This window comes from Cornus florida, unplaced genomic scaffold, assembly GCF_030987335.1.
Source record: "Cornus florida cultivar Cherokee Brave unplaced genomic scaffold, ASM3098733v1 CherokeeBrave_3.0.0_Hap2_Chr11, whole genome shotgun sequence".
Lineage (NCBI taxonomy): Eukaryota > Viridiplantae > Streptophyta > Magnoliopsida > Cornales > Cornaceae > Cornus > Cornus florida.
In genome coordinates this window covers 104397675-104468771 of record NW_026775581.1, presented here as the reverse complement: position 1 = coordinate 104468771, position 71097 = coordinate 104397675, and the positions used below count along the sequence as shown (strand labels likewise).

At 35.3% G+C, this 71097-nt stretch overlaps 7 protein-coding genes across 11 annotated transcripts; 2 read left to right on the top strand and 5 right to left on the bottom strand.

Annotated features, from left to right (window-relative positions):
- Positions 1-25257: 25257 nt before the first annotated feature.
- LOC132285454 (transcription factor MYB123-like) lies at positions 25258-26877 on the bottom strand. Its single transcript, XM_059787648.1, has 3 exons — positions 26605-26877; positions 26237-26366; positions 25258-26078 (listed from the first exon to the last, which is right to left on the bottom strand). The coding sequence occupies exons 1-3, from the start codon at positions 26735-26737 to the stop codon at positions 25526-25528; spliced, it is 816 nt and encodes a 271-aa protein (XP_059643631.1). The 5' UTR covers positions 26738-26877; the 3' UTR covers positions 25258-25525.
- Positions 26878-35016: 8139 nt separating this feature from the next.
- LOC132286146 (F-box/LRR-repeat protein 15) lies at positions 35017-47276 on the top strand. Of its 3 annotated transcripts, none has more exons than XR_009472689.1 (17): positions 35017-35938; positions 38517-38754; positions 38847-38979; positions 40707-40806; positions 40887-41084; positions 41168-41438; positions 41525-41623; positions 41718-41806; positions 41930-42029; positions 42132-42302; positions 42783-42935; positions 43398-43558; positions 43641-43839; positions 44897-45363; positions 45471-45534; positions 45651-45777; positions 46013-46099. XR_009472689.1 is itself a non-coding variant. In XM_059788410.1 (17 exons), exons 1-17 carry the CDS (start codon positions 35538-35540, stop codon positions 46957-46959), a joined length of 3021 nt encoding a protein of 1006 aa, XP_059644393.1. In that variant the 5' UTR covers positions 35017-35537; the 3' UTR covers positions 46960-47276. The 3 variants fall into 3 exon arrangements, 2 of the variants coding, with proteins under 2 accessions (XP_059644393.1, XP_059644394.1); XM_059788410.1 differs by lacking the exon at positions 45651-45777 and adding an exon at positions 46870-47276; XM_059788411.1 differs by lacking the exon at positions 45651-45777 and adding an exon at positions 46982-47276 and having other exon boundaries at positions 35018-35938.
- A 928-nt stretch (positions 47277-48204) lies between these two features.
- Positions 48205-53512, bottom strand: LOC132286148 (uncharacterized). 2 transcript variants are annotated; one of them, XM_059788413.1, is made up of 7 exons: positions 53236-53512; positions 53031-53073; positions 52545-52615; positions 51729-51823; positions 49511-49578; positions 48728-48838; positions 48205-48567 (listed from the first exon to the last, which is right to left on the bottom strand). In XM_059788413.1, the coding sequence occupies exons 1-7, from the start codon at positions 53411-53413 to the stop codon at positions 48438-48440; spliced, it is 696 nt and encodes a 231-aa protein (XP_059644396.1). In that variant the 5' UTR covers positions 53414-53512; the 3' UTR covers positions 48205-48437. The 2 variants fall into 2 exon arrangements, with proteins under 2 accessions (XP_059644396.1, XP_059644397.1); XM_059788414.1 differs by having other exon boundaries at positions 53031-53070; positions 53236-53511.
- Positions 53513-54228: 716 nt separating this feature from the next.
- Positions 54229-55739, bottom strand: LOC132286150 (uncharacterized). Its single transcript, XM_059788415.1, has one exon. It carries the CDS (start codon positions 54750-54752, stop codon positions 54408-54410), a length of 345 nt encoding a protein of 114 aa, XP_059644398.1. The 5' UTR covers positions 54753-55739; the 3' UTR covers positions 54229-54407.
- A 73-nt stretch (positions 55740-55812) lies between these two features.
- On the bottom strand, positions 55813-60529 carry LOC132286147 (ylmG homolog protein 2, chloroplastic-like). The gene is made up of 3 exons (XM_059788412.1): positions 60152-60529; positions 58551-58750; positions 55813-56313 (listed from the first exon to the last, which is right to left on the bottom strand). Exons 1-3 carry the CDS (start codon positions 60470-60472, stop codon positions 56049-56051), a joined length of 786 nt encoding a protein of 261 aa, XP_059644395.1. The 5' UTR covers positions 60473-60529; the 3' UTR covers positions 55813-56048.
- Positions 60530-63682: 3153 nt separating this feature from the next.
- On the top strand, positions 63683-65352 carry LOC132285590 (NAC domain-containing protein 2-like). The gene is made up of 2 exons (XM_059787778.1): positions 63683-64533; positions 64642-65352. Exons 1-2 carry the CDS (start codon positions 64030-64032, stop codon positions 65227-65229), a joined length of 1092 nt encoding a protein of 363 aa, XP_059643761.1. The 5' UTR covers positions 63683-64029; the 3' UTR covers positions 65230-65352.
- LOC132285591 (uncharacterized) lies at positions 65261-70439 on the bottom strand. Of its 2 annotated transcripts, none has more exons than XR_009472575.1 (2): positions 70082-70439; positions 65261-65961 (listed from the first exon to the last, which is right to left on the bottom strand). XR_009472575.1 is itself a non-coding variant. In XM_059787779.1 (2 exons), exons 1-2 carry the CDS (start codon positions 70376-70378, stop codon positions 68481-68483), a joined length of 609 nt encoding a protein of 202 aa, XP_059643762.1. In that variant the 5' UTR covers positions 70379-70425; the 3' UTR covers positions 68123-68480. The 2 variants fall into 2 exon arrangements, 1 of the variants encoding a protein (XP_059643762.1); XM_059787779.1 differs by lacking the exon at positions 65261-65961 and adding an exon at positions 68123-68792 and having other exon boundaries at positions 70082-70425.
- Between the last annotated feature and the right edge of the window lie 658 nt (positions 70440-71097).

The window sequence follows — 71097 nt, the reverse complement described above, 5'->3', positions numbered from 1 at the left end:
CTCCAACTCTCAATATTATATCAGTAGTCATAGTTCTCATATGTCAGTTTGATCACATGTTTAACAACCTCGATCCCCAAAATAATTTTTAATAGTGAACTTACAATTTTAAATATGTGGCTTACTATCAATACTTATATCTAACTCATGCTCTCCCTCAATTCACAAGTAAACCTTTCAAATTCTGATCCCCAAGGTATTTTTCTTAATTTTCTACAAGTATGCATTTGTTTCATTCATCACTCAATTTTTTTTCAACTTTTTTTTTTCTTTTTTATTTTTTTAAAAGGGTACTGTGCAATGCTCAGGTCTATTAAGCTTTCTAAATCACTCTTGTAACGAGTTTTCAGCCAATGACACCCAAACCAGATGGCTTTAGGGCATTAGGTGTTAAAACACCCCTAAAGACCTAATTGCTCAAGTAATCTAGGCAACCTAAACTTCTTATGTAACGAACTTTCAGCCAACGACTCCCAAACCAGTTGCTTTAGGGTATTATGTATTGAAACACCCCTGAGGACTTAATTGTTCAAGCAATCTGGATATAGACTAGAACTTGACCATTTTTCTCTTTTTTCATTTGTTTCTTTCACATTGATGAAGAACTTTTTTTTTATTTATTGCATACATACCATTTTATTTCTTTCATTTTTTTTATACCTTGGTTCTCAAAATCATCAAACTCACCTACTTATTTCAGTTTAACACAAATCAGAATAAGATTTCAAGTTTATACCCCACAGAATGCATGTAAGTGTGAACATGTTCAAAGTGAAGATTCTAGGAATCAAAATCGTCAAATTGTAACTATCCTGACAAAGTGGACCACAGGCCACCAACTGATATAAAAAAAATTCAAAAATCCCTATTTAGCATGAATTCAGCATATAAGTCATCTTTAACCAATATTAGACTACATATGGATATCACAACATTCAACAAATTCAAAATAGGTCTAGTGACAAAATAGGAACCTTTGTACATTAAAAAGGTCTAGTGACAAAATAGGAACCTTGAATTAGCTAATTTTATTCGAAGATTCAATCCTTACTCATTAAAACACTCTTCGGGACGTGATAGGGAACTCGAATAAGTTTAACACAAAACTCTCATTTTCTTTCAAAGATTGAATCCTTATACATTCAAAAGGTCTAGTGATATAATAGGTACCTTGATTGCGGTATTTTCATTCAAAGATTCAATCTCTATTCACTAAAACACTCTTCGGGACGTCAAATAGAACTCGAATAAGTTTAACCCAAAACGCTCATTTTCTTTCGAAGATTCAATCTTTATACATTAAAAATGTCCAGCGACATAATAGGTACCTTTATTGAGGTATTTTCATTCAAAGATTCAATCTTTAGTCATTAAAATACTCTTCGCAACTTCGTTGGTAACTCGAATAAGTTAAACTCAAAACTCTCATTTTCTTTCAGAGATTCAATCTTTATACAGTAAAAAGGTCTAGCGACATAGTAGGTACTTTGATTAACTTAATTTCATTCAAACATTTAATCTTAACTCATTAACACACTCATCGTGACGTCAAAGGGATCTCGAATAAGTTTAACTCTCAATTCTCATTTTTGTTCAAAGATTCTTTTTTTATAGAAGGCAACATGTAAAAACGCACCCAAAGGTGGGCATGAATACCTAGACCTAACAGGGTACACCTCAACCTATTATAGCCAGCTACGCATCCATTGCATATACGCACCCTAACCAACGACTCTGAGGCTCAAGCTCATATCGTGGTACCATAATCATATATTTAGAGTCCGTCCAAAACTAGAGTATGTCATTCAATTCTTTGTTGATCTGACATAAGCTTTATAATCCAGTTAGTCACTCAACTTATGCAGTTGATCTGACTTAACCACAAACAACTAATCCAGGTAGTCATTCAACTTACTCAGTTGATCTGACTTACACATAATTATGATTCAATATTTTATAATCCACCCTTTATTCCAATAGGTTATGTCTTAGCGTTTTGAACTAAGCCATTCCTAGTATGCCGCCGTCTCATACCGGTGCATACAATCCACACTATCCAGATAATTGACAGAATTTAATATATTATTTCAGCAATTAAAATTCAACACATAAATCCATGTAATTGACAGAATATAAGCGATTAATTCCTCAATTAAAAATCCAAGTTAACTTCAATGTAAATTACAGAACCTACGTAACAGTTCAGCAATTTAAGTCCAAAACCATATAAACTACAGAATCAATAATAGCAATTCAGCAGCTAAAATCCCAAAACCATAATCCAGATAATTGCAGAACAGTGTATCATATCTCAACAATTAATTCCAATCCTTAACTCATGTAATTGCAGAAAAAAGACTAATATTTCAGTAATTTAAAATCAAGAGCATGCATAGGTTAAATCTGATAAATAAATGACCCTACTGTGCATCTAAAACAAGATTTAAACTCTTGCTATAATCAGTTAAATCGCCGAATTAAACTAAGCGATTAATTTCCCTCCAACCGTTTAACAGCATGCAAAGTGGTTTTATTTCATACTGTTCATTCAATTAATTTAACGGATAACTTATGCAATTAGAGGTTTTAATAACATCTGAAGTTAAATATTTCAAGCCTCTATAAAGTCCCAACACTGACCGGAAAGAACCAAACCCTCAAACAGTACTCGTTAAAAACTCCAGAACGCGCAAATATGAGAGAGTATGCTCTCAGCACTAGGGAGCAGGCTCCCTAAAGCATGGAGCCGACTCCATGCCTCTTAGAGCCGGCTCTAAAGGGGTGGGAGCCGGCTCCCTCTTCCATGGAGCATGCTCTCTCCCTCTCTGAGAGCCTCTGGTCTGTTTCTCTTTCGTTTCTGACCATCTGCTTCGTCTTCGACCTCTTCCAACCTTACTGTTCTTCATTAATACCGATCTAAACAGTCTAATATATATCCAGTATCATCCCCAGTCCTTCCTTTACAACAGTAGGAAAATAATACAACAATTAAAACAGTACCAATTTGTATGCTTTAAAAACAGATGGCAAACACCAAACTTGTAAGAATTATTTTAGACAACTTAAACACATACAGATGATCAGTTTGACCTATACTAAGCATGCAAGATTAAATTAATGTCCAATTAAACTCTTAGAGACTATCTAGGTATGCACAGAACATAGACCAATAGGAGAGAGAAGGAAAAAAACTTGCCTGTGATTTTAATTATGAAATCTCGGCGTCGTCTCTAAGTTTCCGACAATTACTGAATACCGTCAAGCCTCCTACTGCTCCAACTCTAATCCACAATCAACCTCGTTGGTCCTCTCTATTTTCCTCTTAAGCCTCTCTCTGTTTCTCTCTGCCTCCAGTACGTGAATAGGGTTCTAAAACCCTTGGCAGACTTAAACACATATTTATATAGGCAAATAAGTTTACCCTAATTGTAGACATAATAAGAGACGAAAAACTTAAAGAAAACTAAAACTAGTCGGCCCAACCTAATTACCTAAACAGAACTAAAACCGTAATTAATTAACAATACTAACTTAATTCAATTAATTCCATATATTCCATTTAAATTAACTATTAAAAAATTAACACAATTAAGACAAGTAACTTAATTAAAGAAAATAAAATAATTAAACAAACAACAATTCAGCTAAATAAAATAAATAAAACAATTAACAAATAATAATTCAACTAACTAAAATAAATAAAACAAGTAATCAATTAATCACAATAATCAGGCAAATAAACAACTAAACAACTAAAAATGCAGTAAAAATAATTATAAAAATGCCGAGACTATCCTTTTAAAATTAGGGGTATTACATAATTCCCGCATGTATTTTTGACTTCCAGGACGTTCAGGCTCTAGTTTTGAGGTTCAGGCTCGAGCTTTTTGTACCTGAGGCTTGAGCTTTGGGTACAAACTCGTGCTTTTGGTACAGGGCTCGAGTTTTCAGGAATGGTGCTCGATCCCTACTTCTATACTTAGCCAAATTTCTTCCAATATTTTCCGAAGCTTCTTTTCCATCAACACTTAGAATATTTTTGGGTTTTTCCCTTTTAATAGTGCTCGATCCCCCTTTCATGGTTCTCGATCCTTGATTTTTGGGTTAAAGCTCGAACGTTTGGTACCTAAGGCTCGAGCTTTCAAGAACATACCTCGATCCTAAGCGATTTTAACCCATTTAGAGTGTGAATTTGGAGATAGCTATTAGAGACAAAAACATCGGGCTTCAAGTCTTCTTTCCAGAGCCGCTGAGTTTGCCTAATTTGGAGTTTCGAGTGAAAAGTTATGCAGAATTCTCATCATTTTTACTGCAAGCTTGCTTTGGATGATAGGCAACGGCTCTGTAAGCTTCAATATCAGTCTTTTCATCATAAAATCACGGTTTTAACTTGTTCTTTGAGAAAACACCTAAAAACATGAAGAAAAAAAAAACATAAATCAGTATAAAATAGGATAGATGTATCACTTTAGGTCTTAACATACGCATATTTAGAGGCTCGATTATGCAATATTCAGCGCTCATCACGCTCGGTTAGAATGCCACTTGTCACTGACTTTTATTCGTGCAAGCATTTGGCATTTGGCTCATTGTGCCATTTGCCACTTACTTAATTAAGTGTTTGGCAATCGGCTAGAATGCCACTTACCACTGACTTTTATTCGTGCAAGTATTTGGCGTTCGGCTTATAGTACCATTTGCCACTTACTTGATTAAGTGTTTGGCGCTCGGTTAGAATGTTACTTGCCACTGACTTTTATTCGTACAAGTGTTTGGCGTTTGGCTCATAGTGTTATTTGCCACTAACTTGATTAGGTGTTTGGTGCTCGACTAAAATGCCACTTGCCACTGACTTTTATTCGTGCAAGTGTTTGTCGTTCAACTCATAGTGCCATTTGCCACTTACTTGATTAAGTGTTTGGCACTCGGCTAGAATGACACTTGCCACTAATATTTATTCGTACAAGTGTTTGGTGTTTGGCGTTCGGCTTATAGTGCCATTTGCCACTTACTTGATTAAGTGCTTGACGTTTAGCTAAAATGCCACTTGCCAGTGACTTTTATTCGTGCAAGTGTTTGGCGTTCGGCTCATAGTGCCATTTGCCACTTACTTAATTAAGTTGTGACAACCCTGATTTTTAGACCAGCGTATCCTGTGATGAACCGAAGATTGACCCGATAACCGATCCGATATGCGGAAGCGAAAACAGAAAATAAGACTCTAAGAAGTCAAAGTGACCTTCCATGAGGTCGTGGAACTCAACAAGAACTAATGCGGAAGCAAAAGATTGAAAATATGACAAATAAGCCCCCAGGGGTAAAATAGTCATTTCTGAAAACTGTAGATTCGGGTGCCACCGAGCACATCGCTGGAAGTACAACGAAAAACTAAACAAGATGGACTCAAGAATCGCATGATTCGGAGTCCGGACGAAGGAGAAATGGCATGATGACGAAAAACGGACACTTAAAGCTTTAAGGGCAAATTGGTAATTATTCAGAAATATCCGGGTGTAACCGAGCACACCGTTGGATAGACGACGAAAAATTAATCAAGTTCAAAAAAAATTTACTTCAATTAGAGTCCGGACGAAGGAGAAAAGCCCAAAAGAAGAATTAACGTTGCGGTAGCCCAACGAGGGGCCATGACAGGCCCATGCGTACGCCCATGTGCGCGCCCATGCATGCCGCGCGCACGCTGGGTGCACCATGGCTGGTAGCAGCCCATAAAGCTGTTGTGTGGTTTTTTTTTCTTCAGAAAAATCCAGAACAGAGCTTGAATTTGGAGGCCTAAATGAATTTTTTTGCAAAAATACAAAGAAGAAACCCCCCTCAAAATTGAGTTTTCTACGTGACTCGTGAGAGAATTAAAAAAAAAACTCTCTGTGAAATGGCCAAAATGCCCTCCTAAGAAATTTGGTCAAAAGAGCTAAAAAACTGCTAAAATGAAACTGGAAGCTGAAACTTCACGAGGGATTTCCGGTACTAAGACGATGTTTTCTTGAAAAAAATGAAGAAGAAACCCCCCCCCTAAAATCATGTTTTCTAATCGACCATGTCGAAAGAAGAAAATAAAACTGATGTGAAAAGTCTATAATGCCCCTAGAACAGATTATGCAACAAAATTGAAAAATGATTCCATAGAAGGCTCAAATCACAAAGGAAAGGGTTTTTCCCGGAAACGATCATGCACGCAAACGTAAATGGTGATTTTGAGCGCGCGGGAATGGTCCGCGGCTCTCAGAAATGGCCGAGTCAAAATCCGACCCCCCAACGGCCAAAAAGGCGAAAATAAACTTGAAATGGAAAATATGGAAACCAAAATTAGGAAATAGTTTCAAATGACTGTTTGGCCCTTGGCCACACTTCATACAAGATTAATGAGATCCTACGGAAGAATCAAAATAGAATTCCCACACCCAATGCAAACATGAGAAACAATAACTTACGATTTTTCAATATTTTCATAATATTTCAAGAAGTCAAGAGATACATAGAATACGATTTACATGTCATTGGCCTCCGACCTCTTCTCATACATATCAAATACATTGAAAAGAGTGTACTTGTGTACACTTTACATACATAGAATCAAGAATATAAGTTTTGTCAAAATAAACAAAAGCAAACATGATATGCTAACATGTGCATATTCAATGTCATAAAAAATACTTCAAGATTTCTAGCATGTCTAAGAGTGTTATGTATCCCACAACAAGTCTTTTTTACCTACAAAACACCCAGTAACTTCGGGGTGAATAAACAAGACTAACAAGTTTATTCGTAGGGAATGAGCATGCATGACTCGATTTCTTTAAGATTTTTAGACAACATGAATCATTTCAAAAGGGATCATGTCACCTAACGTCTATGTCAAAGTTAGACTTAGGGAGCATCCTAAGCTACCATGGAGCACTAACAATAAGAATCATGATATAAACACATATGAAACAAGTCAAGATTTGGGACAATCCAAGAACACGACAAGAAGCATACTCGGAATCTAGAACAAGGCATAATATCTATGCTAGCAAACAAGGATAGAATACGAGACATAAAGTATGCTTGAAATCAAGAACGAAGCATAATATCTATGCTAATGACAAGATTAGAACATTCTAATTTACACGATAGGAGTCATACAAGAAATCAAGATCAAGGCATAATATCTATGCAAATAACAAGGTTGGGATAATCCAATTAGCAAGACAAAAGTTATACACAAAATCAGGAACAAGGCATAATATATACGCAAATGAACAAGGATGGAACATTCCATAAAACACGAAAAGAGTCTTAAATCCTCAAGGAATTCAACACCTGAAATTTAAGGAATGAAATCACGAATGAAGCATAAAATCTATGCAATGAAACAAGATTGGAGCATTTCACATATACGACAAGTTTAAATCTTCAAGGAATAGCAACTTGAAATTTAAAGAGTGAAATCAAACAAAGTGGGAACTTGGATATCGCCCGGATTAAAACCATACTCTTGGGATCACTTTAGGGTTACCAACCCAAGGGTATCTTCCCCTAGTCTTGGGATCACTTTAGGGTTATCAACCCAAGGGTACCTTCCCCTGTTCTTGGGATCACTTTAGGGTTATCAACCCAAGGGTACCTTCCCCTTTCTTGATTGATATCCCAAGTCCCAAAATCAACAAGTTGTGCAAGTCAAGATTGTATCAAATACAAGAAATGCATTAACCACGTTTCATGCACAACCAAGATTTTGGAACATGCAAGTCATGCCCTAAGTACTCAACTATAATGGCATGTGAAATGTCAAGAAATCATAGTATGCAACTATATAGACAACAACCAAGATATATAGCGCATGGAGTTCATTGAAGTAAATATACCACAAGTATAAGATACATGATTTAATTACTTTCTAAGCAACACATGTGTAATAAATCATTCCAAGACAATTATGCATGTTCATTAAGTACATTAATGAAACCAAGATACTAGTGTTCACGATACTTGATAAAAGAATAAGGTTCATGGAATTCAAGTCAAGTTCACAAGTTTAACAAGAATTCATAACGAGGCATGATTAACACGATGGAAGCATATAAGGAAATGTAATCTACTTAAGAGATTAAATTGTCTTGATTACAATGCAAGTCCAATGCCAAGTTACAAGTTCATTCTAAGCAAGATACAACCATGTGAATTAAGTTCCATACAAAGGAATTAATTCAATATAAGTTTCAAAACTTGTCCGATTATTCTCGATTTGATACACGTAAAGGAACTTGTCAAGGAAAACACGAGTACAAGGTTAGAAACCTAATCAAGACCAAGGAACCAATGAATTGATTTTGATTAATTCTTTTAATTAAAATCCTTAGATTTTGAAACTCACCCAAATAGTCTCAATTTAATATATGTGAAACTACATGACATGCACGTCACAAATGTCCAGTCGGAAATCCAATGGTGTGAATAGTACACTCGGGATAATTTAATTAATCAAATTAATTAAATATTTCTAGATTTTAAAACAACTCTGATTACTCTCAATTTAATCTATGCTGATGAGCATGCTAGGGTCTAATGTAATATGCTAACACATATTGATTTCAAGCTAGTTAAGGCCATGTGAATTAATCTTTCACTTAAGATAAATATTAAATAAAACATTTAATACTTATTCAAATGTTCTAAATTTAATACACGACAATGAGCATATCAAGGGGCAATATAATATCATGCTACATGTTTAAACCAAGTCATGAGCAACCGGAAAAATCAGATCCCCGTACAAGAAAAATAAATAATAAAATCCCTAAATTTTATATTTAATGATGCAAATAAGTTGTATAAGCATCACAAGCATGCTATATAACAAGAAAATAAATTATAACACCCCCTACCTCGATTTGAGATTAAATCTCAAAAGCCCACCGAAATAAAAGTGCTCCGAATCCAACGATACCGGAGGGTTTTGTCGGGGACTACACCGGGAAAAAGAATCCGCAAGAAGCCCCATGAAAATCCAAACTTGACTCCAAACCCGAACTCAAAATTTGGTCAGAAACGGGTTCTAATAAGGGCAAAAGGTGTGCGTCGCCAAGAGAAGCATTAAACGTTAAGGCCGAAGACTTTTCCTTTAAGAAAAGTGAACCAAAAGAGGAGAGAGAAGATGGCAGCCATGGGAGGCTGTGGAATCTGGTCCAGAACGTGTGGAGAAGAAGAGGAAAATTATGTTTTAATTTTTCAAACCCCCTATTTATAGAAAATCTCAAAAAGTGCCCCGAAAGGGCTCCGCCGGGTCTGGAAAAGTGGATTTTGAGTAGACGCTCTCAAACGGCAAAACACCGTGAACAAAAAAGATTCAAAATGAGAAAATATGAACAACGGAAGAAACGACGTCAAAAACCAAGTCTCGTGCAGAGAGATATACCCCAAACAAGTTCGGCAGCAACCGGGGTCAAAAACTCTGAAACTGGAGAAAAACGACCAAAACAGAATTCTAAGAGTACACGACTCGACGAAATGTGAAAATGAATCCCACACGAGGATCCAGGCACCAGACGAGGTATTTTACAATAACTTTCATTAATTGCAAAATGGTCTCTACAAAAAGGGTTAACTGCAAAACTGCCCCAGAATGAAAATATCTTCCAAAAGATATTTTCTTAGATACCCCTGAAATAAAATATCTCCAAAATATATTTACGAAAAATACCCCAAGAAAAGAAAATAATTCTAAAGAATTGTGCATCCATGCTCCTATGGATACCGGGAGCAACCAGAGTACTTTCTTGAAAAAGTAAAGATACGTATTTCGTGGAAACCACCCAAGATCTAGATATGTGAAGTCAAAATCTAACTCCCAGCACGAAAAGTGTGGTTGTGCCAAAAACTGACAAACGGGGAAAAGACAGAATAGGGAAAATGACGAAATAGTGCATAGTGTCCGAAAAGTGAAAATGTGGAAATGACTCGGTCCTCAAAGGAAGTTGTCAATCCGAACGAAAGAGTCTCAGAAACCTTTTCCGAGCACTCGAGACGACACTATGAGATGAGAAACTGAACTCAGAACAGAAAATTAAACGGAAAAAATTTATCCGTAAAATTTCAGGAAAAAGGAAAGGGAGTCAAATAACCGGGTCATTACATAAGTGCTTGCCGCTCGGCTAGGATGCCACTAGCCACTGAATTTTATTCGTGCAAGTGTTTGGTGTTCGGCTGATAGTGTCATTTGCCACTTATTTGATTAAATGTTTGGCGCTCGGCTAAAATGCCACTTGCCACTGACTTTTATTCGTACAAGTGTTCGGCGTTCGGCTCATAGTGCTATTTGCCACTTATTTGATTAAGTGTTTGGCGCTCGGCTACAATGCCACTTGCCATTGACTTTTATTTGTGCAAGTGTCTGGCGTTCGGCTCATAGTGCTATTTGCCACTTACTTGATTAAGTGTTTAGCGCTCGACTAGAATACCATTTGTCACTGACTTTTATTCGTGCAAGTGTTTGGCGTTCGGCTCATAGTGTCATTTACCACTTACTTGATTAAGTGCTTGGAGCTCAGCTAGAATGCCACTTGCCACTGACTTTATTAAGTACTTAGCGCTCGTTTAAAATGCCACTTGCCGCTTACTCGATTAAGATTTTCTACTCAACAGTTCTTTCAACAAAAAAAACTTCTTTTATAGATCTTGCTTGACCATTAAACTGGCATTTACATCAGCACAATTCTAAATCTTACTTGAAGCGAAAATTAGAATTTAATCTTGCAATCTTATTCTATTGGTAGTACATTTTTAGGGACGTTGCATTCCATGGTTTGTTGACCAGCTTCCAGCCATCGTTTCCAAAATGTATGCCCCTTTTCCTATGGCTTCTGCGATTCTGTATGGCCCTTCCCAAGGTGGCATCATCTTCTTGATAATACCCACCTTCCTTTTCAGAACTAAATCACCTGGTGCAAAACCTCCATGTCTCACTTTCTTATTATGATTATTCATGAGTGTCTGCTGATAAGAAGCGAGCCTTACGCCGCTACATCTTTTTTCTTTTCTAATAGATCAAGGTTGAATTCCAACATACTGTTATTCCACTCTTAACCCATGTTAGACTTTAAACAGTTGGTACTATATGCTCAACAGGTATTACCGCTTCAGTGTTGTATGCCATAGCAAATGGGCTCTCACCGGTCAGTCCTCTAGGGGTTGTTTATAATACCCCTAATTCTCAAAAGGATATAACTGGAATTTATTTATTTATTTTATGTGCATTTTAATTGATTAATTGATTATTTGTTTTATGTGCACTTTGATGTAATTTTCTGGCTAGGTGTTTAATTGAAATTGTTATTTATTTTATTATTTGCATAATTGATTAATTGTGAATTATTTATTTGTTTTCCTTTAATTATTTAATTGTAATGGTTTATGTGTTTTAATTTAATTGGTGTATTTGTGATTTAATTATTTGATTATTAGTAACTTAATTGACGTGTATTTTTGGTAGCTTAGAATATTTAAGTGTGTTGTATTTATAATTAAGTTTAGGGTTTAATTTATATATAATAGGGTAGCTGACGTATTAATGGGCTGGGATTAGGATTAGGGTTTAGAAGGAACCTATATATATATATAAGACAGTATGGTCTGTTAGGTTACAAATCCTATTCACGACATATTATCTTGAGAAGAAAAATAGAGGAAAACTAGAGAAGAGAGAAACAGAGAGGTTTGAGGGGAAAATAGAGAGCTTTTAGCTATAGACTGTAGGTGTGCCATAGAGGAAGGAAGAGGTTGATGGTAGAATAGAACTGGAGCAGTAGGAAGGTTGCCGATAGTCGTCCGTTCGTCGGAAACTCCATAGACAGCGGTGAAGATTTGAAACCGGAATCTTAAAGCAAGTTTCATTCTATCTCCTTCCTGTAAACTTGTGTTCTGTGCATTCTATATAGTCTCCAGGAATTAATTAAATTTTTAAAACTGGTGTTTGATGCATATTTGCGGGACTGTAAACTGATTAACTTATAAATAACTGAGGTTTGCTTTCTTGGCATAAACTGTTTGGATTATGTTTTAAACTCTGGTAAATTAATTCATAAAGGAATGTAAGGAGTTTCTAGGACTGTTGGGACTTATCTTACACCTTAGGAACTTTAAGAAAACTTCTGGAATAGAAGATGGAACTTTACCGGAATCAAGGAAGACGAACAGAGAAACATAAACTGTTTTTGTTTTCAGTTTAGATTTTTGTCAATTAATTCATAATGGAATTGGAGAAGTTTCTAGGAGTATTTGGGCTTAAATTGAACCTTTAAAATCCTTAAGAAACTTAGAACAGACAGTTGGAATTTCCACCGGAAGCGAAGACGAAGAACAGAGGAAGCAGAGAGTGAAAAACGGAGGCTGGGGAAGTGGAGACGGCTCCACACTTCAATGGAAGCGGCTCCATTGAAGTGGAGCCGGCTCCACAAGATGTTGAGGCGGCTTCAATATGGGTGGACCCGGCTCAACCTAAAATTGGAGGCGGCTCCAATTTTATAAAGTGCCCAGTACGTGGATTTTTGTGATTTTTGTTACTCCAGGGGTTAAAAGGCAAGTCTAAACTTGGATGGGGGTTCTTAAATGATGTTTATAACACCTTAAAGACCTAGGATTATTGGTGTAGGCTATGGGAATGGACATCATGAAATATATAAAAATAATATGCATGCTGTTAAAGAGGGAGGAAGATTTAATTTGCTAGTTGTTTTAACAAATTAGGTAGACTGAATTGAAAGGTAATTATGGGATTTTATATCAATAACTTATATAACATTATTAAGTCCCAGGAATGTTGGTTCCTACTATAGTGATAGACATCATGAAATTTAGATACTAAATTATATGTTGTCAGGATGAGTGGAAGTTGTAATTGCTAGTTTCGCTTTAGAAAATTAAACGGACTAGTATAAAGATGGTTTTGGCATTCAAATGTAATGTGTTTAGTTTATACTTTTGTGTATCAATATAATATGCTCTGGAGTTATATTTGAGGATTAAATGACGTCATAAGATTTAAATATTAACATACATGCCGTCAAGGAGATAGGAGGGTGTGTTTACTAGCCTTTGTTTCAGTAATTCAAACGGGCTAGTATGGAAATATCGGTTGGGAATTTTAATATAATGTGGTCAGTTTAGAATTCTGAAAGTCATTATATCATGTTATGGATGTTAATTGCTGAACTAATATACTTCCTGTTCTGTCAATTATATGGGGAATGGATGGTTTAAATTGTTTATCATTACTGTAGCAATTTGAACGAATGTTCGTGATATTAATCATATACTAGATGTATAATAGAATCATGCAAATATCTGATTTCTATTTTGTTTATCTTTGGATGTATTTGATGTTCAATTGAGTGTGCATCATTTATGGATCATTTGCATTATATATACCGGTATGGGACGGTGACATATCAGGGATGGATTAGATCAAAAAGTTAAGTCATACCCCTTCATACATATGAAATGGATTAACTAAACAGTTAACTCCTACATGGATGCATGTTCTGTCAACTAAAACAGTTGAACGACATAATGGATGGTTATTTTATTTTTTTTTCTTGTATTAGGAAGGATTTAAATATATACTTATGGTGCCGTGATACGAGCTTGAGTCTCCTGATCACGGTTAGGGTGCGTATATCGCCTGGGATTGATAACCAGGCCTGATGATGTTTCCCTGGTTGTTCTACTCGGGTTGAGACGGATTATGTGGGCTGGTGAATGTCCTATAGTGTGAACTTATATCTATATGGACTACTTTAACTATTGTTGAGCTATCTAGGATGTATCTGCGTATCGGGTTTATGTATGGATTATAGTTGTATGGAACTTACATGTGGGCCTGACCCACCCTTATTTTTCAGGTGTTTGACAGTACCAGGTTTAGAGCTTGTTCGTGGGAATGCAGATACAGTTACTCACTCTTCTGACTAAATAGGATTTTCTTTCTGACTTTAATTTTGGATTTTAATTCTGTAAAGTTTTATCATTTGGGATTATTAGGGGTCCACTAGTTGGATTCCCGAGTTGTACGGAGGTTTAAATTTTATTAAACTTTTATTTGGAGGTTTTCGTATTTAGATTTCTACTCAGCTTATTATTTATTTTCTTTTATTTTGTTTTGTATTCCTGCTTGTTTACATATTAATTGTTTGGTATCCCTCGGATCTGTGCTCCGACTTGATCACCCGTGGCTTTAGAATCGAGGGGTATCACAATGTTCGATAAGCCCACAAGACGTTCGGGAGTTCGTCAAGCCACTTACCCTTCTTATCCTCAAGCTTCTTCTTAATACAAGCAAAGATTGTTCTATTTGTGATTTCAGCTTGCCCGTTAGCTTATGGATGGTTAACTGCTGTCAGCTTTTGATTGTTGTCATACTCTTCTAATAGGCTCTTTACTTATTTACTGTCCAGATTTATACCATTGTCCATAATAATCGACCTTGGCACACCAAAACAACAAATGATATTGTTTCAGATGAAGCGCCTTACTTGGGTTTGAGTCACACTCGGGTACAGCTCTACTTTCACCCATTTGGTGAAATAATATGTCACAAGCAAAACGTATTTATTTTGTGATCTCGCCTTTGGTAGAGGGCCAACCACATCCATCCCCCATTATGCGAAAGGTCATGGTTTGGCCATTACATGCAAGTCCTCAGATAGTTGGTGAATTAGTGGTCCGTACCTTTCGTATTTATCACATCTCCTGGAGAATTCTTTAGTATCCCGCAAAATATTTGGTCAAAAATATCCTTACATCATCGCCTTATGCGCTAGGGAAACTCCTCCCGAGTAGTTGCCACACACTTCCTCATGAATGGCTCGTAGGATCTGCCTTGCCTCCGAGGGGTGACACACTTCAAATAGGGCCTTGAGGAGGACCTCTTGTACAGCTGGTTATAAATAATAGTGTATTTTGCAGCGTTTGACCTGATTTTCCTTGCCTCGTCCTTCTGCTCGGGTAACTTGCCATCCCTTATGAAAGTTATGATATGATTAGCCCATCTTGGCTCATAAGGTATGACATTTACCTGAAAATGGCCTAAGCCAAACGGCTCTTCAAAAATGAAAAGTTGATGCAGCACATCGACAGGGATCACTCTTGTCAATGATTCTCCAGAGCTTGATGCACTACAAACCAGTCGGTCTGTGTGGAGGGAATTTTCCCCACCAATCATAACATGCCACATGTCCGCAGAACAATTATAAAGAAGCAAGCCCAATCAGTCCACACGACTCAGAAGCCCGATCAAGAAGGGCCTTAGGAAGACCAAAATGGCCTACTTGGCTAAATACAGCCCATTCAATAAAAACAATAGGCCAAAGAGGCGGCCCAACCCATTTGTATTTAAACTTTGTAACTCCCATTTACATTCAAAACTGTGTAACACCCATATGCATTCAACACTTTGTAACCTCCACAATGAGAGTAATGGCATAAAATAAGGGCACCATGAATGCCCACATTCAAAAACCGCCAGTAACGGCTCCATGTAAGGATCTGCAAAAATGTATAAATAGAGGGTGAATGAGAAAGAGAAGGATCATCGAATTCCACTGAAAATATTTCTTCTGCTGTCTGATTCATTTACATTTATTCTAAGTGCTTAATTTTTAGCTTATTATTTTCCTTAAGTGTTCGGGTGTAAAAATTTGCACCTACAGTCTGCGTCCTTATTATCTTCTCTAGGCAACTGGTTGAACTTGATCTAGTCAAAACCTTTTATTTCCTGTATAACAGTAGAACGATAGGCTTCCATTGTCCTATCTTTGGTGTTGTGTTCTCTAGTCACTTGTCTTACAGCCAACTGTGAATCGCTAAAAGCGTTTAAATTCTTGATATTTAAATCTTTAGCTAGTCTCAACCATGCCAACAATACCTCATACTCTGCCTCGTTATTAGTTGCTTTGAATCCTATAACCTCTTGATGGGAAGAAGGTGGATCCACCGAGTCCAATGAGTCCTCTTGACCTTGCATCAAGTTATGAGGTGTTTGAGTCCGGACGGGAGCAAAGTGATTGATAGTCATGGCGATCAAGTTGTAGCGAAGGAATGTTATTTTGTGACTATCAAAGCCGGCGAGAAGGGCAAAGCGTTCGTCCGACCTGCAAGCCTAAGATAGTAATTATAGGAACCTCGACCCAAAGAGGTTGGGAAGGAGGCAGAGCCTTTGGTTCTTACTGAAGAACCCCTCGACGATGTCCGAATTGATCATCTGAGACCAGACCAAATGAAAAAAGTAGGATCTAAGCTCACAATGGAAGAAAAGCGATTGCTGGTCAAGTTTTTATCCAAGAATGTGGACGTATTTGCTGGGAGTCACTTGGACATGCTAGGAGTCAGTCCTCCTATGTCTTGTCATTCCCTCAACATCGATCCGAATGTCAAACCTGTAAGAAGGTTTACTCTAGAGCGCAATCAAATCGTAACCGATGAAGTTGACAGATTGTTGGAGGCAGGATTCATCAAAGAAGTACAGTACCCATTTTAGCTTTCAAGTGTGGTGGTTGTTCAGAAGAAAAATGGGAAATGGAGAGTTTGTATTGATTTCACGAATCTGAACAAAGCTTGTCCGAATGACAGTTTTCCTTTGCCGAAGATTGATCAAATGGTGGATGCAACCACCGTATACGAACGGTTGACCTTTCTGGATGCATACTCAAGTTACAACCAGATCCCTATGGACCCGAATGATGAAGAAAAAACATCCTTTGTAACCGAACGAGGAACCTATTGCTACAGAGTCATGCCGTTAGGACTGAAGAACGCTGAAGCAACTTACCAAAGGTTAGCAAGCAAGATTTTTAAAAACCAACTCAGTAGAATTATATAAGCTTATATTGATAACATGGTAATAAAGACTAAAAAGAAGGATCAACACCTGTTACACCTACAAGAAGTGTTTGAGGTCCTGCGAAAGCAAGACATGAGACTTAACCCTTCTAAATACTTATTCGGCTTGGGTTCCGAACAGTTCTTGGGTCACATAGTCAACAATAGAGGTATTGAAGTTAGCCCAGCTCAAGCCGAGGCCCTGATAAGGAACGAGGAGCCAAAAACCGTTAAAGAAGTTCAAGCCCTCACTGGATGGATAGCAGTGCTAAGTCGGTTCATCTCGAAATTGTCAGATCGTTGTAAACCGTTCTTTAACATAATTAGAGGCCATGGAAGACAGGCTTAGGGGGATGAGCAACGACAAGCGTTAACCAGATTAAAAGAATATATGCAGAACCCGCCAATCATATCTGCCCCAAAGCCAAACGAAAAGCTTTTTATGTATCTTGGAGTATCAAACACAACAACAAGTGCTGTCCTGGTTCAAAATGAAAAAGGGAAACAATTTCCTGTGTTTTTCGCCAGTAAAACGATGACTAATCTAGAAAGAAGATACTCAAAGGCTAAACAGGTGATCTATCATAGGTAAATGCTAAGAGGAAGCTCAGGCATTATATTAAGTCTCATCCCATCGTTGTTCTTACCACCTTTCCTATAAGGGTTATTCTGCACAAACCAGACCTGTCAGGAAAAGTGATAAAGTAGGCAATTGAGTTGAGCTCTTTTGATATAACATATGAACCCCGAACGGCCATAAAGGGCCAGTCAGTAGCTGATTTCCTGCTAGAATGTGATACAGAAAAGGTAAAGGAGGTTCTCGAGAGTCAATAATGGAAACTCTTCATTAATGGATCATCTAACCAGATGGGGGCAGGTATGGGAATCAAACTACAGACCCCTGAGGGCATAACATCAACAAAGTTTTTTGTCAACTTTCTTTTTGCAGCAATTACTGGTAACTCGACCGCTCCGATAGGCTCCACTTATTTTCTATCAAACCCAATAGTGGATTCCCTATGGGCCTGAGCTTCTTTAAATCTATCCTTAGTCGTTCGAACGCCACTTTCGTCATAACGTTTGCGCTGCTTCCTGGGTCAACCAAGACTCTTCGAACCAAACAGTCTGTGACCAATAGGCTGATGACCAATGGATTCTCATGTGGAATTTGAATTTCAAGAGGTCAGCTTTGTCAAATCTTTTTTGAACTGTACTACTTTCCTGGTGAACTACATTAACACTGCCAACTATTCTCTTCATGTAAGCCAACAAAGGCGCGTTCGGAGTAACTCTTTCGATTCCTCTTCTGCCTCAGGTTGGCTATGAATTGCATTTACAATGCAGACCAGTTGAGTGTCATGATAGTTCGGCTTTTGGTTTCTTTTCACTTGCTCGACAGGGTAGTTTTGCTCTATGGCCAGACCTTGGACATAGCTGGCAAACTCCCCCTTTGCTATTAGCATCTTAACTTGCCTTCTCAAGTTTCTGCATTCATTGGTCAGATGTCCGAAATCGCTGTGGAATGCACAATGCTTGGACTGGTCCGTATGTTTAAGTAGTTATCTGATCGGTTGAGGCTAACAGAATATATTCTTATTCTCTTGGTATAGCTTTGCCAGAGTGGTCCTGAGTGGAGTCACCACATCTTCTTCCATCGGCCTTTTCACTGCTTTTTAGGGGATCGGACTCTTGGTTGTGGTGGCACAAATTGTCTCTAATTTATCTTTACCTTAGATCTTTTTCCCACCGCCACCATTGTTGCTTCCTTGAATTGGCCGCTTCCTTCTCCTCCAGACGAACAAAACCCTCAGACCTTTCATTCAGCTCGTTTATAGTTTTTGGTGTATTCACCACCAAATTCATATGGAACGGAGTTCCTCGGTTCATAGAAAGTTTGAATGCCTGTACTCCTGTGGAAGGATGATATTCAATCACCATACCCTTCTAAGATTAAACCGAGTGAGGAAGGCTTTTAAGCGCTCTCTCTCCTGTTATTTCATGGTGAATAAACACAGAGATCTCTGAAGCTATTCACCGATCCTCTCTGCAAATGTTTGAACCAGTTAAGTACATGTCCAATGAGGCTTGTTGGGAAAACCTTACACATCAGTGCGTCATCCCATATGTTTAAAGTCATCTTGAACTGGATATGGTAGACATGCTTAACCGAATCCTTCATTTCGTTAAACAAAATGAAAGTCGGCATGAAAAACTTCCTTAGATTTGAAGTGTTCAAGATCTCATCCGTTAACGGTGAGTCGACAGTCCGAGCCGATGTGCGGAGGGCTCTATTATCTTTCGGAAATACTTTCTATTCAATCTGCATTTTGCTTGTATTTCTATGATCACGCGTGATTATCGGTGACTGATGCATTGTGTCAAATGATCTGTTCGCAGTTGATTCCTTTCCCCATGACGGATCAATATCGTTGTTGTCGAACTCTATCTCCTTTCCGCTTAAACCTTTCACAATGTGGATCCAAATGAATAGATCCTTCTCAATCTGCCTGACGGTGGACATTCGGCGGTAAAATCTCTGGCCTGAATTCCTCACGATATGGATCTAAGTGAACAGATCTTTCTTGATCCACATGGCGAATGACGTTCGTCCTCTCATCTGTTGGTGGTGGTGGTCGTGGAATCGACGAAACATCTCTCCGTTCCAGTCCAGCTCTCAATTCCACATTTTCTCACCTCAAGATCTCAATCATATTCATCAGTTCATCAAGTTTCGACTACTACTCGTTCTCCTGCTGGTGAGAGCTTTCCCTTCCGATCATCGTTCCCGAGCAGAGCTAAGTCATTCAATGCTCAAAATCAATTGAACCTAACTTTTCTTGCTTCAAAATGGCCAGATCTAGCTTCGATGTGATCAAATCTTACTTTCCACCGATCAAATCTATCTTCTCATCGATCAGATCTGACTTTTTCCCGTTCAGATCTAACTTTCTCCGATCAAGTCTGATCCGCCTCCGATGAGATCTGTCAACTGTGACTGAAAATTAATCCAATTCACCTTTCATTTCTCCAGATCTCCTCCAGATTTGATCAGATCTCGCTTTCTTCTTTGAAGAATCGAACGAAAATCAGTCCACTCACACTCTCGTTTCCCGTAAACGGTTCCAATTATAGTAACCGAAAATTCTCTCTCTATTTCGGGAAATATATTTTACAGTTCAAACAATTTTTCTAACCTCTTTTCCCTCTCTTTTCCCTCTATTTATAGAGTTTTACAAGTATTCTAGAACCTTCCTCTTTCATCCTCAATGCTGGGCCGATTCCTTGGACCTTTCTTTGGATATGGATTCATTTCTTCTCCCTTCAGATTGGGCCTGGAGATCATCTTAATGAGGATTGGGCCCGCTTGTGATACCTCTCGGATCCGAGACACGGGTTGATCAGGCCTAAGCCCGAACTCGAGGGAATATCTAACAATTAAGATTTTAAAATGAACATGGAATACAAAATGAAATAAGAAATAAATAAATAACAGCTGGAAAAACCTAAAATAAAATCCTTTAAAAATAAATACTTAAATCTGATAATCCAAAACCTTCAGTAGTTTAAACAACTCGGGAATCCATCTCTAGTGACCCCTAATAAAAATCTAAACAGAAATGAAACTACTCAAAGAACATCCAGAGTAAACCATAGAGAGAAGTCCTACGTCATCGGAAGAGTGAGTAGTAGTCTTTGCTCAGCACGATCATGTCTAAGTCTGGAACTGACAAGTACCTGAAAAATAGAAGTGGGTCAGGCCCACGATCAAGTTCTAACCTACTACAATCCAAGTAAAGACTCGATACGCATATACATCCTAAGCAGCTCAACAATAGCTAATAGTTCGTACGTAAGTATATCCACACTACAGGACTCTCACTGGACTATGGAGAGGGTCTCAACCTGAATAAAAGGCAACATGCGACAATGCACCCAAAGGTGGGCATGAGTACCTAGACCTAACAGGATATACCTCAATCTCTCATATCCAGCTACGCATCCTACTACATATACGCTCCCTAACCAACGACTCTGAGGCTCAAGCTCAGATCGCGGTACCATAAACATATATTTAAAGTCCGTCCAATCTATCCAAAGTAAATCCAGTTAGTCATTTAGCTTGTGTAGCTTCTTTGACTTAACATATATAGCAAGTAATCCAATTAGTCATTCAGCTTGTGCAGCTTCTTTGACTCAGATATAAGTAGGATTTTGTTTATATAATCCATTCCCTTATTCCAACATAGGTAGGACTTAGCGTTTCTAGCTAATCCAAACCTAGTATGCCAACGTCCCATACCGGTGCATACGTTCCATACCATCCAGCAGTTATCAGTACTAATAATGAAAGTACATACCAACTGGTTCATAACAAATATAACAAGAATTCATCACAAGTATAACAAGAATATGTATATGTCATGCTTGTTCGGTACTATCGATACCTGATTCTCCAACAAGTTTAAAATACAAAGAATAGGTATAATCTATCCTATGATCCACTATGAGCATTAAATTAATAATATCAGAATTAACATGCTCACTTAAAACTGTTCCACGATATCCGGCAAATTGATAAGATACAATACTGTATAATTGTATAGTTAGAACCCAAGTTCCCATTAAGCATAACAGAGAATTATTACAATTGGCATGCTTAATTTTATAACATTACGACATGATTTAAACCATAAATTTCCTAAGTCAATTACCAATTTACAAATAAGCAACTTGAATCATTCGTATTCAAGCCAAACCTACAAACTTTCTGCAGAGTCTCCTATTGTTTTCTACGTTTGCTTCTTATGGTATATTATGTATTACCATACCTCCTGAACCTTTAATAAGAGTTTAGACACCACTGTACTCCCCCAGAGCAACTCCTAATTCAATCTGAAACTTTACAAATCCAACCACAGTAGCCTAAAACACGCAGAAAACCAAAAAACTGGAAAAACATGAAAAGAGCAAGCTCCGAACAAGTTGGAGCCGCCTCCAAACCCTTTAGAGCCGGCTCCATGATCCCATGGAGCCGCCTTTCTTTCCCCCCTCTCCTCCCTATCTGCTTGTTTCGTCTCCGATGAACTCCATGGCTTCCGTCCCTCTATGTTTCAGTCTCTAACACTTTTCATTATGTTCAGACTTAACCAGAGAAGATCCATCTAACTCCTTTAGGCATTGATTAATAGCAATTAAAAGAACAACTACACAGTCGAACACAAGACAAGCAATTTACAACTCAATTCAGCACATACTGATGTAATAAGTTTTAAACATGCACAATCAATTAATTTCATTAATGATTTCCTGGAACTGCTTAGGCATGCAAAGAACACGAGTAAAAGGGAAAGAGTAAGGTTAGAACTTGCCTTACACTGACGTCTTTCTCAATTCTCCGGCGAACACTCTGTTTGCCCTCTCTGTTTCCTCCCAGACTTCTCCAAACTTTGCTTTGCCTTTACTATATCGTGAGTATGGTTTTAAAACCCTAACTAGACGTATAGTACATATTTATAGGCAACAATACCTACGTCTCACTAAACCCTAAACCTGAACATCATAATCGGCCCATACAAAAACCTGTTTTACCAACTAAGTCTGCTACCAATTTAGCAAAACAAACTTAATTAATTAAAACTGTTAATTCACCGAAACTAAAATACAATTAATCAATTAATTTAAATAAGTCACCTAAATCAAATAATCCAAACAATGTAAATAAATCAAATAATAATAATTAATGCAAATAAATACAATTAACTTAACTATTAATGCAAATAAATACAAATAAACCAAATAAAATGTAATTAAATAATAAATTAAATATCAGGAATATCCTTTTAAAATTAGGAGTATTACACCGCTGGGCTGTCATCCGATCCGGCCAATAGCTCTCTCTGAATCCGGTTTTCAGTGGGGTGGGTCACACCTAGCCCAACTCATTTTTAATGTCTTCATAATTAATTAATTGAAAATGTAAGTCACATCTATAACTTCACCATATAGGCGAGGCATGTACATCGTTTTTAATTTATTTAACGTTTAGTGTTTCTCCAAGTAAAATGTAATTTAATTTCCAAGCACTTCAACATCATGTAGAATTTATTTTACATGTCAAGACAAGTGCAGTTTTATACTTTTATGTTCTTCCTCCAATGGGGATACAAAGGAGAGAGTGCGTGCGTGTTTTCTGTGTGTGAGAGTAAGTGAGCATGTCTTTGTCATATCTGCCCTTCCATTACGTGTACTGATTAGCTGGAACGTTAGGTAGTTTGTGTCTTGGTCAAAGACATGTTCATTTTGATAATTTGTTTGCAATAGTGTCGCACGTAATCTAGAACGTTTTTCACCTAATTTTGATAATTGTTTGGAAGAATAATACTAACACACCTTATTTAGTTTAATATTTAATAACCTAGCTATTATAAATTTATAAGTTATAACGCCAGCTTAAATTTTAGTATTAAAATATTATTGAATAAATCGGTTCCGTACATGAGCCGTGTCATCCTTTTTTTTTGGGTCAACTTTAAGATTTCTTAATTATATATTTTTCCGAGAGTTTGTTATTTAATATTGCGATTGTTATATTTTAACGGTTAAATAGTATGGGTAGAAAAACTGGACCCAAACTTAGATGTAATAGATACTCTATAAGTGTCCGTCACTAGCTAGCATTAATCAATTTAATTACCCAGCCGTCTAGGGCTGAAAACTAACACATGCAATTCAATAATGGAGATGATGTTTAGTTTACAAACACAAATTGATCGACTTGGTATTTGTCAGTCATATCTCACGAATTTTCTTTGGAAAATTATATATATATATATATTTTTATCAAGCATATATTAAGAAACACGAATTTTCTTTAGAAAATTATATATATATATATCAAGCATTTATTAAGAAATAGTGGAGCATATTGCTAATGGTACGATAATTTGTAATCCATTTGCTGTCCAACTGTTTTGCGAAAAAAAAAAAAAAAAAAAAACTGTTTTATATTATATTCTACCATATTTGTCTATAAGAGTATTGAATTTCATTCACTTCCAATTAATTTTTGTAGATGTATATTATTCTGCCTGTTGTTTCTCCAAAGAAATCATCATTAGATAATAACAATAATATATATTTTTTTAAAAAAAATCTCATGAATATACATTTAAAAAATGGAATCAACTTTGTTTGACAATGAGAATGGTAATCAATCACTTTATTAGACATGAAGTTTTTTAAGAATGATAGTTATATTGTCAATTATTGTTGGAATTAGAACTAATAATAATGTTTTTTTTATTTATTTTGAGAGCATGCGTATAGGCTCCACTGAGACAACTTATAATAATGTTATGCCTATTAATTTTAAATTGAAACATATTACATTTAAATAATCAACCTATAAAATCTACGTGGCCCCATGTTAATTTGGCTCAAAGTTGATATGTCCATTCTATAGAATTTTGTTCAATATTAATTCCACTTCTCTTTGTCATTCAAGCTAGCTAGTCACGGCAAATACTATAGCATATGCCTCTGTTTTTCTGTGTGTGTGTGTGTATATATATATATAAAAGGTGGGAAATGATTTCTAAGATTCCGTGTAGATAAAGTAAAGCAAAATGTGTTTATGTTTCTTGATGAAGTTTGAACTTATACAATAGCATATGCCTCTGTTTATGTTTCCAATACAGTATATAATATATTATCTAATTTTGTGGTTATGTTTGGTTGTCCCCTTCCTCCCCGGTATGTTTAGGTCAGTAGGTGTGTGTTGCTTTTAATGAAGCCGTACTGCAAGTTAAAGTACTACAACGAAGGAGAAATATAAAAAAGAAAAAAATGACTTTGAGTGCTAGCTGCTTTGCAAGTGCATGCATCAGAATTAAATGATTTATATTTTTGTGCTGTATGAGTTATTATTTGTTTAATGACAAATATTTGAATTCAAAACATATGTATTTGAATCTCACAACAATCAATTTGAAGTTTAGACAAAAATATAGCACATTCAAGTGTCTCTTTGATTTAGTTTTTTAAGAACACTCCTCAAAATCTCATTAGACTGTTTCAGAAATTGTCAAAAAATCAAATATTTGTAATTTCATTTTTATTTTTCAAATCTCAAAAGTTAAAAAATTATTATCAGAAAACTGAAAAAAAAAATCAAGTACGTCTCCAATCTTTTCTCTTAACTGATGTGCAGCTAGAACAAGTCATGATGTATGTACATTGGATATTAGCTAGGGCACGCAATTCTCAAAATTGAACTGCCAACCACCAAGTAAAAGACATGCTTTAAAATAATAACAATGGCGTTGACACGTTGACTTATGATTATGATTGATACTGCATAAGCCACTGATTATATATTTAATTAACTATCACAATAACCATAAACAAATAAACCAAAGTTAGTTACCCTCAAATCTAATAGTTGCTTTTAACATTACAATATTAGTGATTCATGAAAAGTGGTGGCATGTATGTATTATATGTAATTAATATACCCTTTAAGGCCATGACTCCAACATTCAGCAAGGCTTCAAAGATTTAACTACACAGAGTCAAGTAGTACCTTCATATATATACACATTTTTACATACTTTAATTTGTAAATATATATATGCTCAAAGAGCTAGTGATGTCCTTCTCATGGCCAACCCTCACAATCAAGCAATGATGACAGGAACCCTAGATCTACAGTAACATTGTTGTCGAGACAATCATCCGTGACCCATTCCTTGAAAATTGGTTCATCAAAAGGCAGTGAATAGTTACAATCCATGGCCAAACAATCAGTAGCACTGCTAATTGCTCGAAGCTCATCTAAGCCGGTATCCAAGAAATTATTCGAGTTGCAAGAATGGGGAAAGTGCAGGCCTTCGGTTCCATAATCGTCGTTTAAACTGTTTGTAGTGTGGCTAATTTGATGACCGTGAAGCTCTGATGAATTTATGGCAGCTGAGTTTATGGAGTAGTTGTAATTTGGACTTGGGATTGCTGGGATAAGGACTTTGGTGCACCTTGTGGCCTTGGTTCGGATTGCTTGTGCTTGAGTGGTGGTTGGTGACTTGGTCATGGTACACTGTTTGGATGGTGGTGAAGTTGTTTGACCTCCAACTTTTTTTCCTAGAGTTGTGTTCCAGTAGTTTTTGATTTCATTGTCTGTTCGGCCCGGAAGCCTTCCAGCTATTAAAGACCATCTGCGTAACATCAAAATGAATAAATCAGCAAAAGTCTAAGTAAAACGTGCACACACTTACAATATTGTCCCCTAAACAGTACGTACTCGAATGCTAAGATGATGAACGAGACTTTAACGCGTGAAAGGTCGTGTTTTCAAGTTGTGAAGGGTACCAACCTGTTACCAAGAAGCTTGTGGAGTCTGATAATGAGCTCCTCTTCATCATGAGATATGTTTCCTCTCTTGATGTCTGGTCTAAGATAATTCAACCATCTAAGTCTACAACTCTTACCACATCGCTTCAGACCTGTAAAATTATATATATTTCAAAGCTCATATCATCAATCCATGTCTTATCAACATATGTCAGGAGAACACTCCATTAAAATGCCTCTTTCTTTATGGGTTTTTCAGTAAAAACAGACAAAAAGACACAGTAGAACTGCTAAAGAGAATGAGAAATAATCAAAACATACATACATACATATATATATATATATATATATATTGGTCAAAGTATATATATAATGCTAAGATTGATGTACCAGCTCTCTTGGGGAGGTTTCTCCAATTTCCCTCTCCATGGGCTTTGATGTAAGCTGTAAGTATTTTATCTTCTATGGCAGTCCAGGCTCCTCTGTTGAGTCCTTCCTTGGAGCAACATGGACTCCTCCCCATCTCTCTCTCTCTCTCTTTCTCTCTCTCTCTCAGATATTGAAAGGGTGTCAAGACCCTTTTATAGCAACACAATCAAGAATTAATGAAGGTGAAACAGAAATTCAAATGAACTAAAACTCTGAATTTTTTTAGTTAGGTAATGATTAATCAAGAAAATAAAGTCTAACAAGCAACTATTATTTCAAATAATGTAGATGGGGCTTGTATTTAAATGCTTTGAAAAAAGTAACACCATTAATGTAGCTTTCATATGTTCTGATAATGTAGTACAACTGGGGAAACACTGTTAAGTAATTTAAATGTGGTATGTGTATTTTAAACCCGAACGTAATGCACCATTACATATGTGTGGTTACGTAGGTTATATTGACTGTCTGGCTAGTTTTTAGTAATTTCAACTTATAATTCACAGTGACGAAAAATGTGTTTCTCATGAATATGTTTGCTCCCTGTAATTGTGGCTTTTTGAGAGAATCGATCGTCTTTTATCGCGGTGCACCCAATAATAATAATGGAGTTTTGGTGTAGTGAAAAGGTTGTTCCATTGTAACTTTGATTACAGCATGCAGGTGATATTGACAGTCTAGCTAGCTTTTGTTAATTTCAATTTATAATTCATGTGACTAGTATTCTCATGAATATGTTTGCTCCCGGTAACAGTAGCTTTTTAGAAAAATCGATCATCTTTGATGCACGGCTAGTTTAGCACATCTGAGATGAGAAATTAATCACGATTAATTTATTTGGCTTTTTAAAAGAATCTTTGACGCACGCCTAGTCATAGTTCATCTTTAGTGCTTCTTTATTATAATTAAGGTCTATGAGATATACCTAATCTTTATTTTATTGATAAATTGTCCTATCACTACATCAGTAAAAGTTCATCCTGTACTTACCCAAATAAGGAAGCACTAACTGGGATTACATAGAAGATAATTTTATTTTATATTGGATTCCCATTATAGTACTATTCATATTCTGTTACTACTATTATAATGAATCTCTCTCTCTTTACACATGTAGTTCAAAATCAATATATATATTTTGCTTCCCTATACGTGTATCACAATATCATAATAATGGTACCTTCCCAAAAAAAAATATCATAATAATGGCATTATTGCTCTCCAAGTTGATCTGTGCCGTTGCTCTCCAAGCTATTTATTTAAAAATAAAAGATGAATTATGGTTAATGTGTCCAATATATAATTTTTTGGGACTTGATATTAGAATCAGACTCACTTTTTAATTTGGTGTCACAATGAAATAGTTTTATGTTTGTGTACGAATGCATGTCACAAATTTTGGTGAAAAGGGATTGAGTATATATGAATCATATGTTAGCACAATTTAATAACTTAAATTTTTAAATCGGACTGCGAAACCTCTAACACGTTGCAGTCAGGAGTTGGGATTACAAAAAAAAAAACTGAAAGAATTCTACTTCACTAAAAAAAAATAGAGTAATGCTACTATAGATAATTTTTGTAATTATACCAATACAGACTTATTTTTATGTGAAATCGATTATGTATTGTGTTGCGTATATTTTTTAAAGATTTCAAATAAAACAAAAACAAATTTTCTTTAGTATGCTCTGTACCACTGTTTGACCTGAAAAACGTCATTTTGACACTGAATTGAAGAGTCGCTATTAAGAAAATCTTTAAAAACAGAGTAACCGTATTATGAAATATATATATATTTTATATTTGAGCAAGTATATGGACCACCCATATTATCAATAGGAGTAAGATCCATAAATAAAGAATGAATACAAATGACAGCCTTTTGATTCCTAAAAGATTCTGTTAGATTCCGTACAAAGACAAAACGAGGGCAACTATTATTAGCCGGTGGGATTTCCCTATTTTTGTCCTCAAATATGAAGCCATCACTAAAGAAGTCAGGAAACGTAAATGACTCTCCTAGTTTAAATTTTAAGGTTGGCCAGAGGGTAAGGTGGTCCTTTTCAAAATAGCTACAGCTTCTGAAACCATGAAAAAACATGCGTGCCCAACGAAGTGACATATTTTGTTTTTTTGGAAGCTACCCTTCTTAAGTGAGACATGCGTCCAACGAACCCACCCTTATTATTTTAGTGTATTCTATACGTCAATATCTAAATAATTAATAATATCACGTCATTGGGCACAATTAAATTTTTATTACATGAGGACGAAACACAAGTGAGAATTTTATATTTGGTTTTCAAAATCTAAGAACTTGTTTGATTTGTAGATATGGAAATAATTTTATGTTATCGAAAAATTAAAAATTGTACAAAAAATTTTATTTTGTTCAAAAAAATGTCCGTTTTCAGATAATGATTTTTTATAATTCTCTAAAAATTATTCTTTTTATTCTTAATTTTTGAGAATTATTTTTAGAATTATAAATCAAATATACCTTTTTTTTTTCTTGTTTTTTTTATTATTTATGATAGTGTCTAAAAAAAATTTCTAACTAAATAGTGTACAAATACGTGGCCTAAAGAGAGAGGAGGTATAAATGAAAACGATAATTGCTAATCACATTACATTGACATCATTAAGTCATCGAAGTAGTTGGACTAAGAGTCTAATTAAGACACGATCAAGCCTAACCAGACACAAAAATTTGTAGGTCCCATCAAACTGTGGTGGGCCTACGAGACTTTTAGCCTTAAAGTCAATCAACCTACAAAGGACTTACCTTTTTCTTTTTATGGTTCACTGTGTCAATGTGTAAATAAAGTAATGCAACAATTTACATGTTAGTAACAGTATTCAACGACGACTCTTGTCGACCACAAAATTTCAATAATTTTTTGAAAGAAATTAATCTCGGATTAGTAAAACAGGACCAAGGTGCATGAATGCATTGCTGGCATCTTGCCTTTTCAGAATAGATTGAAGAAGATTGATGAGGAGATGTACAAGGATGATTTTGAGCATACTTTCACACTTTAATTTCTCACCTGTAAGAGGCAATGCATGGTTATACAGACTCTACACATACTGGCCCCAAAATGAAAACTATTACTGCGTTTATATGTGTGAGTTTTGTCACACACACAGGTAGTCAATTCTTCACGCAACAAAGGTGAAAACAAATATGGTCAAAAGATTTAGAGAGATTATTAAGGACCGTTGGAGGAGCTTTCAAAGAAAAAACGATGAGAGAAATTATTGTATTCCGCAGCCTCATCTAACTTTCAATCCTCTGATATTATTTCAAAACTACCAAGTTTGGTTAGGTGCTTATTATAGTCTGTCTAGTCACGTTTAGGTCTCTCACCAAACCACTAAAGATTTGGGAACAACATAATTCAGCCAACATGGGATTGTTCTTTACACGCGAGACACATGCGAATAATCCTTGAATTGATAGGTGGGCAATGGAACTCTGCTCACGTGAATGAATTGAATTGACAAATTTTATGTCGATGGGTTGTTTATATCAGTCGAAATAATTTCATCATACGCGTTAATCATTTCAGTTGAGAAGCATTAATGGCAACCTAGCTTGTGATTATTTTTAATTGAATTTCTTAAAGTCCTTGAGTATTATTATTGTGGGGGCCATCAATTATAATTTTAGATGTCCGCTTCATCAGGGGATTAAATCAGATATCATTTCAAATATTTTTTTAGTATATTTGGGCCTGTTTTTTTTAATTCAATTAAGGTTCTTTCCAGACCTAGCCTAAAAGTAATCCAACAACAAAAATGGACCAGCCCTACATAATATTCATATATGATGAATTGGACCATGGTTTGGCCCATATATGCAGAATCATAATAATGTGTTGAGCTCTAGGGGTGTAGGTTGGGCAAGTCGAGGGGTTGATCCCAACTCAACCCAAAGTATAAAACCTTCAAGTCGGGCGGTCGGAGCCCGACTTGACGAGACTCACTCGAGTACAACCCAAGCCTATTTTTTTAAACTCGAGTTTGGCACAGGTTGACGAGGTTACACTCAAGTTGGTTTGATTAAACTCAAGCAAAGATCAAGACAGGCTCGTGTTGATCTCACATTATTTATATTTCAGTAAGAATGTTGTTACTAATAATAATATAGGTCAGGCTACCGAAGGGCATCTAACCAGTGGTATAACCTCTCACTCATTAAAGTGGATGTGTTTCTTACCAATGAAAAAAATATTCAGTGCTCGACACCTCTGCAAAGCCTAAATTTTGAATCCGAATAACAAAAAGACTTGATCAAGACATAAAAAAAAAAACTAAGTTTAACCCGCCCCAAGTGCACCTACTAGGAGGAGCACAAGGTTCTTCAAGCCCATATGTCAATGTTTATGGGCTTCTATGGCAAAACCAATAAAGCTTGTAATCAAGCCAGCCTTGTAAGCCAATATAAATTGAGCCCATTTGGAGCCCATTTTTCACTAATTAACTTGATTCTTTATTTGTGTGTTCTAGATTAACTAAAAATCAAAGATCCATTTAATTACGATTAGAGAATATTTTCAACCTTTGTTAACTTTGACATATACCTATTTGCACAGTTGGCAAGTGTAACATAATCAAATGTCTGCCACCTAGGCTGAGAATGGTTTCAGATTGTCAAGGTGATGGACCTTGGGATCTATTTGACATTTTCTTGGGCCATTGATTGGGATCGATGGGACCCACATGTTTCGTGAGAAGGGGCCAAATCACCATGTTTTAGCTTCAATGCTAATCCAATGTTACCATTAGCTAATCATAGTTAATCATCGAAGTTGTAAATTAACTAAGAAACAGGTCTAGACAAACACAAGCTGTCAAGGATTCTATTTAGAACATGACCATATTTAGTCCAATGATAGTGAAGATTTTTGGAATGGTGTTGGTATAAAAATTTAATCAACAATCTCAATAATAATAGTTTAGGTGACACGTAAAACGAGAGCGTGATAATGATAAAATTTAAATCATACAAAGTAAGAGAAGAAGAAAAAGTAAAAACACACTTGAAACATAAAAACCAGAGGTAGTGAAAACACAAGCGAAACATTAATTATAAAAAATTGTGTAACTTGGATAATACCATCTCATTTTGCTGACATGATATTTCTAACTAAATAACTTCTGATATATAATTATATAGAGTCACTCAAGTAAATAAAATACGTGTATTTAATCTAAATGTCACGTAATCACATATTTATATGGAGTGTATTTTCTGTGTGATGCTATGTTTGGTTGGAGGAAAGGATTGAGAGGGGATGGATGAGAAAAGAGATAGATAAATATTTTTGTATTTGGTTGAAGGGTGTGGAGGAAATGAGGAGGGATGAAGCTTCTCCCTCCTTCCTTTATGTTTTTTTATTTGCTCATTTTTGGGGGGAAGAGCGGAGAGAAATAAGGCATAAGCGGCATAATTACCTATAAATTTATAATTTACAATTTTAACTTTTTAAAAAATTTTGAAATAAATATTTAACTTTTATAATTTTATATAAAAAGGTGCATTGGTAAAAATAATATAAGAATTTGCATTCTCTTCCTTCCAATCAAACATGAAAAAAGTATAACTCGATCATTTCATCATTTATACTATTCATTCTATTCAACAAAAAAAAAAAGGGGGGGGGGGAAACATAACCTTCCTTCTCTAAGAATACCTCATCCATCCATTTTCTTATTTCTTTCATCCTTTTTTTAATCTGTCCAACCAAAGGAAGCATTAATATTTTTAATTGGGTTAGGATGACAATTGTGGGAAAAGCTAGTATTTATTGTGCTATAAATATAATGTAGTACCAAGGGAGGCAACAAGTCGTCTAGGTGCATATATAATTAATGTCGTTTTTTATGGCAGTAAGGAGAAAAACAAAAGGACAAGAGAAAAAAAGAGCCAACAATGATAGTCTCATTCATTAGGTATCAACCCAAAACCAACCAACAGCTTCCACGACCTGCTTTGTTAATGTTTTATCCCAATATAGCAGTTTTATTCATATTTGAGCCAGCTGCTACCACTGCCTTTAAATGACAATATCATCAACTATAAGGGGAGTATAGGTGTTTGATTTTGCCAATCGCCATAGTAGTTCCGCGGTTGAATTGTTCTTCGTTGTTCTTGTAAGTCCGATTTTAAACCGTGCACCTTTAATTTTATTTATAATGTAATATTTGAAGCACCAAATATTTTATTATACTAGCACTATTGTGTGCTGGTTCCATTGCTATCTCTGCCACAAAAGAAAAATAAAAAATAAATAAAATAAAGGTAAACTGCAAATAATAATAATATCAATAACTTTAACATTTTACAAATTACCTCTTATTTAAAAATAGTAATAAAAGAGTCACAATACAATGTCCTAAAGTTGGATACATCCCACCGTATATATGTGAGTGGAAATACAGTCGAATTGGTTGACTCTCGAATCACTTTTATCATTTTTCTTAAAAAAAGTACCCTTAAACTTTCACTAAATCATTTTTCTTAGTGGTATTTCTCTCCTTTTAAGAATAGAATGTCAAGGGTTCAAGTAAATACCCATTGATATTTGATAGCTATAAAAGAATTAAACTCCATATAATAGAATTGGTGTTTTAAAATTAGAAACATTCATTCTCCAGATCTAATTTTAAGACACCAATAATACAATTACATGCTATTAAATAACATATTCTATGAAATAACCCCCCTGATAACTTTTTTTTTTTTTTTTTTTTTCTCTCTTTACCAGTATATATATCTTTATCATACTTGACATTTGTTGTAATGCACAAGGACATTTTCGTAATGTCATATTCTATAATTTTTATATTTAATTACTTGATGACTCAGTTGCTGAGCTTTCAGTTGTATAGCAACTTGTAAAAGTGTAAAAAGTTGAATGAGATATTTATTTATTTATATATATATATATATAGTGTAAGCATGGTATCACCCTGTCTTCCATGGAGAGAACATGTTAGAGAAAAGTGAGGAAAATAGAGATGACTTTGGCCAAAAACGCAATAGTGTTCCCATTAGACTTGATGAAGTTGCGCGTGTGAGAGAAGGAAACTTCATAGCAGACCAATCTATGTCGTCACAGTCAAAACTATAATCATGTCATACCATTACAATAACCTTCAAAACGACGTTCCGCCACCACCACACGGCGCCGTTTCATGTTCACCCTTCTTTCGGCAGAAAAGTCAATACAAAACGATTTCTCATTACCAAGGGTATATTCACTCGAATCTAAGATGAATCAAAAAAACAAATTAATTGGTTCAACAACTTCAAAAACAATAAATTTTGATTAAATTCAATAGTAATGATTAGTTCTCACTACCATTTTTTATTTTTAATACACAAATATATGTGTATACTATTAATAATTGTTTATACATTTTATATCTTTTCATTTTATATTTAAATTAGAAACAAATTTACTTTTTTGAATTAAATAAGAACGACAATGTTACTGTATTAGTTATTTCGTTGAAGAAAAAATAAGGAGACCATACTTGCCGTAGTGAACTTGAACCTTGAGAAATAGGCAATTAACTTTTATTTATTTATTTTAGTATAATATTATTATGCACCTTTAGAATACTTGTATACATATAAATATATGAATAATTTAGAAACTATAATTTTTGTTTAATCGTTTTCTACTAAAAAGGGATGCGTGTTTGCCATGTTACTTCTAGAATGTGACTTTTTTTTTTTTTTTCTTTTTCTTTTTCCAATCCATATTTTTTGTTAAATGTACTTTATATCACATGGTTTATAATTTTTTGAAGAAAGAATATTCATTGCTTGAACAATATTGTAAATAGTGTAATACATTATTATCTAATTTCTATGCATAATATTTGAGCAATTAAATATCACCAAAACTACTTACTGTATTATTTATTCATTTAAGTCTTATTTTCATAATTAATAGCGCATTAAATTGTGTAACTACTTACTCTTGTGTGATGTTTCTTTGTTTGACAACAATTAGTTTAAAAATCACGATTTGATAAATTTTCTCAGTGTTGTTAAATTATATTAAAAAAAAATTATCATCAAAATGTTTAATAAATTAAATTGTGTCATTAATTCAAAAGATTAATTTTGTAACGTTGATTCAAATTAGATTTTTAATCATGTGCAACTCGTGCATTTTTATTAGTACTAGATAGCTACGAAAAACAAAAATGAAATTTTATCTTAAAAGAAAAAAAAAAAGTTGTAGCAAGAAGTAAACCTGAAATACGACGTCGTGTTTTAGTTGTATTTTAAAATTCAAAGAAAAGAAAAAGAAAAAAGGGACAGAGAAACTGAAAACTCAGAAATAATTTCTTGGCTTCAGTCTTGGTAACAGCTGCCCGAAACTTCCGTATAAGTACGATTTTTCACACAGAGAGAGAGAGAGAGAGAGAGAAAGGGAAAAGAGACATTACCATTACATTACTAGTGTTGCCATTACCCGCCGATCTTTTCAAAGTAGAAAGAGAAGACGCACAGACGAAGAACCAAAGATCCGATCAGATCTACTCAAATCAATCTCTCTCACTCCGTCGATTCTCTCTCTATATCTATATTACGTATATATATCTACTACACCTTCATCTCTTGTCGATTATATTCGTTGTTCTAGCTAAATAAAAATCCATTCTGTTTCTACTCCCTCTCTCTCTATATAGTTTTTGTTTGTAAATCCACTCGGCCGAATCGATGTGCCATTTCTAGGGTTTTTTATGTGTCAAGTTAGGGTTTTTATTTCAGGAGGGTGAGATATGTGTGAGAGAGATCTTGAATTAGGGTTTGCAAAGGCCTCACCTTTGGGGCTTTAATTGCACAGTTTTTGTTGTGCGAGTGCATGAAGATTTGGTGTTGTTTATGTTTCGGCGAGGAAAAGGAAGAAGATAATAAAGAGATGATGAGGAGGGAGGGCATTTTTGGAAAAGAGAGTGAAGAAGGAAAGTCTGAGGATATGGAAAACGATGAATCTGGTAGGGGTAGATTTTCATTGGAGAGGTTTTCTGAGTTACGGCCATTGGCGGATGATGTAGATGGAGAGAGTGCTCACTCTCTTGGTGGTGATGGTGCTGGAAGTTCGGATCAGTTCGCCTCCGCCTCCGGTAGTGGTCAGGACATGGTGGAGCTTAATTTGGCTTTGGCTTTGGCTGGAGAGCCTTCGTCCTCGTCACCTGCATTGGACGCAGAGAATTTTCTTCGGGATTCTCATAGTAAACGTCCTAAAGTTCATTCTTTTTCTCTGTGAGGACCCTCTCTCTGTGTCTATCTGATTTTTCTTGAAATTAAGTATCTAATTGATTGATAATGCATTTCTTGGTTCTTGATTTATCTGTCTGAAGAGCAACAGACACTATAACTAACTTTATTACTCGTATGTTATATGATCATGTACATATTTTGGTTGTAGATAATATTATTAATTGAGGAGGGTGACTAATATCCCTAGGGCAGGAGGGTGACTAATCTGGCAATTATTCCATTCCTCAATTCTTCCCAACAATTACTTTTAGATAAATATGAAATAGAAGAGACAAATTAAACTTCAATGGTTAATGTAAATGAGAACTAAATTAAGTGATTTCAAATCAGGTACAACAATTTCTTAAATGATCTAAATTCATAATAGTAAGAGTCCATTTCTAGGATGCAATGGGTTTAATGTTTTTCGGACTTGGACATGCACTTGGAGTGCATTGTGTTATGTGATCCGAATTTTGTTTTGGCTTTTGACTCGAAAATGGGGAATTTTTTGACTTGTCTTATCCTCCATTTTTTTTCCCCTTCATACTCATTTTTAAAGCATACATGGTATAAGCCAGGATATCTCCATTTTTAAATTCCTTCAATCCAAGCATAGTGTCTGTTAAAAAGCTTCCATCTCAATGAAATGGTGTTGACCCACTACCTCAAACATTATTAAATCTTCCAAGAGTGATCTATTATGACTAACAGTTCATGGAAATAATGCCCCAAACTCATTAAGAGCAAACCCCTTTATTAAATCACCACAGCTATGAGCACTAACACCACGCCATAGGAATAGGAATAGGGAATATCTTAAAATTTTTAGTTTTCTTATCAGCTTCCCAGTAAATTCTTCTTGCTCATTGAACCTCCTTCATGGTATCTCCAATTATAATGGTTAGATGAGTTTCTATTCCATTCACTCTTAAGTACTAAACCTGAGGAATCCATTTTACAAACAGCACTTCCCAAAATAAGAGTTCCATTTTGGACTCAATTTTGATAGGGCATGTTTAGTCATGTACTCCATGAAATGTTAGAGCCGGCTTTATGGAATATAAATGTTTACATTGTTAATTTAGAATAATTGGATTACACCTATTAGATGGACCATCTATTTATTTAAACTGAATCTCACCCTCACATATCTATAATTTCTATGACATAGTGATTGTTACTTGTATGAATACTCTGTGTGTGCAAGTAGCAAAAGAACTTCATATATATAAACTAGAAAATGTAATAGAAGTAATTCAAGACATGAGTGGCTAAGAACCAAAATTTATATAGGTTACTAAACAACCTAAACTGGAGGAACAGGAAACATCCACCATACGAGGAAAATGCCTCTGCGAACACCACAACTTGTCACAAAAAGATTGCCATCTTACTAGAAACACACATCTGAAGTGGCTTGTAACCAATAAATCTATCATCAAACCAGTTCTAAAATCACATAATTCATGTGGACCAATGCCCCATCCCCATCTCTACTTAACATCAAGATGTTTGTAAAGTGCAAAACTGACTAGAAACTTGTTAATTACTCGGATTGTGTGTTGTAATGTAAGAATTGTGAACTAAAAGATCTATCTCAAGACTGTTAATATGGTTCATTAGGATGGAAAGCTTGCCCGCAATGAGGTATTTTCAAATTCTTAGAGTCCCTACATTCATTAAACAGCAAAACCCTAATATTATTATAATTATAAATCATGTAGGGGATTGTTCTGCTTTATTTTAATTTTGTTTCATTTACATTAATTGTTGAAGTTTTAGTTTAACTTTTCTACTTCATTTATCTAAAAGTACCCGGTGGGAGAAGTTGAGAATGTTGTGACCAATGAAGCTGTATTAGACCTGCATTCCCATATATTGTTATCTCAGTAGTCAATTTTCTCTTAAACAACAAATAAATTCTGCTAGATAAAGGCACAATGGTTTATTTTTATTTTTTTGATGTTATAATTGTTTCATATTTTGATTGCCAAACTTATGATTAAAATGTGGTTGAAGAAATGTCAAATTGAAGTATGTTAAGTTCAGCCTCGTAGTCGCACCCTTCTAGTAATATGCCATAATATCTGACTCTTGGCAGAATGAACGATGGAATAGAAGAATGTTCTACCCCACCATAATGGGAGAAATCATTTCATGTCACCGGCACACAAGCTGTGTGATAACTAGCATGATTCCACCATCAACTGTGGGTCCCATATAGGGCCAGTAGATGCTGAAACCACAGTGGCTGTCACATTGAATAGTTTTTCCCAATAATGAGTCTTTCTAACACAGCGACTTTGTGGTTTGACATATATTTATTTTGGTACCAAGTATTAATTGTACTGCTTTCTTAATCTGAGTTGATATTTTTACTGTTTCTGATGTCATGGATTCATGTTTTAATGAGCATTACTTGTGAAAAGAAACTTCCTTATGCATTGGAAATCTGATACATATTTACTGATGGAACTTGAAATACATTGTATGCTGAATCTAACATGGGATTTTAAGATTGACATGTAAGATACATTATTATGGTGGGTTTGAATTGTGATGATGGAAACCTTTGCAGAGACTGGGATTGCCATTTTGCAGCTGCTGCATCTTCTGATATTGACAATTATATTTTGCATGGGAGGGACTACAATAATCTGGCTTCCTTTACCAGTGGTACACATGGTCTTTCTCCAATGTTAAATGATAGTGGTGAAGAGAATCTCCTTGATTCTAGCAATAGGAGGGAAGATGGTACTTCAAAAATGGAAGATTTAGAAGTTCGAATGGATCTTACTGACGACTTATTGCATATGGTACCATTGCCTTGGTTTTGTAGGGAACTACTTGTTACTGTTTGCTTCTAACACTTAGTTGATGCTTTCTCAACACTGTCCTGTGTTGTCAGGTTTTCTCGTTCTTGGACCACATCAATCTTTGTCAAGCTGCTAGGGTCTGCAGGCAGTGGCGGGCAGCTAGTGCCCATGAAGATTTCTGGAGGTTTTTGAATTTTGAGAATAGGAACATTACCGTACAACAATGTTAGTATTATTTTTATGTTGTGCTAAACTGCCATTTTATTTGTTTAATCATTTTTTTTTTTGGAGGGGTGTGTTTATTTCAACATAAACTTCTTGCTTTCTTATTGTGCCCAAGAATTTGTTAGACATTTTTTTTTTTTAATAATCTTTTTCTTCAAGCCTACCCCATAGGCTAAGCTCTACAATTTCCTTACTCCTGCATGGAAGTCATATCCCTCCACTAGAACTTAAACCCTGAACACAACCTGATGGGGCATCAATTGATACCGCTTGATTTAGATAGCGTGTGGTTTATGTGATACCTTATAAAAAACTTATGGAAGTGTTATGGAGAATTTAGCTTATGATCTATTATATTTATGTACGTGTTTCTATTATATTTATGTATGTGTTATATAATATAATAGGAACAAAATTGTTTGATTAGAAGTCTAAGGGAAGCTTTATAACGGACTGGAGACATAGTCAACATTGAGTGTCAAGAGATACCGAAAAGCGAGCATTATGATCACCTAGACTCAACTATGCACAGAGAGGGAGAAATTGGAGATGGCGTTAATCATAAGAATAAAGAGGGATGCATTAAATGGAGGAGTGCTTATAGCATATTGACACTTATTAGACAGACACATAATGTTAGGCGGCTGAGAAACAATATATTCATAAAATGAGTATATTAAAAATGCAAATGTTGAGATATATGTGGGGCAAGAAGAGAGGATAAAATTTGAAATTAATGTATTCGGTGAGATGGTTGAACTAGCACAAATTGGATATAAATTGAAGAAAATTGATTAAGAAGATTTGTTCACGTGCTGCAACGGCCAATAATTGCACTGGCTAGGAAAAAATGAAGTGGTTCTTATTGAGGGTACTAGTGGAAGGGAGAAACCAAAACTAACATGCGTTGAGATAGTTATAAAACATATGATAGCACGTGCTTACAGCTTTAAATGGCATGGGATAACAGAACATGATTCATGCAACTAAACCCCAAATAGTTGGGAAAAGGCTTAGTTGAGTTGACTTGAATTGTGTGAAAGCGATATCCAGGAAATTCAAAGCTGATGTGATATGCAGTACATACTATATTCTAGCAGGTAGTAGGTACACTTGCAGAATCACAGTATAACATGTGTTGTCATTTAAAATTGTAGAAATCAGCGAGGGGAAAATATAATTGATGAAGGTATGGGTTGGTGCGAGATTTATGGTGGAAGGTGGATTTAGTTAATTGTTAACCTAATATCAGTGTTATTATTTACTTATAAAATATATGTGTATTAGTGTTACTATTTGATTTTATTATGGTGGAAATTTTTCTTGGAAGGAAAGTTATATTCAAAGTTCATAATCCGTTGTAGTTTCACGAGTCTAGACTTTGGGGTTCCATCTCCCTTTCATCTCTTAAAAAGTTAAGAGATTGAGAATTATCCTTATACATTTCACATTTTCACCAGTAATTTTCAATGCTATGCTATAGATTAATGTTTTATTTCCAAGGGGAAATGGGTGAGAATTGGGTTTACACCAACAGAACCAAGGTTAGTGTGGTTAAGGGCAAAATGCATGTTTTATGGAGAGAAATTAATTAGTTATTCTACCAAAATAATTCCCTCTATTTTGCTATCCTATATTTTTGAACTTGAAAAGATGTGTATTAGTATTTGTTCTTTGCAAAATACCAAGTGGCTACCATAATGCTCACTGGTTATGTGCATTTGCAGTTGAGGATATGTGTCTCCGCTATCCAAATGCCACTGAAGTTAACATTTGTGGTGCTCCTTCTATTCACTCACTTGTTATGAAAGCAGTTTCTTCATTAAGGTAAACTGTCCTTCATGTTGTTGCATAGTTATTTACAGAAGCATGTTAGTACTGCTGCTGATATATCCGATGATTCTCAGAAATCTCGAGGCTTTAACCTTGGGGAAAGGACAACTAGGGGAACCTTTTTTCCAAGCCCTAACAGAGTGCCATATGTTGAGAAGTTTGATTGTTAATGATGCTGCTCTAGGCAACGGTATTCAAGAGATACCCATATACCACGAGAGATTGCGGCAGCTTCAAATTGTGAAGTGCCGTGTGCTTCGTATCTCTATCAGGTGATTAAGTAGCTATTAATTAGGTAAACATCATATATGGTTGACTTCTTTAAATTTTGTGTTAAAAGTATCATGTATTGCAGGTGCCCGCAGCTGGAAACCTTGTCTTTGAAGCGCAGTAGTATGGCACATGCTATACTCATCTGCCCTCTTTTGCGTGATCTTGATATAGCTTCCTGCCATAAGCTTTCAGATGCTGCAATTCGTTCAGCAGCAACATCATGCCAGCATTTAGAGTCTTTAGATATGTCAAATTGTTCGTGTGTTAGTGATGAAACACTTCGTGAAATAGCCCTAACTTGTGGTAATCTCCATGTTCTGAATGCATCCTACTGTCCAAACATCTCTCTTGAGGTAAGTTTTTGTGGCCTTCAAACAGTTCTATTGTTGTGATCTTTAGATAATACTTTTTGATGACAGTTTCTTACTTTTCTTGGAAGTCTGTAAGACTGCCAATGTTGACAGTTCTCAAGCTTCACAGTTGCGACGGCATAACTTCAGCTTCCATGGCTGCAATATCTCATAGTTACATGTTGGAGGTTTGAACCCTTTCACTTGTTTCAACTACTGGGGTTGCCTAGATGTTATTAATGAATTTTGTGTAATGTTGTGAAAAAATTCTGTCTTTTATAGGTTTTGGAACTTGATAATTGCAGCTTGTTGGCATCAGTGTCCTTGGAGCTTCGACGTCTTCAGAACATAAGACTCGTGCACTGTCGCAAGTATATTTTGCTACCTCATTCAAAATCTTTGCTTTTTTTTTTTTTATATTTTATTTATTTATTTATTTTTTTGTGGGTAATCTTGTCACAGTCAGTAATTTCTTGTTGCTATTGTGCCTTCAGGTTTGTTGATTTAAATTTACGAAGTCTCATGCTGTCGTCTATTACGGTGTCCAATTGCCCTTCTCTCCAACGTATCAACATCACATCAAATTTGCTTCAAGTATGCCATTTCGTTTAACTAGTTAGTTAAGTTCATGCCTCATAATCATTTTGAAAGAGGTAAAATCCTAACGAATGATTTATTCGTTTTGTTTTCATGCAGAAATTAGTGTTGCAAAAGCAAGAAAGCTTAACAACATTGGCATTGCAATGTCAGTGCTTGCAAGAAGTGGACCTTACAGATTGTGAATCTCTGACAAATTCCATATGTGAAGTTTTTAGCGATGGTGGTGGATGCCCTGTGCTAAAATCATTAGTTCTTGATAACTGTGGGGTGTGTGAATTGTAGCTCTTTGCAATTTGCTTATTTCATGATTTTGTCCTGCTAAAATTATTAGTTCTTGATAATATGCTGGCCTGACATGATTTTCGAACTTCCCATGCATATTTCGTTTAATCCTTGGATTAATTCTCTAGAATACAGATTTGCTTGTTGATGGTGATTCCACACCATTTCATTAAAATAAGTTTTTGCATTGGCAACCTTCTTTTTTTTTTTTTTTTTCCTCCTGAACAAATTATGAGAATCATTTCGACATTTTTAGTGTTGAGCACTACAAGATTCTGTTTGTTTGGAATCTTATTTTCTCCCACCCATATGTGTTTGTGGGTTATGGATTTGTGGCTGCACCAGCCTGGTTTGCTCATGCTTGATACTGATACTTATAGTATCATGTAATTTTTTCTTCATTGGTTGTGCATTTGCTCTTTCTTGGGAAATTATTACTGAATATGATTGCTTGTCTTTGTTCAGAGCTTGACGGCTGTTGGATTCTGCAGTACTTCTTTAGTTAGCCTTTCCCTTGTTGGTTGCCGGGCTATTACTTCCCTTGAACTCAAATGCCCTTATCTTGAGCATGTTTCTTTGGATGGCTGTGATCACCTCGAAAGAGCATATTTTTGTCCTGTAAGTGAAGATGAAAAAAAAATGGTACTATTTGATTTTTTTTTTTATATATGAACATTTGAGTTACTATTCTTTGTTGGGGTCAAAAACCTCCTTAACTGACAGATCCATTTTGCAAGTTCGCTTTTAAGGTCCCACAAAAGATCTTTACATTATTTCCATGAGTTTTTTTGACATTTGAATTATGCTATGTACGTCTGATTTAGACATTGAGATACTTTTAGCAACCTGTCTGTGTATGTCACATGATTTATACTGTATGTCAATGCTATGTGATGTGGTATTACTTAATGATATATATTGTATGCCAATGCTGTGTGATGTGGTATCACTTCATCTGATTTGATTATTGGCATGCCTTTTGCAACGTGCATGGCATCAAGCATTTGGCATTTGACATTTGACATTTGACTTGTACCTTGAACTGCCAGGCGTAACGCTGAAAGTATGTTTTTGTTGCAGGTTGGTCTTCAGTCACTGAATTTGGGAATATGTCCCAAACTTAATGTACTCCATATTGAAGCACCACGCTTGGTGTTACTTGAGTTGAAAGGATGCGGTGTATTATCTGAAGCTTCCATTGCTTGCCCTCTCTTAACGTCTCTGGATGCTTCCTTTTGCAGGTCATGTTAATTTCTTTGTGTTTGTTAAGCCCGGGTCCCTCCTCTCCTCTCCTCATGCTCAAGCTGACACTTTTTTTTTCAGCCAACTCAAGGATGATTGTCTGTCTGCAACAACTGCATCATGTCCTCTCATTGAATCATTAATATTGATGTCTTGCCCATCTGTTGGTTCTGATGGGCTCTTATCTCTGCGATGGCTTCCAAATTTGACATTGCTTGATTTATCCTACACTTTTTTGATGAACTTGCAACCTGTTTTCGAGTCCTGTTTGAAGTTAAAGGTATTTCCCATATCCAAGTGTATGCATTTGTCCGGTGCCCTTATGGCGCAGCCACTATTACTGTTTAATGAGTGTTATTATACGACACATGCGCAAAAGCCATTACTTAGTACCCTTCTTTTTTCTTTTCTTTATTTTGGGGTAAATAAATTTCACATTACTTAGTATCCATCTTCCCACTGGTGCTGGGAGAAGACTGGAGACAAATCTATCCTTTGTCATTATTTTGGCTTCTCTTAAAGTTAAATTTATGTCCTAACACTTGTCGGTCCAAGCTTTTTACACCAAGCAATGGATCCTACATGTACATACACGTCCATAAATAATTAAATATGTTATTGATTTATTGATACATGTATTAAGATAACATAGTTGCTTTAATTTAATGCTAGAGGAAGTTCATCTGGGTCTGTCAGGCTTTGGGTGTCTTTAAATTAGTTTGGAGCATAATCTTCTTTTTTGCCATTCAACTCTCTCTTGAGTCGTATATAGTATAGAGCACGAATCGTAACTCGTTTACCTTCTCTTATCAAGAGAAAGAAAAACCCTACCAATTGCTCTTAACTAAGTTGATAAGAATTGTTGGATCCTCTCCTTTTGATGCACTTCAATTGAATGGCTGGTTCTAGACTTCTAGTCCATATTTTTCTCTTCTTCAAAATTGTGAAATAATCTGTTTTCTGAGTGCATGATAAGAATCTTTTGACTGAGTGATTATGGTGTCGGCAAGGAAGATAGTAGTGTTTTAATGTGGTGAGTGAACATTATTTATGTGAAATGAATAAGCTAGACTTCCAATTTGCCTCAAATTAGGGGATAAAAGTTTCCATCACAAGAGAAAGTGGGTATTGTGTTTGACCAGGCATCTTGCTTTCATTCATTTATACTCTTCTATCACTTTAAAATAGAGTAGTCACGAGGTCCACTTTCAGTTTGTGTGCTTTTATATCTCCTTTCCGTGGGTTAGAGTACAACTAAGTTTGTTTACATCGTTTATATTTCTTGTTCTTCTTTCTTTACCTATTCTGTGTACTGATTCCTTTTTTCCTTCTTTAAGGTTTTGAAATTGCAAGCATGCAAATATCTCACTGATTCATCACTGGAGGCTCTTTACAAAGAAGGTGCCCTTCCCTCCCTTTGTGAGTTGGACTTGTCATATGGTACCCTCTGCCAGTCTGCCATAGAGGAGTTACTTGCTTTCTGCACACATCTAACTCATTTGAGCTTGAATGGATGTGTGAATATGCACGACCTGAACTGGGGTTTTAGTGGAGATCAGCTTTCTGAGCTGCCTAGCATCTATGGCTCATCTGGCTCATCTTCTCAAGATGATATCCACGTGATGCTTGAGCAGCCCAATCGTTTGTTGCAAAATCTCAACTGCGTTGGTTGCCCGAATATTAAGAAAGTTCTCATTCCTCCAATGGCACGTTGTTTGCACTTGTCATCATTAAATGTTTCCCTGTCTGCAAATTTGAAAGAAGTTGATATTGCTTGTATTAATTTGTGTTTTCTTAATTTGAGGTATGTTTTCGGGGCGTTTTTTCCTTCTTTTTATTCGATTGTGCTTCTTTCTGGTTCTTATATTGTTAAATCCACCAAGGTTCTTAACATTTTTTTTTTTCATTCAGCAATTGTTGCTCCTTGGAAATTTTAAAGCTCGATTGTCCAAGGTTGACTAGCCTTTTTCTTCAGGTGTGTGACAGTCCTCCTATAGTTGAAGTTCTTAATTGTCGCTTCTTTGAAATTTTAAACTACTTGTGCACGCACGTGCATGTTTGTATTGTTGATGAGGAACTTTTTCTTGTCAGAACATTGAAATTGCATCACACAGGCTTTTCTCCAAGATCTCTTGGGTGGAAAGTTTGTGAGTTTGGAGGGGGGAAGGAAATTTGTCTCTTTACTGGAATGCCTTTAGTTCCATAATTCATTGGTTAGGTTGGTTCTGTAAAGGCATCATTTGTGTGTGTCCGTGCAGTAAGCTTTGAGCTTGTTTACTGGTTATCTATGCAATAACTCATTTCTCATCATTGGTTAATCATTCAAAAGTATTGTTGGGTCCATTTATCTAATCTGTAATGATTTATATTTATCCTTATACAGCTCTGATTTGTTTTATCTAGCTCCCTGATTTTCTTTTATTTTGATTGCTGCATCTTCTCTGTCTCTTTAGTCTTGCAACATTGATGAAGAAATGGTTGAAGCTGCTGTATCACAATGTACCATGCTGGAGACTCTTGACGTCCGCTTTTGTCCAAAGGTGAGTGTAATTAAAGGTCTTCTAAACTAAATAACAAATTTAATAAAATTTCCTTTTTTTGGTACCTAAGAAGCACGGACACGGACACGACACGACACAGACACGGCAAATTCAAAAAACTAGGACACGGACATGGCGGGGACACGGCGAATAGTATATATATATATATATATGTGATGTAGTACTTTAAAAATTATTGAGTGTTACTATTTTTCATCAATCTCACAATGAAAAAAAAAACTCAAATCATAACTCATAACTAATAAACCATAAAAAAAAAATGTTGCATAGTTAAAAAACCAAATAAAAAACAAGACATTAATAATAACTAGTATCATTTAATCATCATTGCAACTTTACTCCAAATACAAAAGCATAAACAGAAAGGACTATTAACATTCATGACTATTTAACATTCAGGACTTTACTGTTAGCACTTAACATTTACAAAAACCTATAGGGTAGTCCCCAAAAAAGATACAAAAACAAGTCAGTATACTATCATCTATTCCCATCCATCATTTGACCCAGGACTTTTACCATTTACAATACCAAAAGGGTAATACAAAGCAAAAAAACAGGACATATCAGCATTAAAAATTAAAAAAAAAAAAAAAAAAAAAAAAATTTCCAGACACGTGTGTCCGCGGAGTGTCTGTGCTGTGTCCGAAAATTTTAAAAAATAAAAAAATTCCAGACACATTTTTGGTGTGTACGACACGTGTCGGACATGGATTCTTAGCCCATTTTGGCGTGTCTGTGCTTCCCAGATTGGTGCAAAACAACTATTGATTTACCTTCGTACTCTAGTCAATTGTAAGTATTTTTGTTGTTTAGAATTTTGTAAATATTTATTTTAGAAATATTCTCTCCAACTAATAGATATGCTCGGTGAGCATGGGAAGGTTACGTTCAGCATGCCCCGGTTTGAAGCGCATCTTCAGCAGCCTGTCACCCACATGATACATCCGCGTAATCGTTGTCTTTCTTTGAGTGCTTGTATGCTTTAGTTGCACGAGGTAGCTAGCATGAGGCCCTCTAATGTATTTGTAAATGTCCAGTCGTCAGTTTGTTGCTATTATATTTGGTTGTAATGTTTACTTCACGTTGTTCTTCTGATTTGAGCGAAACAATAAGCCTTGTTCTTTATATATTAATCATTATTGTTTGTCCATCATCAGTTTGTGTTTTGGGAGATAAAACGATAATGACAGGACTGGTTGCAGTGTCATATTTTCCTTTTGTTGGTGTTGGGGATTGTTATTACAGAGTAATTTTTGGGTTCCTTTTAGAGGTAAGTTCTCCATATCTTCTGCATATGAGGAACCAAGGCCCGAGAAAGACACCTGTGGATGGCATTAAACTGCTGTGGTTCCATGGAGGAGATTTTATGCTTTTTCGTCTTACGGTTGGCTGTCCAAAACAAACTCTCCACCCAGGCTAAAGCTGTTGAAAATGGGTTTTGAGAGGCTTTATCCAGGTCACATTCGTCTGTTGTTTGGTGTGGAAAGGGAGGGCAATCATACCCCTTCCTACTGTTCCCTACCTTTTTATATTGATAACAGTACTGGCGTTTTTATTTTTGCTGTTTTATCTTTGGTTTTGGGGCATCTTTAGAATTAAGGTGATGGGGGGGTTTTTTGGATTGCTTATGCTTACCTGGGGAATGCCCCTTGTGTATGTATAGCCTTTTGCCTTGAGCCATTCTGTATAACATAAATCTAGGGTCTGATTCTTGAGGGGGTTTTTTTGGGTGGAGGTTTAATTGTGAGGTCGTGGTTTCTATTTTTCAGTGAACCTATTGACACGGGTTAGTAGAATCTAAAAGATAGCTATGGAAGGCATTGTGAATGTATAATAAGAAAATATACTGTTTAACAATTTCTGACCCCCTCCGTACTGGTGAACAGGCTCGTCTTTCAATGTTTCATCCTTTCAACTGATTTTTTCCCTGAATTTTTATTGGTTCCATTCTAACAATTGAATTTTATTGCTCAAACAAGATTGCCTCCATAAGGTTGGACACGGCACAAATGACTAGAATTGGTATGTCTGTAAATTATGCATGCAATTATATGTCTGTGAAATGCTTATTCAAGCCATGATGACACCCTTAAAAGTCGAAAAACTTTATTCTAAGCCAATATGAAAAACTTTTAACATGAAAAACTTTTAACAGTGCACCGACTACAAAAATCTGCCGGAAAGTTTACATTTCCTTCCCAAAATGGATTAGGATCAAACGTGCACCATTTTCATTTCGTTGGATGGGTGTAGCTGTATATGATAATAACATAAGGATGTAGCTGTATATGACAATAGCATAAGGTTTAAGAACTCATAATATCGATTCCAACTGTTTAATCTCTGGGTCCGACACTTCAGGTGCCACATCTTCTGGGATCCTATAAGCATCAGCAATAGACTTCCCTTGTTCCAACACATCAGAAGGTACAGTCTGGAGGAGGCTGCAAAGGAAAAGTTTTTCAAAATTTCCATCTTTCTTTGTCGAAATACATTTCAATGAGGAATAATAGATATGAAGCTGATAATATGTGAAGGAACTCTACCATTAAGGCACAGAATATATGTAATTATAGAAGCAAATCAACATCTGAAACCCACTACCTGTCCAATGCATCAACAGCAATTCCAATCTTTGCCTTCATTGATTCAACTGAAGCTTCTGGATCCTTTCTTGACGCGTGCAGAAGCAAAGAATCGAGTTCTTCCAATGCTCTTCAAAACAGAAATTTATTGGTATCAAATTGGCTCAACAACATTCTTTTGAACTCGTAAAAACACACAGATCTGACCGGGTCATATTGCAAAACAGGTGTGCTACTGAACAGACGCTGGCTCTCTTCTGCTAAAGGCATGTTTCCATGAATTTACAGTTATGCAATGCCAATTTAGGGGAGTCCTATGTATTTAATTTATTCATTAGACAGGTTGGTAACTTGATAACTGCATATATGTGACGGTATTGGTTGTCGTTGTCATCAAAACTATTCTTATTGTTAGACTTACTCTGGACAACAAAAGAAAGTCCTAGTGACTCCTACACACCTACTCAAAGAAATAGCAAAAGACGTTGTAAAGTTTATATATTTTATAAAAAAACAAAAAATGAAGCAAAGCCGACTTTTACTTGCCGGACCTGCTGTCCAAACATTTCCTCTGTTTTACAATCAGGCCCTTGGTGTGCAGTGCCAGATTCATTGACCTAGTGCCCTCCAAACTGCCCTAAGGTTACAAGTGTAGACATCTCTTATGTACCGTGACGTATATCGGGTTGCAGGGTGCAATTGGAGCCACTCAACAACGATGCAGCATAGCACTTTATTCTTTTGGGTCTAAACCAATTATTTTAATTGTTTTGATCTTTTGTTAAGTTGATAAAATTAGTACCTGAGACATTGATCAACATCACTGAAAGCAGTTTTACCGAGGCCACCATCAGATGCATATTGTGCTACCTGTATACAAAGGAAATTTTAAGAGGTTATTAGAACATTTTCTTATAAGCAATAAACACACACCGCCATGTTCCGGGAGGGAGTTGAATCCTGCACCTCCCCCCTTGTACAAGGCAAGAGATATCACTCAAGCTAATAGCTGGTGGTTGAAGAACTTGTAGAAACTTGCAAAACAAATGGGGAAATCTTAAACAATGGGGGTCATGACAACAATGTCTCAGTGATCATAATTTCTTATGGGTATCAAATCTGAGCTAGCAGTCTCATACTTGTCAGATTCCCTACTTGGAGAACCTCATATACTTGTATACAACACATACAAATGTAATTGCTGTATAGTTTTATGGTCAACACATATAGATCCAGCTATATTACATGGCATATTCAAATATGCGTGAAGTAACGGTGTGGGGTACAATATATGTGTCTAGCATGTCATATTAGAAGTCCACCTAATAAGCTTATCCAATAGTTCAAGTTTATTTTATAACCATGCATAAAGTCTCTTATTATGTTTCTTCCGTTCCACTATTGCTTCAATAAAGTAAATGCCAATGTTGAACACACCATGTAAACATGATTTTACTCCAAATAAAATAAAAGCATATGATATTTAGCCATGTCCCATATCCTTGATTTGAGGATTTGATAAATTTGATGCAACCTAATATACATACTCGATTCCATGTAACTTAGGATATAGGCAATAGCGACAGCTAACAGGCTAAGTTACACACTGTGCTCTTGGTGATATAAGCTCTTAAGAAAGGAGAGTCTGAATAATTCTTATGGAGCATCTGCCATCTATAAGTGGGCTCTCTAATAGGATTGGGACCTTTGAAATATTATATAATTTACTAAAATTAGTAAAATACGGTTATACTCATCAGACATAGAAATCATTTGTTCATTTTCTGCAATCTGAGGGACCTTACTTGTGTGAAAAACCGCAAATTTCTTGTTTGTTGACACTAATTCTTTGTTCCCATAATTATTTATTATCTCAAGATCTCGACGATACTAGTAAAATAGAATTACAACACAGATGCATGGATACACATTGCCCTTGGTAAAAATATAAATGACAGTTCCCCTTTTCCTCTTAAGTGGCATGCTAGATTAGCACATATGTACAGTTCATGTTTACCATTATATAGCACAATATCAATGTTGCTCCAATAATAGGTAATTCACATGGTTTTAACTTGGCTTTCAATGGAACTTCGGGAGATGTATTCTAATATTTTTCTAAGCCTAATTCTATCATGATTGACCCAAAACCTATATATACATGTTTTTCATTATTGAAATTAAGTTTTGCATAATTGAAAGAAAATTAAACTTTTTGAGAGCTAAGTGTTCTGTTTAAGCCCCATGTTATTCTTTGCACACTTGAGTTATAGATTGTGTGACATTGAGCATACACTGGATTCATCAGTCCACAAGTAAAAAGACATCATCCAAAGTTTAACAGTGAGTTTGTTTGGACAACCACATAGAAAAGTGGATCATCATGAGGTGATTACGTTGGTGTGAATCAATGTGGTATCGTTGGTAATTCTGAAGGCGCTGGACATGGAGAGAACTGGGCGTCAGAGGTAAATAAATGGCAAGTGATTTCAAATATACTGGAGTTAAAAGCTTGAAGTATTTCGAAAGTGAGTGGAACTCATTGTACTCTTTTCCAGAGATAATGGATATTTTTGCCTTGAGACGGTTTAGTCACCATGCCTTCTTCCAATCCAGTTTTCCACATTAAATACTATGGTGTCTCCATCTATACATTTTACTGCACTTTTTACTTTTCTTGCATGTGTGTTTATTAATTAACAAATAATAACTTAAATTTTTTAAAACAAGCAATTGAGAAAAATGGACCTGTTCTCCCCCACAATTGGTCGATTTACATAGAACCAATATCAACTTATTGTCAAATATGCACCTCAAAATGCTTCAAAAATGAAGTACCATATCATGATGTGGTTTTCTGAAATGAATGATCAAATATGCACCTTATATCGACCAAACTTATCATAAAGAGCTATTGTATCATTTACAAGTGACTATTAGAAAATTTAATTTCACTCTTGTTGTCACAAAGTACGAATGGAGAGAATGGAAAGAGAAATTTCGTGAAAATATCAACTTACTGCACGAATATTTACACGAAGGGATGCTGCAGGGCCAGAACGTAATATACTCCGACAGGCAGCATATTGTGGTTGATCAACTTCCAGAGTTTTCCCTATATCAGAACAAAGGGATCAAGCAAATTGTTCATGTTTTCTTTTAATCTCAAATAAACTTGCATCTCTTGCATGAAATGTGATAGAGATCACATGTAACATATTGGAACTTGCAAGAAATAATTGAAGGGAAAAAAGGCAAACATTGGATTTTTTAAGTGAGGAGCACAAAAACGCGTTAAAAACTGACAGTCGTCCTTCCCTGAATCATCTCAACAGAAAAAAATTAACAAAAATAAAAAAATAAAAAAAGCTGGATAAAATGCAGCCATTTATTTGGAGGAAAGGATCATATAAATTTGTTTACGAAAGTGAAAAGCTAATTCACTAATTATTCTCCTTTGACAAAGGTAAACTTTGTTAATTTAAATGTAGGAGTAGATATGACATGCTAACACTGCCAACCATATCCTCCACATTTTGTAGTGTTTGATAATGTTAACATTCCTTTGGCTACTTAGGTTATGAATTTGCAGTCCAATCAGGGCATTATGATGCGTAACTATCAATTATAAAATTCTCATAAACAAATTCCTAAAATATAGTAATTTGAGTGCACCACGTACACATGTATGAAGCATAGAGATAAGTCATAAATGAAACAAAATACTCCCTATATAATATGATACAATAACATAAAACATCTCATATCCAGCACCGAACCCTAAATTGAGAAATCCATTAAGCAAGAAACTGGTGAAGCAAAGGAGTAGTCATTACCTAAATCCTTAAACTGCAACTGAGACAATATAACAGCAGGTACATAAGCCTCTAGCGGATCAAGCTTTTTTCTAGTAAATACATTTTAAGAAAGATTAGAAACAGTACAAAAAATCATCATAAAGCAGGGATTAGAAACAGTACAAATCATAATAAAGCACACTATAGTTTCCGGTGAGCCTGAGGCTGAGGACTGGAGCAGAACCCCAAGCCCCATCTAAACATCAGGATATGTTACTTGTTGCTGATGCATAAGTTTCAATACAAACAGAAATATACATTTTTCACATTGCAAAAAACATATAAATACAGAAAATAAACTACTGTATTTCTGAAAATACCATTCTTCTCTCCTACCAACCATCCCAAACAAATTGTTGAACCAAAAATTGTCACAATCCATAATTGTCATAACTAAAGATTACAACATTGAATCACAAAAATGTAAAAATGATAATTTTTTTAAAAAGGGGGGTCATTCATTACCTTTTTACATACTTATCAAAAATGCTAGCAGCCACGGCATCTGCTGAAAAAGAAATAGCAACTAATTTGAATATATATATATATATCTAGTTTCTTATATATATTACAAATATGCGGGTATTGATGAACATGTATTTAATGGAATTTGAAGCTCGCAGTATGAATTTAGATAGTAATGAAAGAGAGATAAGAAAGAGGGCGTTACTTTTAGGGATAGAGAGAAGGAATAGGAGAGAGACGGAGAACAATCGCCTGCTCTCCCGAGCTTTTGGGGGCAACGATGCGCACTTCACTCTGGAACACTGATTGCTTTTGGAGGCGACGTTTGGGTGACGAGAACGAAGAAAGGGCGTCGAACCAAAAAAGCTAACAGATTCAGACATTACTCTTTTACTTCTACTTCTACTTCTACTTCTACTTTCTCTTCATTTCCTCTCCCGCCGAAGGTAGGGAGGGAGGGTCTTATCCGTTTCTCGGCCATGTATTTTCATGATAAATTGAATTACAATCTTACCCTTGCCTATCGTTAAATATAATGTCAAAAATTGATAAATATGGATTTTCTGTTTATATATATATATATATATATATTAATGTCACCAATTTTGTCCCATTTTATACATTTAACATTTCCAAAAGAGAGAATCGTCCGTTCATACGCTCCATTTCATGGGCTAGTCACGAGCCTTCTTTACTGAACTTGATTTTACATGGAACATCAGTGGAAATTATATACATATGTTGGCACAGAGAGAAAAATATTTATTGGATAGTATTATTGGGTAAGCTGCAACTATTTTTATAATGTCACCATTCTATTTTTGCAGTGTCTGCACAAAGACACCATCAAGAGGATCTTTTACTAGATCATGTGCAAGTCAGATTGGGGAAAAAATGGCGGTTATTTATAGAAGTGAGAGCCTCAGAATTTTGTTTTCTGAAACCAAATTATAAATTAAAATGATTCACCTTCCACTATTATAATAAAACTACACAACCTGTTTTAACAGTATAAACTTTCACATGTAGTTTACTGTAAGACCATGGAATAGCAGACATCAGTGAATTAACCGGAGTACAGTTTGGTACTCTAAATGAGAGGGACCTTATTAATCATATATATATGTGTGTGTGTGTGTATTAATCAGTATATATCCTGACTAACCAATATATGTATATATATACATAACACCAAGTAGAACTCTAAACCTCCATGTATTGATATTTAGTTAATACAATCATCAATTGCAAGTCACAGATCTCTCACATCTGCTTAACCCTCCTAGTGCTTCGCAGAAACTTGACAATTTCAAAACCAATGCAAGAACCATAAGAAATATGATGATAATTCCATATGAAGACATCTGCTTAACCCTCTCAGTTCTTGGCGGAAGCTTTACACTTCAAAACCAACCCAAGAACCACAAGAATTATGATAATCCCGTATGAAGAACCACCAGCTCTGTGTATCCAGTAAGGATCAAACCTGGAAAAGCCACGTTCCATGAAACGTGACACGGTGATGGCCGTGATCAGAACCAATAGCAATAGAGGCAGATAAGAGGAAAGATTGAAGGGTTGCTCATCGCATTCCAGCTCGACTTCTGGTGTCCTGTCAATATAGAGAGGTGAGAGCACAGCAACAAGGGCCAAGCCTATGGCCACCAGCCTCTCATATGATAAAAACCTATTACCACTCTTGCAGATAGCTTCCTGCTCCATTCAGGAACAAATTCTAAGGAGAAACTACCAGCCTCTTAATATTATCAATTACTTGGAATCTTCTTATCGCTGCTGGTTAACACAGTAACATGAAATTGGTTAGAAAGGAACCTTCTGCTAAAGGATGTGATCTCATTCCCTTGGTCGTCAAATTTTGGAATATATTTTGAAATTAGCATATGACTTGTTTGATCTTTTAGTGCAGATTTCTCAAGGTATGGTCCAATACGACAGTTGTAATCTTTATGGAAGTGCTTACACAATGCAACTCATGTTGACAGAAAATTTCCCACATAGGGAATCCTTCTAGAAGTTCAGAAGCACAGCTTATACATTAAGTTTTGGACTTTTAGAATAAGTGGATGTGAATAAAGTTGCAAAAAGAGAGAAATCATTCTCCATTAAGTAGATTATATAGTTGATGTAGGTTGCATAGTAACTTGGAATCTGATGCTAACAGCATCAAATATGAATTCTCAAAATGCTTATATGGAAGGTGCACAGACTTCCTGAAATGAAGTCAAGATATGCCTAAACATGATTGCAGTCATGCACTCTGCATTCAAGGTCACTAAAAGCATTTGAACATTGACAGCAGTGACTACTCCAACTTCCTACCGGACCAACCTTTTTCTACTATAAATCGCAATTAAAAGCCAACTGAGCTAGTCCATGTGCAGCACCACTAGCATTCATAGGAATATAATTGTCACAGTACATAATAGGCTAAAGAAGTGTACAATTCTTTCTTATCTATGGGTTGGGGTGGGGTGGAGACTGGAAGGACTGCACAAGGTAACTACTGCATATGCAGCGAAGATTATCTGTTCTATACTGGAAAATAATAAGCCTGAGTTTAAAGCTTTGAGGATTGGGCAGAAGAAAGAAACATGCTCCCTTCTGAGTAGTGGTGGAGTGGCAACGGTTTCAGTCATCATTTGAAACAACCAAGGACAAGTTCAATGAAGCGGCTTCAGAGTAACAGGCACCAATTAGCCAAACGTAAGTGGTGTGTGTCCTAACTAAGCATAAACAGTAACTATGAGCTATAGACCAGATCTCAAAGATAAAAAAAACCCATAGTGATAAATACAATTTTAGTAGAAAAAATACATAAAGCTATTGTCATTAGATGATAAAAAAATTATACACTTGTAGAGCGAGGAAGTCAAGAACATTGCCGGGAGATGCCTAACACTCAATTTCAGATAATACACAGATTGTATGATACAGGAAGCTAGCACAGTTGAGAAACCATAAAATTGAAAGAGCAAGTGCAGAAACAAGCTGAATGACCTAAATGTCACTGGTGGAGTTCTTTGGCCTGCTTCCGATGAGCCTTCTCATCCATTTGTTCTCTGATGTAGTTAGACGAGAAACTGCCGTATTAGATAATCGGATGTCCTGAGATATTCCTGTTGGTGGAAGTTCAGCAGGAAGTGCAGCAGCAGTGCTTGTAAAGGCATTTAGAACAAGGAAAGCCAGTATGGGAGAAAGATCCAACCCTCCAAGTGGTGGGATGATACCACGAAATATGTTCAAGTATGGATCACATAAGGTGCTGAACAAGAAATACCATCGAGATTATCAATGTCTATAGGTTCTGATCAAACGAAAATTTTAAAGCAATCACGACTACACCGCATCATTATAAGACAAAAAATGAATACTGGCAAAAGGTTGTTGACCTAGTTCATGCATTCTACAATTGAATACTGGCTAGTTGAACATGATGGCAGAACACCGGTACCAACGTTCTAATAAGTAATACCAGTTTTGACACTTGCAAATATGGTTGTTAAAATCCTGATTCGAATCTTATGATCCTACAATTTTGTGATTCAAATGTATCAAATTGATTCTGATCCCGCAAGAAACCCAGTAGGATAGAAATTAGAATTTATGCTTAATCCTTGTAAAATCACAAGAATCACAAGAGATCTTGAGTTGCATCCAGATTTGCTGAACCTGCTTTACAACCTTATAATGTGACATTTGTATTCTTCTTTTTTTTCCTTGGTAAGAAACTCACACACCCATTTGTCCCTATGGGGGTATTTTTCTTTTTTTTCCTTGGTAAGAAACTCACACACCCATTTGTCCCTATGGGGACTTGAACCCTCCTCACCTACCACTTTGGAAGGTAGAGGAGATACCACTAGGACTTGTAATCATTTTTAATAAACAAGGTTCTGAGACTCAAATAATATTACAAAACAAACACCAAAAAATCCACTTAAATGGCCTAAATAATACAACAATGTCTAATCTTTTTTATTTATTTATTTTTATTTATCATTTTAACTCTACAAAGATTCTTGTTATCTGCTTTAAACTAGTAAAATAGTCAATTACTTTAACACCTGATTAGACCGTTAACTAATATGGACTCAAAATTGTTTCCTTTCCCTTATTCATTTTTCTTTTTAGTTGATTATTTTGCTATGACGTGTGGTGGAAAGTGGGACAAATTTTTGCTTCACACAATCAACTTCAAATTCCACCTCTAAAACTAAGTTAGTTTGCTTCAAACCGATGGATCTCCTATCTTCACTTATCTCAGTACTCATTTTTTTTTTTTTTTTTTTTTTGAGCCTATGTTATAGGCTTTGTTGCAAAATCTTTCATGTCAAGTAGACCAAGAATTTCAAAACGTAGTTTTGTATTTTCATATGTAGTTTTGTATTTTCATGCAATGTATGTTTACATATAAATGATTATTTGTGAACTTATTTTCATCTTAAGTTCTACATTCAATATGATAAATTGCTTTTATTATTAGTTAGTGCTATGTAATTTGGAGGCTCTTATGCCAATAATTTTTTTGCTTTTGTGAGGGTAATGTGTTACAAAATTATTAGACGGAGCTTTTGTAAGTTTATGCACTCTAAATATTTATCTTAATTCTTTTCTTTTCTTTTTTTCATGAAATTTAAGATTGTTCATGGTGTATTCTTAAGAATTTTCGAGATGCACAGATAGAAATATTACAATTTTTATTGGAATAGACTATAGAGTAAGATTCCATTATGTTGGGCTATGATCTTCTTGAGGAGCTCACTCCATACCATTCTTTTAGGTAATACTCTGATGGCTCAAGTATAGCAGATTTTGGCAGCAGTGTTGTCATTTATTTTTAGTTGCTCTTTTAGTTTATTTTGAGGACTATTGTAATTTTGTTTTTGAACTTGATGTGGTTGGATCATGGTCAGGCTTTATTATCAATTCTTTCATATTACGAACTATGATTTCGATATAGAATTGTCTACATTAGAAAACACGTTATTTGTCTGCGTGTGGTTTGTGATTCAAGTTCACGCCCTTAATTCAGAATAGGACGAGGAATCCTTATGTTATAGATTGAGGCGTGGCAATTTTGATAAGTGAGATGCACGAATATTATTCGAGTATTATTCTTCTCATTTTGTATAATCTTTACTATCCAATCCTGAAAACCCTCTCATTAACCTATTTCAACAACTTTACTAGCAAGTTATAAGTAAGTTAACACTTAGTAGCAAAACTCGAAGGTACAGAAAACACATTTTTTCACCCATGAGCTACCTTAGTGATTTTAAGATCAAGTGGTGGGAAAGCAACCGGCCAAGGTAGATTAGAGCTAATACATATAAAGTTTCTGATGATCTTACACAACACAAACTGGCCACAACCCTCAAAAAAAAAAAAAAAAAAAAAAACAATATTTCATATAATTAATTCGCAATTGTAAACTACTGCATCAAAAAGCCGCCAAAGTCATGTTTACCAAATGTAAACTTCAAAATTTTAGTGGCATACCTGAGTGGGCTAACAATGGCTGGAGGAGAGTTAGGGAACCAGGTTAAAACAAGCCTGACAACCAATAGTGTATTGTAAATATTCAAGAAATTCAGAATGCCATTAGTCACCACAATCCCAGCCACAGAATCGCCTGGTATAATGGCAGCAAAATTGTGATTGGCCATGGAATTCAAATTTCTGTAGTTTCTGCGACGAATCTGAATATAAAGTTCAATTAAGTATGTCAATTAAGCAAACAAGAGAACTTCATCATAAATGTAGAAGTATGAAAAAAGCGCACAGTATTTATCAAGGAAATACTGCACAAAACTTATAAAAATCATCATGTGATTGCCCAGACACTTTTCCAAGGTGTGTTTTATGGTCTCACATGGATCTCCCCGATCTCTTTGGCATGCATAATTTTCTTTTTTCTAATCTTTGCATTTCATTGCAAAGTTAACCTAAGAACTGGATCCGCGATCTTCCACGTTATGATTCCAGACACTGTATATATGTTCCTTATCGATGCTTCTTAACCATCAAGGTATGCTTCTTAACCATCAAGGTGCACTTCAATGCTAATGTGATTCTGATACTGATAATGACGGAAATTGTAATAATAAATATGGTGGTTATAAATAGTGAATTTTATTGTTAAGTGATGCATATAACATATAAAGAATTAATAAACAATTCTTTATGGGCAGATGGGCAAGGAAATGAAAAAAGAGGGCTAGTCCAGTGCACGATGCTCCCACCATTACGGGATTTGGGGAGGGTCAAATGTACGCAACCTTTCCTCCGCATTCGAAGAGGCTGTTTCAGTGACTCGAACTTGTGACCTCCACGTCACAATGGAGCAACCTTAAGGAAATGACAAAAGAGATCGCCCTCAAATTGGATGGCAAGTCAAATTGATACTGCCTTTAAATATTTTCCTATTTATCAACTCAAAAACTCAACAAAACCTTATATTCCAAAAACTTGGAGTTGGGTTACACATGGAATTTTGTCATACAGCTTTATTAGGGGCTTTCCATTCTCATAAATCACACTTCATCACATACTTTCTCATCAGGGGATAAAAAGAATCACATCTTTTCTACTCTATCCGACATCCTTCTGGTCTTCATCTTGACCTTATCATTCCTTTCAACTTAAATTGTACCTATGGTCCTTGTTCAATTGGTGACACTTCTAGTTTGAAGTCTAGTATATATGAGGAAATAAGAAAAATTATATTTTTATTAGGTCATTAGAATTATATATTACAATTGTTCATGAATCCACTCTACATAAGGGCGTCTCACCCAACTGGGTGGATACCAAATGAACTAACACTCATCTTCTATAATTCATCATTAGAACTGACAAGCTACCCACAATAAAATAGCAGGATTCAACTCCTAATTCTTAATAAACAATTAATATTAAACAGATAATAAACAAAATAAACGCAACTTCGGAAATGCACATACATTATTCATTTTTCTTAAAGACCAAACTATTATAATACCTAGTTTCCTATACTTAAAACCATCCTACATAGACATAAAAAATATATATATAAATACACACATACACAGACACAAACACAAACCGGATGAGAGAGATACCTGGGAGAAATTGTGGAAATGGGAGGAGAAAAAAAGGAAGATTTTGTCGAGAAGTGGGTTTGGGGAAGCGAATGTGTCTAAGAATGTGAGGCAATTCTCAGCAGTGGATACGATAGAGCTATGGAGATGACGAACAATGTTTACATTGAATTGGAGGTTGGGTTTAGAGTGAGAGGACTGCGTGAAGAATTGGGGAAGGAATGGGGTGTGAATAAATGGGGAAGAGAGTAGGAGTAGACTGTTGTAACCGAACCCGTTGGCCATGGATTTCTGCTGCTGCTGCTTTGAAGAAGAAGAAGAAGAAGAAGAAGAAGCGTCCATTTCTTTCTGTGCTTTGGCGCAAATGGATAGAAAAAGAGAGCCCACTGTTTTCTATATCACCTATTATTTAGAGGAGATTGGGATATGGATCGGAAAAGGAAAAAAAAAATTAGATATTTTTTTTAATCAATACTACTTGTTGACGCGCTCCCCACGTAGTAGACCTTCTGTGCGTGTGCCTGTGTGTGATAAAATTGAAAATTTGAAATTCTAACCCATTTCTCAATTTAGTATGTCCACTGTATAAAAGAATATAAATATATTTGTATTGCATTTTTAAAAATTTATTGTATCATATATACATATATATACATATATATATATATATATATATTTTGTATCGCATTTTTAAGAATTTGTTGAATCATTGTACTTGTGTGCGCTATTTATGTATGAAAGAAGGCACCCTTTAACATTTTTTATTTTTTATTTTTATTTTTATGTTGTGAAAGTAAAAAAAAAAAAAAAAGTTTTTGCATTTTTAACCAATTCATTTTGTCAAAATGCATATTTTTTTGCTAGAACATTTTTTGGGTAAGTATCTAACTGAGCTATATAACCTATGCCAATGTACGCTCAGGCTCAACCAATTCCAAAATCAAATTTTCTCCATTCTTTGTAAAGCTTAATTTACAAGCATCAATTGTTTTATTTAATTTTTCTTTGGTCTTTTTTCAGCTTCAGAAGTCCCAAACTTGGTTATGTATCTCTACAAGAATTATATACAAGATGGAGAAGACTAGAAGATAGAATGATAACAAATAATGCAAATTGGTATCTACAACGATAAAAATACTATTTATGATGCACCAGTTATACAGCATCTTTGGTATGCCCATTCATCTCCGTTTAGGGGTACCTATAAAGATAAGTGATACAGGTCAAAGAAATCTTGGAGCAGATGAAAAATATGTATCATCCAATAAAACTTATCTTAGTATGAGAAGGGCAATGATAACATCCCGACATTCGTCTATCCGAGTATCTCACACAAGAACTTATTGAGATGTTGCCTTCCAGAGGATCATTATATAACACAAAAAGTGAGTTTTGAAAAACTCCAAGAGACATATAACGTAACCACCTTGGTAGCTCCATAGAGAAGAAAACCTTGCTAACGGTTAACGACCACCGGGCTCGGAAATCCAGTGGATAGTCCCATTGAGAGAAGCATGAGATGAATCAAAACGGATACAGGGTATGGTACCAGAAACACTAATTCTTGTCCAACAGCCCTCTGTAAGAGAATAAATGTCAACCTCAAGGTCACTAGAAACATAAGCAATTGTAACCACCTGATAGTCATTAGTTGTGGAATCGAATCCGAATCCAAAAGCAAGATCAAAACATAAGCAATTTTGGTAAAAGATTACGAAATTATTTTTAGTGATGAGAGAACATTATGATTTGCAGACGCACATGATTTGCATAAGTATTCTCACCGGCAGTCTTAGAGTTTTTAATTATTGAATTACAAATATGCCCCCAAACGGGTATGCATAGAATTATGAAACAATTATTTTGACAAGATGTATCGATTATTAAAAGTAATTAATACCATACTATAGGGGGAGCGCCCCAGTGAGAATATCATATAATTTGCACTTATATTTCCTTTGTTTTATAATAAAGATAGATAGATAGATACAATTTAGAGAGAGTGCAATCCAATTGTTCTCAAATTTGCAAACTTGAACAACAACATTCCTTACGTAATTGTCAGACTATTAAATTGACCCATTTAAATCATTAAAGCATAGTATTAACATTTATAAGTCTTTTTATTTGACCAAAATGACCCTTTGACAAAAAAAAAAAAAAAAAAACCACCAAACTCCACCACTGTGATTGCCAAACAAACAAGGGTGGAGCCAAGAATTTTTAAGGGGGTAACTAGTAATGTAAAATTAAAATTTTAAAATAATATAAAATCATTATAAGAAATTTTTTTCTTTACATGTTTAATTCGCTCGCTAAAATAGATGAATTAGTTATATTATCTAATAGTTAAACAAAATTCTAATACAAAACTCTTATTTTGCATTTCAAAAAGTAAGAAATATGATTTTTAAATATATTTTTATTATTATTCCGTAGTAATATATTAAATATTAAAAGACCATTTTTAATAGTAATATATTAAATATCACCTTCAAGTAATCACACATAAACTAATCTTTTTATTTCTTAGTGTTTACTGAAACATTATTTACACAACATGTCACATTTTTCTTCTACAAAAACAAAGAAAGAAAAAAAGAAAAAAGAAAATAACAGGTCACAATGCAATCATATTTATTTTTTCATTCTTAAGGGCCATTTTGGTCAATTAATAGGAGATTATAAAGGAAATTTAATATTTCACATGGGTCAATTCAGAAGTCAAAGACAGATACAGATACGTACTTTTATCATATTTTATGTTTGAGGTACCAAATCCGAAAGATGTCATCATCTAAAAAGTGTTGAAGTTGTAGATAATTGAAGTTGTAGATAATTGTTTTTAATCCACAACGTGGAAGGGGCTATACAATTAGTAGGCTTGATGATTATTCTAAGGGTAAATTTCACTTAAGCGTTGGTCATACAATGATGTAACTAATTTTTTAAGTTGCTACAAAAATTATTCAAATTTTGTTATAAAATCTTTGATGAAAAACCACAATATATCTTTCGTACATTAGGAATTGCATGACAGAATGTCACTTATTATTAATATTTTTTAACCCAGGTGAATGAGTTGGCTCAAATCCAACCAAATTACAACAATAATCAAATTGGTATTATAAAAAGTCTTCATTTAAATCCACAACCCAATTAACAACCCAATTAACGTTAATTGATTGATGATTATTTGTTTCTAATTTTTTGTACCATAATATTTTATGAAAAAGGTGATGATATTGATGCTCCAAAATTCAACCTAGCGATCCACTTTCTTTTATTATTAATTGTAGTGAAAATTTTACACTCCTACATCGATCTCCTTAAATTAAAAAAAAAAAAAAAAATGTCGTCAGTAAATTTTTTACCTATTTTACTTGGCCTTGTTTAAATTAACAGAAGAAGAGATGAGAGATCTGATCCAATAGAAAAATCTTAATTTATGATAGTATCACAGACCAAAAAGTTGCAGGGATAAATGGTCTTTCGTTTTTGTTATTTTTTATTTCTCAACTAAAGAAAAAAAGAAAAAAAAAAAAGGTTAGAGCAAAACATAAGTTATTATATTAGGCTTGGAGGGGTGAGAGCGCAAAGCTGTCAATTTATTAGATTTTTTTATTTTTTGTTTTTTTGTCTTTAAGGCGGCGAACCTTTATTAATATTTTTTTTTTTTGTCTTTAATTTTTAAATTGGAGGCGGCGAGGCGTACCTTTATGGTAAGTAAGTTGCCTATAAAAGGGCCCTCATTATCTATAGGATTTTAGGTTTTGTAAAGAACGAAGGTTCCAAGAATTCAGTCAAGCGGCGGCTCTCTCTGGCCCGCAGGTACGATCAGTCTATTTTCTCAGAAGTTTGATCTCCGTTCTGCCGTGGAAACTTAGTTCATCGCGTTGATGCCCAGAAGCATTACGAAGCCTGTCAAAAGGAGAGAAAAAGATATGGAAGAAATTTTGATTGGTTATAAGTTTCTTCCAACCGACAGTGAGTTGATTCAGTATCTTGTGTGCAAGGCGAAGGAAGAAGCCCTACCATGGGAGGGTGTTGTGAAGGACTGTGACGTTTATGGCAAGGAGCCCTCAGAGCTTTTTGAGGGTTCGGAAGAGAATGTTCTTTATTTTTTCACCAAGTTGAAGAAGAAGCACGGAAACGGGTCGAGGATTGATCGTGTGACGGCGACGATGGGTACATGGAAGGGGCAAGACAAGGCTAAACCTATAATAAAAGATGTCGATGGTACTACTGGTACCGGTGAGGGAGATGATCAAGAAACTGGCTTGATAGGAAGGAAGAGAACTTTTACCTATAGAATGAAATCGGATGCTAAGGCGGCGAAGGCCAAGAGTGGATGGAGCATGACTGAATATAATCTTGACGGCACTAATCTCCAAAGAGCAAAAGTAAGTACAGTGTGTGTGTATATATATATATATATATGTCTCTTATATTTTTTTTTTATCTTTTTAGAATTCAACAGTCTCTAAATAGTGATTTGATATGTTACTCAGGTCAAAGACTATGTAATTTGTCGAATTAAAAGGCAAAAGCAGGAAGAAATTAAGTTGGAATCCCAAGTTAAGGTGATGCAAGCGGAGGAGTGCAAAGTGACAGTAACTCCGGCACTTGAAGACTGCAATACCATCCCACATGCAATGGAACCCATATTACAAGACTGCAGCAACCTCATCACAGAAGCAATCGAATTTGATGGAACAACAGTACTAACGCAACCAGAAGAAGAAGAAGATTGCATGGATTGGTTGAACGATTTTGACTGCAGCAACCTCATCACACAATCAATTGAATTTGATGGAAAAACAGCACTGATGGAAGCTGAAGATTGCAGCAACCTCATCACACAAGCAATTGAATTTGATGGAAAAACAGTACTAATGCAAGCTGAAGACTGCAGCAACCTCAGCACACAAGCAATTGAATTTGATGGAAAAACAGTATCAACGCAACCAGAAGAAGATTGCAATTGGTTGAACGATTTTGCTACACAACTCTTCCAGAATCAAGAACATTTAGGAGACAGTGAAATACTAATGTTGCCCAACATTTTTTATGCAGATAGTTGGTCCCTCTCAGCTTGATTTAGATTGTCTACAATCAACTAGTGTACCCTGCTTTTAACTGTGTTTGGGTTATGTGTGTAACTTTGTGCAAAATTTTATAAATACATGAAGATAAATTGATTGTCAACCTTTAATTAAATTTTATCGAATATATTCATGTGTATGTGTGAGAGATGGGGTTTCACAAGGCTGATAGAATGAAATAATGGCAAGGGATAGAAGGCTTAAACCAAACCAGTCTCTACCAGTGAACAATTAGAAGGGAGGAAAAGCTGAAACCCTTACCATAACCTTTGAAAAGGTAATCACCAAATTTAAACTAATGTTAATTTTGACTATTAATCAAATTTAAAATGCCTGCCCGCCACCTTCTTCTTTTTTCATTCGCTAGGTAAACAGATTAAAAAAGCAATCAAATTGTTCCACCAAAGTTATATGGAGGCAATATATGACTTTTATTGAAGTTAAGTTGTTTATTCCAAAATGGACAAGCAAAGCCAAAGGCATAATACAAAGCTACCCACCAGAAATCCCAAAAGAAACCCCAAAGTAGAGGAAGCAAAAAAACCTGCTGCAACTGACCTCAGTCCTCGGTAAAATGAAGAGGACACCATCAAGAACTGGAAATCACCTTTTGTTCCCGTTCCACTGATATAACCTTTCGTTCAGCTTCCACTTATATCACCTTTTGTCCTGATTCCATTGATATCACCTTTCCTTTAGCTTCCATTGATATCACCTTTCCTTTAACTTCCATTGAACATATCAAACAAAAAAAAATTATCATACCAAGTCTTTTTTTTTTTTTTTTTTTTTTTTCAAGTTGCTTGATAGAAGAAAAATATATAAATTTGGATAGCAGAACATAGTAATAATATAAAAATCAACAACTATTTGTGTTGTATATATATATGAATCTTTAATTTTTTAAGTTAATGCAGTTAGGCAAAAGAGAAAAACACCTTAAATCAGGTTACAGGAGTGGTATTGTTTTCTTAGTTATATCTAGTTACAGTTTTGGAAAGAATATGTATATATACACATAGTTTTAGGGTTTTTGAAGACAAGGGCAGTAGATCGAGTGTATTTGGATTAATGAGGGTTAATCTTCAGGAATTAATTTAGGGCTTTTCTCCTTTAGCTCTTTTATTATTCCAGTGTTTTCAAAAACGTTTCTACAAGTCGTGTTTGGAGGGAGAGAAAATTGGAGTTTCTTAATGTTGAGAGGAGTGTTGATGAAGGCTATGTAGTAACCTCTTTGCTTTATTTTGAAGGCCAAGGCCAAGAAGGGTGTCGTGTTCTTTTGCAGTGGTGGTGGTGAATTGGGTGTGATGTTTCTGGGTTTGTTAATGTGAGAGGAAGGTCATTTTGGTACATTGGTGTTAATAGGTCACGGATGGATTGGTAACTGTATATTGGTAAGTGAGGTTAAAAATGTCATTTTAAACATTAGAAGGGCAAAATTGACCTTCAAACAATTTTCTCATGCTGACATCAGCATAATCCGTCAAGTACTTAACGGCAGGGGGCAATTTGCTACATAATTCAAAACCTCAAGGGAAATAGGCTGATTTAACTTCAAGCTGTTCCAACTTAGATTTTTTATTTTGTAATAGTATTATTATTATTATTATTATTATTATTTATAAGTTATCTATTTTATTCAAGAAAACACAGCACAGAATTGAAATGGGCAACCCCCAATAGTACAAACAAGAACTAACCACAGCACAGCACAACAGCAAACCAACAGAAAGAATCAAACATTCCAGAAAGGGATGTATCCAAAAGTATGCCTGTTGAATCTAGTTGCAGGAAAGGACAACATTTTAAGTCTAATAGAGTGGTAATTTGAAGAGACGCAGAGAATTCATCCAAATAAGAATTAAAGTATCTTCCAGAGTTTGTTTCTCTCCAAATCATGTGGAGATTTTGCAAACTTGATGGTACCAATTCCTCTTAGACTGACACTTGTGATTGCTCCATTCGAGAATCTCGAACAGCAATAGCAACAGACTCTTAGATCAAGGCATACTGACTTATAAAGAATAGATTATGAACACTTTCAACATTCCTTCTGCAAAGGATATATCGGTCTGATTGAGACATACATCATTGAAGGAGCTTGTTCATAGTGCTTAGTGTATCCTTAGCAGCAAGCCAGAGGATGAAACAGTGCTTTGGAACACCTCCCTTAAATCAAACAGTCCCACAAGTTATGGTTGAGTCTGACATCTTCATAAGCATCCTTAACTGAGAAGGGCTTATTGGAGCTGGACCAAACAACATCATTATTCCCTATCCTAGAAGGTACAGAGAGTTTGAGCAACCAAAGAACCAATATCCCAAATATTATCTCGCATGCAATTCAGGCCATTCCCACCCTCTATCAGATATAATGTCAGCCAACTTGAGCATCTTTAGGAATACCTAAGTTGAAAACTCTATGACCCTCTGAAAGAACAATAGCGCCACGTGAAAGCCAAGAATCAAACAATAAGGAGGTGTTCTGGCCTGAGTTACTACATACCCCATATGAAAATATAAATCACACCTTGTTGTGATCTTGATTATTGATTTTAGAATGAGGCCAAACATTATAGTAAAATAGACTTTTATTTTCTGATTCTGATAAACGCATCAAAGTTAAAGTGCAATGCAAGTCCACACAAAGAATATAAGAGTTAAAAGTTATCTGCAATGATTTAGCGCACACAACAACAAATTCATGGCAGAAAATGGCATTAAAAGAAAATAAAATAAAAGGGAGTATGAACAAAATACATTTTCAACAAGGCATGTAGAAGCTATTGAACAAACAAACTGGCTTTCTCCCTCCATGCTACCAATTCTATCATATAAAAATCATTCCAGGTAAGAAGAGAATATAATCCAGGTCAAGTCTCATACGAAATGAAAATTAGTCACAAATGAACCATTAGTGGAGCTAAGTACATCATCACTCTAAAGTGTTAATTGCATCCCTGTCCAAGTAGTGAAAGCAACTGAGGTAACAACAAAATCAACATTGAAACTTTAGCTAATACTCCACCTAGTAAGACACCTAAAACCTACTACTCTTTACTAGTAGAGATACATGACCACAAACTTTATATTGACCATGACCACACAGATATGTCATTAAACTAGCATTTGACATTCATATACATGTCATGCAGGAAGGACTACTAATAGGATTAAAAAAAAGTGGGGTACATATATATATATATATATATATCTTGCCTGCTCTTTCTATTGTTTCTTGGTTCTTATAATTTTCTTGGTTCCTCCAACTCTGCTCTTGGTGCCTGCAACAGAGAAGAGCGTGCTTGCTCACCGAAGCCTCCATGTACTTTGTCAATTAGCACTAAGCTCTCTGTGTAAACATTGACACAAAATGCCTCATCATATCCACGCATCCCAACATTCTTGAACTCTTGAGTCTTAATGTCAACTGAAACCATCTCCTCATCTTTAGTCAAAAGAACTTCACCATTCCTCTTCCAGCCAATAACTTTCACAGAACCTTCTCTACCAAAATCAAGACCAAACAGATTGGTCCACGACTCCACAGCACCATCCTGTTTCATCATCCAGATTGATACTTTGCCATAATAATCATTCTTGAACACAAAAACTGAGTCTTGAAACACTGCAATAGACAACCTACGTGGTGCCTTTTTATAAACTAGACTCCTTGGTAGCTCCATCAAAGAGAATACCTGAGTACCCAAAGTGAATGTCACAATGAACGGGCCAGGAAAATTACCACCTCCGGAAAGCCAATGGATAGTCCCATTGAGAGAAACTTGAAATGAATCACAACAGAGAGGGAGTACAGGACCAGAAACACTAAGGTTTCTCCACCATCCCTCCTTAAGCGAATAAATGTCAATCTCAACAATGCTATCATAGAGGTAAACAATTCTAACCACTTTATAGTCATTGTTTGTGGAATCTAATCCGAATCCAAGAGCACACTGATAAAAGCCGTGCGAAAGGCAGTTAATGCGAGGTTCTGGAACTACTACAAATTTCCTAATACTGGGGTTCCACAGATATCACCCTCAAATTGGATGGCAAGTCAAATTGATACTACCTTTAAATATTTTCCTATTTATCAACTCAAAAACTCAACAAAACCTTATATTCCAAAAACTTGGAGTTGGGTTACACATGGAATTTTGTCATACAGCTTTATTAGGGGCTTTCCATTCTCATAAATCACACTTCATCACATACTTTCTCATCAGGGGATAAAAAGAATCACATCTTTTCTACTCGATCCGACAGCCTTCTGGTCTTCATCTTGACCTTGTCATTCCTTCCAAACTTAAATTGTACCTATGGTCCTTGTTCAATTGGTGGCATTTCTAGTTTGAAGTCTAGTACATATGTGAACATTTCCACTTTTTTTTTTTTTCCCTTAAGGAAATAAGAAAAATTACATTTTTATTAGGTCATTATAATTATATTTTACAATTGTTCATGAATCCACTCTACATAAGGGCATTTCAAACCTAGGCCTACTGAATCTCACCCAACTGGGTGGATACTAAATGAACTAACGCTCATCTTCATTATTCATCATATAGAACTGACAAGCTACCCACAATAAAATAGCAGGATTCAACTCCTAGTTCTTAATAACCAATTACTATTTAACAGATAATAAACAAAATACACACAACTTCGGAAATGCAAATACATTATTCATTTTTGTTAATGACCAAACTATTACAATACCTTGTTTCCTATACTTAAAACCATCATATATAGACATAAAATATATATATATATATATATATATATAGATAAATAAACACATACACATACACATACACATACACAAACCGAAAGAGAGAGATACCTGGGAGAAATTGTGGAAATGGGAGGAGAAGAAATGGAAGATTTTGTCGAGAAGTGGGTTTGGGGAAGCGAATGTGTCTAAGAATGTGAGGCAATTCTCAGCAGTGGATACGATAGAGCTATGGAGATGACGAACAATGTTTACATTGGATTGGAGGTTGGGTTTAGAGTGAGAGGACTGCGTGACTAATTGGGGAGGGAATGGGGTGTGAATAAATGGGGAAGAGAGTAGGAGTAAACTGCGTGATTTCTGCTGGTGCTGTTGCTTTGAAGAAGAAGAAGAAGAAGAAGCGTCCATTTCTTCCTGTGCTTTGGCGCAAATGGCTGTTTTTTATTTCACCTATTATTAAGAGGAGATTGGGATATGGATGGAAAAAAATAAAAAATAAAAAATTAGATTTTTTTTTTGTTTTTATCAATACCACGTAGTAGACCTTCTGTGCGTGTGCCTCTGTGTGATAAAACTGAAATTTTGAAATTCTAACCCATTCCTCAATTTAGTCAATGAATTTTTTATTCTTTTGAATAGACACAAGTTTGAATGCCCACTGTATAAAAGAATATAAATATATTTGTATGGCATTTTTAAAATTTTATTGTATCCTCTATATATATATATATATTTGTATTGTATTGTAAAGAATTTATTGTATCATTGTACTTTTATTTATGAAAGAAGATAACCTTTAACAATTCTTTTTATATTTTTAAATTACAAATTAAGCAGGCTCTAATTTCACAACAATAAAAATATATATTTTTACATTTTTAACCAAATCATTTTGTCAAAATACATATTTTTTTGCTAGCTTGCCCCACTAAGCACATTTTTTGGGTAACAATCTAACCGAGATATATAATCTATGCCAATGTACGCTGCTCAACCAATTCCAAAATCAAATTTCCTCCATTCTTTGTAAAGAATTTACAAGCATCAATTGTTTTATTACTTCTGCTGTCACATTTGAATTTGCGTGTGAGTAGGGTTTGAATTTAGTGTTTGGTGTTTGGTCTTTT

Excerpts from the sequence above, each read along its gene's own strand:
- LOC132286147 (XM_059788412.1), bottom strand. The coding sequence starts at position 60,472 with ATGGACGCTTCTTCTTCTTCTTCTTCTTCTTCTTCAAAGCAGCAGCAG. Across the intron at positions 58,751-60,151 it reads ATTTCCACAATTTCTCCCAG|ATTCGTCGCAGAAACTACAG; the intron begins GTATCTCTCTCA and ends CTTTATATTCAG. Across the intron at positions 56,314-58,550 it reads GCCATTGTTAGCCCACTCAG|CACCTTATGTGATCCATACT; the intron begins GTATGCCACTAA and ends TTTCTTGTTCAG.
- LOC132286148 (XM_059788413.1), bottom strand. The coding sequence starts at position 53,413 with ATGTCTGAATCTGTTAGCTTTTTTGGTTCGACGCCCTTTCTTCGTTCT. Across the intron at positions 48,839-49,510 it reads GATGTTGATCAATGTCTCAG|AGCATTGGAAGAACTCGATT; the intron begins GTACTAATTTTA and ends TCTGTTTTGAAG. Across the intron at positions 48,568-48,727 it reads GCTGTTGATGCATTGGACAG|CCTCCTCCAGACTGTACCTT; the intron begins GTAGTGGGTTTC and ends TTTCCTTTGCAG.
- LOC132285454 (XM_059787648.1), bottom strand. The coding sequence starts at position 26,737 with ATGGGGAGGAGTCCATGTTGCTCCAAGGAAGGACTCAACAGAGGAGCC. Across the intron at positions 26,367-26,604 it reads AAACCTCCCCAAGAGAGCTG|GTCTGAAGCGATGTGGTAAG; the intron begins GTACATCAATCT and ends ATAATTTTACAG. Across the intron at positions 26,079-26,236 it reads CACAAGCTTCTTGGTAACAG|ATGGTCTTTAATAGCTGGAA; the intron begins GTTGGTACCCTT and ends GATGTTACGCAG.
- LOC132285590 (XM_059787778.1), top strand. The coding sequence starts at position 64,030 with ATGCCCAGAAGCATTACGAAGCCTGTCAAAAGGAGAGAAAAAGATATG. Across the intron at positions 64,534-64,641 it reads CTAATCTCCAAAGAGCAAAA|GTCAAAGACTATGTAATTTG; the intron begins GTAAGTACAGTG and ends TATGTTACTCAG.
- LOC132285591 (XM_059787779.1), bottom strand. The coding sequence starts at position 70,378 with ATGGACGCTTCTTCTTCTTCTTCTTCTTCAAAGCAACAGCACCAGCAG. Across the intron at positions 68,793-70,081 it reads ATTTCCACAATTTCTCCCAG|GATGGTGCTGTGGAGTCGTG; the intron begins GTATCTCTCTCT and ends ATGATGAAACAG.
- LOC132286150 (XM_059788415.1), bottom strand. The coding sequence starts at position 54,752 with ATGGAGCAGGAAGCTATCTGCAAGAGTGGTAATAGGTTTTTATCATAT.
- LOC132286146 (XM_059788410.1), top strand. The coding sequence starts at position 35,538 with ATGAAGATTTGGTGTTGTTTATGTTTCGGCGAGGAAAAGGAAGAAGAT. Across the intron at positions 42,303-42,782 it reads TAGTTCTTGATAACTGTGGG|AGCTTGACGGCTGTTGGATT; the intron begins GTGTGTGAATTG and ends GTCTTTGTTCAG. Across the intron at positions 46,100-46,869 it reads ACGTCCGCTTTTGTCCAAAG|ATTGGTGCAAAACAACTATT; the intron begins GTGAGTGTAATT and ends TGTGCTTCCCAG.